This window comes from Ischnura elegans, chromosome X, assembly GCF_921293095.1.
Source record: "Ischnura elegans chromosome X, ioIscEleg1.1, whole genome shotgun sequence".
NCBI classification, from domain to species: Eukaryota; Metazoa; Arthropoda; class Insecta; order Odonata; family Coenagrionidae; genus Ischnura; species Ischnura elegans.
This window is the reverse complement of record NC_060259.1, coordinates 72,210,404-72,282,492: the sequence shown is the minus strand read 5'-3', so window position 1 is coordinate 72,282,492 and position 72,089 is coordinate 72,210,404. Positions and strand designations below refer to the sequence as shown.

The following is a 72,089-nucleotide window of genomic DNA, read 5'->3' as shown; positions in this document are numbered from 1 at the left end:
TCCGAAAATATCCACGGGGAAGAATGATGCCTCGGTAGCTTAACTGGCTAAAGCACTCGACCGGAAATTGGGGGATCCGGGTTCGAATCCCGGTCAAGGCGAATGATTTTTTCTCTGTGGATCTTTCGCACAATTCTTAATGTGACTTTGTAATGTGAGCTTTTGTTTCACCAGCATAAATGGGAATGTTTAAAAATAATGGATAGATTTCTCAAAGTGTCTTGCCTATGCATGTCACAACCTCCAGCGTAATATCCTCGCAAGGTACTCCATACCACGGAGACCTTGCATTATGAAAGAGTGGCACCCACAAAACAACGATCCGTATCCACTCCTGTCTCTTTCATAGAGACAATCTGCAATTCTGTAAGCTTAAAATTGGCAAAAAACCAGGCATATGTGCAGAAATTCACATCACAATAGGTAAAAAATCGTTCATTAAAAGAACGACCCAAAGGTTCAGACCAAGAAGGAAATACAGATAATTAATTACTTCTGCCATTGAATTTCTGTATAGAAGAACACCCTATAATATTTATCAACTGAGAAACTTGGAGTGGCTTTAAATAAGCAACACGATTTCACCTCCTGGCCTGAATGCACTTCTATCCAGTTATGTGAAAACCTATCAAACCTCAGTCTTCCGTCATTTCCTAACAACTATCGCTAGGGTATTTCAGGAAAGCAAAAAATCTTTCAAAGGTTAACAACTTTTATTTAAAGTAAAAATGGGATATAAACATTTTCAGGTAAACATTCCAACTTGAAGTTCCGCAATAATGTGACAAACATTGACTCTCAACAATTTCTCAAGACATAGCCAGTGGAGCATATACATCTCCTGAAAATTGTGAATTCTTCATTTGAATTTAAGCCTGACAAGTCACTGCAGATCTTGAAAATTTTAGTTCATTGATGAATCATCTCCAGCAAAAGCTCTGAGAGTTTCACAGATGGCATATAAGCTGACGAAAAAAATATAAAACATAAACGGTAAAATTTTAAGGGCTAATGTGAAACCTATTCAGATATCAAAAACAAATAATGCCTGAACATTTAATAAATTAGACCATAATATTAAAAAATTATAAAACCGTAAGGAACTAAAGTTTGTTGTCAACCTGATATTTTTAATGCCAAAATAAATAACAAGAAAAATAATTGATTTTCTAACAGGAAAAATACTTCAACTCTAAAAGAAAATCAAATGCTACAAACGAGAAAAATCGTTGAATTAGTTTCAATGATGGTAGCCAAAACAGGTTTGGAATCAGACTGTTAATATCAGTGCTGTAGTTGGGCAGGTACAGCGTACTCCCTAAAATCCCAACTCGTTATAAGCGTTCTGGTTTAAATACCTTCGCGGCTGGGTATAATACATGTTAAGCAGTTGGAATTTTTGGTGAGTGCCACCTAAATTTGTTTTCCAACTACAGAAGTGGTTAATTTGTAAAATAAGAACTGATAAAAGAAGAATTCAAATAGGAAGGAACGGAAGTGGGCAAAATTAGATAATAATTAATAGAATAAATTAGCTGGCAAATATTGCATTTAAGAGAATCCCTTCCTGCTTAAAATAATAATGAATATTTTTTTTAAATAATCAACAAATTCCTTAAAGTTCTTTCATGGTTTACTGATCTCAATGTGAAGTTTAACCTGAAGTAGAAATAATATTAAGTAAAGAAGGCCACTAACAGATTTGATGTATCTCTGAATTCATGGATTTCCAAATTTACTTACATTATTGGAAGGCGGTTACTTGATTCTTTACGAAGTCTTTGGGAAAAGAAAATTGAAATTGCTATTTATTCAGTAGTATGTAAACGTCCCGCTTATTCCAACAGTATTCTGAGATCTCATGTCCAATAAGTACTTCATACATTAATATGTTCACAGAGTTTCATGGCCAAAGTTACACTGTGTAGGATATCCCGCTCAGCAAAATGCTTGATGCAAAGAACTGCACTTGAAGAAGGATCACAATCCTTCCTAGGAATAGTCTTCAGCCACATCTGTCTGCTGTGTTCATCTTAAGGGAAATAGAATGCAGTCACATGCTCCTTATTCTCAGTGGAGAGGCAGTTGCTTTTTCAATCTGGAACACATCATCGCCGAGGCATCTTTAATAAAAAAAGATAGAAGTTGCAAGAATAGAATCGTTTTGCTAATCACAGCTAAGTGTAGAAAATGTATGAATGGTTTAGTAAATCGGAATGACTTTGAAACTTAAACGTATGGATGACTTATGGAGTAGTCGTTCTTCTATCAAAAATACATGACGGTCATGTAGACACAACTACACCGTAAGGCCCGCCAAAATAAAAAAAATCAATATAACCAAAGAATAATATTACTTTGAAAACAACAGCATTCAGATTAGCAACAAATTACCATCGGTTTCATTTGTGTACTCTTAATGTCACACCGTTGCAGGGCCATTCCATGAAAATAGGCAACTTCTGGCAATAAAAATATTATTTTATGTCATGATCGTCTTCTTATAAGGCTATATTATGAGTATTTAATAAGAATTTCAGTCAAATATATTCTTAAATATGTAGGTAACCTGGGTTCAAAGTCGACTCTCCAACAGCTGCTAAAAACTTACCATTTTCATAGGTTGTGTTGCCATATCAATGCTTGAGTAAATGCTATTTTTATTTGTCTTGGTAATTGTAATGTCAAAATATAGTTCCATATAAGAGTTTCTATCACTAAGTTATATTAATTTTGCTATAATATAATGGTAAAACACAGTGTTTAAAAATACATTGTTTCTTTGTCCTGTACGTAACATAAAATAGATAAATTTCTTTTTTCACCAAGTTTCTTTATGGACAGCTACTCAAAATATGATTTTCTAAACAGGTAAATGGGACATTGCACAAAATAATGCGCAATACACATAAAAATGAATTCACTGCATCATATCATTACTAAATGTTGATAATATTTAACACTAAAACAGAAAATGAACCCATATTTACATTTAGGCCAGAAAAGTCTAGGTCTGTGGTAATTAAAACTTAAAATAGTGCTCTGGGCTCTCAAAGTTAGGTAATTTTGCATCGGCTAGTAGACAGGTGCAAACTTTGATCATATTAGCTGGTCCGGTGTCTCACCTTGGCGAGTGACCTGCAAGCCGTAGTTCTGTCAAACGAATCGCGCAATCCAAAATCAAAGTAAAGCCTTGGTAAAGCCATCATCAAAGTAAAGCCTTGGGACAAAGTTCAAGCAGAACCAGATATCCTCAGCTTTCATGTGATATGCAACACGAAAGCTTTTCAGGACAGAAACATGTTAAAGATATCAACTTGAATTTAGACCTATTTGTTGAAGTGAAGACAGAATTTAGAGGGCAGTGGGTTCTAGTAAAATATAATGGCGATTTATTTTGAGGCGAAATCACAGAAATTGTCTCAGAGAAGCAAATGTGAGGTACAGTCATGGTACACAGTGGCGCAGCGAGGGGGGGGGATAAATCCCCTCCCCCACTGGTATCTTTCTTATTGTCTTTTATAATAATACCATGGTAACAAGATGTTAGTAGTTGTATAGTATTTTTATATATTAATTGCATTATAATTAAACTAAGCTAAGACAAGTTAATTGATCAAGAGAATAAATAATGCTTATGAACATATGATCTTCTTTGTAATTGGCTTAACAACCTTTTCTGATAAGTGTGTTTTTGACCATGTTAACTCTGCCTGTTTTCAATATCTTTTAACCGGAAGTGTACAATGTCCCGTACGTAACAAAAGGTAAAAAAATTGTAACTTAGTTTAAAAAAATTGTTGATAATGTTAAACATATATACCTTAAGTATCATTTTTAAGGCATATGAAAAAAATAGCACAGCATTATGAAAATTGTAATTGAGCTGAAATATCATTTTCCATGACATGAGCCAAACAAGTGGTTGACCCAGCTTATCCCGTACGTAACAGGCACTTATTTTTTCTTGCAACAGTTACAATAAAGTGTTAAGTCCGAAACTACAGCATGAAAAATAGTTTAGGCCTACACCTAACAATCTATAGCTGTTTCATTGAAATACAAAAAATATTAGTAGAAGAAATAATATTTGAAAGATGTAAGAATGAGTACAAATGTCCCGTACGTAACGGTGGAATAGCCCTGCAACTCGTGCAATGCTTTAGAAGGAATACACGTAATTTTCCTTTCACAAGTCACTAAGAATATCTTATAACTACTTAACTTACCTTTACCCAAAATTATACGCAGAAAAATAATTTCTTTTTTTTGCCTCTTTCACCAGCATTTTTGCACTTTAAATTCCCCACCGTCAATGGCCGGCCGCTAGGTCATCGCAGTACCTATGAAAAAATAACCACGATTTTCACTCTTTAACCAACAGAGATGACCTTAAAACCATAGTGCGTGCCTTTAACGAATATAATATCCAAAATAAGTCCAATTATGCCCTTTTAAGAAGAGATGGTATGCTTTTATCGTCAACCGGACACATTTCGCTCACATGTCGCCATGTTTACAAACACAAACGATAGGACCACCTCCCAGCGTTGCCAGATTTCCATGTTTTGGCCTGGTCTCGCGAGTTTTAGGGCGCGAACTTTTCCCGCCACCAAAACTTTAACGCAGTATATTTCATATAATGTCATTCTACGCAAGATACATATTTTGGAGCAATCCGCCAAATATGACGGATATCTACCATAGTTAAAATAATGCATTTGGAAGGGAAAATAATGAAATACACGAAATTTTCGTAAGGATGAACAGTAAAAATATACCTCTCCACCTTCCGTCTTTGCAATACTCATTTCGTGCGAACTTTTACAGCAAATGTTAAAATAATACTCAAATGAGACATTTGCGGCTTAAATATTTTTTAAAAGTTTTTTTTTCGTGAGAACCCGGCATCAAAAGCTTAAAATGGTTTAATACACATGGAGCCCATTGTACTTTCCCGATGCGTTCTGGGTGAGCACATATTCGCACACTGGGAAACGAAATATTTCTCGTGATACGACTGAAATCTGTATGACTATTTCATGGCCAAAATTTATCGCCTTTTTTTACAATACTTTTCAACATGTACCCTTTTAAAAAAACTGGGAAATTGAATGATGCTGAGTTAGCTCTCAATGGCTCTTGCTACCTGGTCGAAGGTGGTACATATACCCAACTTCAACTTTGATAATATTAGCTGGTCCGGGGTCTCCCCTTGGCGAGTGACCTGCAAGCCGTAGTTCTGTCAAACGAATCGCGCAATCCAAAATCCTTTGTACCATAGTTGACCCAATCCTCGTCGAGGGTGAGCGACTATGACCAGCTTTTTGTTCTTTCAGAATACAAACCTTTTGCCATTAGAAATTGAATCTTTTTGCCAGGATTTAGTGGTATAGCGAGGGGGGGTTCTGGACTCCCTTCCCTCCGAAATATTAATAGACATACATATATTCTCAAAAAAAAAAAACAATATCAAAGGGGCAATGAATAACACTAACGTTCACTATTCAGTATAATAGTGGGGCAACTTCACCCATCAGTCAGTCAGTAGATCCTCCTCTGTCGTTGCCAACACGTGCGCACACTTGGGGGGCGGGGGAGTGGTCGGGGCAACTGCTGGCACCACACACTTTCACCTTGGGTTTGGTTCGCTGACTGCCCACACTCAACACACACCGAGAACTAACGACGGCTTGTCGTAACACACACACACACAAACTGAGCATCAAACTACAAATACGCCCTCCGGTGGCAGTTGCATGAACTAAATACCTCTGTTTACGGAACATACCGGCCCCCTTGATCCGCTGGGATCAATAAAAAATACAAAAGAAATACAAAAAAGAGAAATTGAGCTTAATTGAATTGAGGTAGAGGAAACAATTTTGTGGCTGGGCGGGAAAAGGTACCTTCTTGCGTTCGTAGCTGCACGACGCGAACGACCCCGTCCTTTCCTGGATAGGTTTTGGTGACACGGGCAAGACACCATTGGAGGGGAGGTGCATGAGGGTTATGCACCAGCACCAGGTCTCCATCCTTTAATCCACTTCCTCGTAGAGTCCACTTCGATCGTTGCTGGAGGGTGTGCAGATATTCTTGATGCCAGCGCTTCCATATGCGTTGAGATAGGCTCTGTACCATCTGCCATCGAGAGAGCCGATTTAGAGGAATATCCGTTGAATCTTCTTCTGGAAGAGCTTGCAAGTAGCAACCGATAAGAAAATGGCCTGGGGTAAGAGCCGTGGTCTCGGAGGGGTCAGTAGACAGCGGTGTCAAGGGGCGCGAGTTAAGCATTGCTTCCACCTTTGTTGAAAGCGTGATGAATTCCTCCAACGTAAGAGTTTCTCTTCCCCCATTTCTAAGTAACCCATCTTTAACAATGAATGGTGAGAGTCGACGGATTCTTAGACTGCAGGGATGTTGTTTTGAGGCAATATGGTTCCATAAATGAGAAGGTATCCATTCTTGTATTTGACTCACACGATTAGCGACGTATGTCTTCAGGCGGTAAGAAGGCGTTTGAATCCAGCTTAACACAATTGTAGAATCACACCATGCTGTTGTACTTTCAATATTAATGTGAGGAGAAAGTTGAAGAGAAGAATAATTTAATAATTTTGCTAAAAGATGTGCTCCACATAGCTCTAAGCAAGGCAAGGAAATGCGCTTTAGTGGAGAAACTCTTGTTTTGGCATTAAGAATTGAGGATTTTATTGCATTACTTCCATCTATACTGCGAATGTAGATTACAGCACTGTATCCCTGTTGAGATGCATCAGAAAACCCATGAAGCTGGATGGTTACTGGATGAGCGATGAAAAGCTGACGCTGTAACCTTATGTTTGCAATATGAGGCAAATCATTTAAAAATTGCTTCCATCTATTAATAATCTCTGAAGGCAATTGATCATCCCACGCTAATCCTAAAGTCCAAATCATCTGCATAAATGACTTAGCCCAGAATACAACTGGCGCTATCCATCCACAGGGGTCATACAATTTCGCGATGGATGACAGGACTGCCCTCTTAGTGAATTGAGTTTGGGCAACTTCTACTTTGTAGGAGAAAACATCTTCATTTGGGTCCCATTGCAGTCCTAATATTCCATGAAGTTGGGTAGAACTGGAACGGAGAGGATTGGGAAAGTAATGCGGTGAATTGGTTGACTCCAGCAGACGGGGTGAGTTACTACACCATTTGTGCAGCGTAAAACCTCCAAGGCGAAGTAGCTCGGTCAGTTCATCTTTTAGATTGAGAGCTTCTTCCAACGTATCTGAGCCAGTTATTATGTCGTCGACAAAAGTCTGCTCTAGGAGCACTTCAGCAGCACGAGGAAAATTTTCCCGTTCATCATGGGCTAATTTTTGAAGAGTTCGAATTGCAAGAAAGGGCGAACATGTCATTCCGTACGTTACTGTTGCTAGTTTGTACGGTTGAAGTGGTTCAGATGGCTGCGATCTCCAATAAATTAGTTGGAATGGCTGGTCATCTGGGTGCAGCATGATGTTGTGGAACATCTGGGTGATATCACATGAGAATACTATTGCGTGCCGTCTAAAATGTAAAATCACATCAAAAATGCTGTTTTGCAACTTCGGTCCTGATAGCAAAATATCATTCAATGAGACATTGTTGGAAGTGCGAGAACTAGCGTCAAAAACGACTCGCAGTTTTTTGGTAGGGTCATGTTTTTTAAATACTCCATGATGAGGAATGAAGTAATGAGAGAAGTTAAGCGTGCTGTAGGTGCATGGAGTCATATGCCCTGAATCTAAATAATCTTGCATGAAGTTCACATAAAGACCTTTATAGCCAGGTTGCGCTAAGAATCTTCCTTCCAACGAGAAAAATCGTTTTTTAGCAATGGCTGCAGAGTCTCCGAGATTGGGGTGAGCTTTCTTGAAAGGAAGCCTGACTATGTATTTCCCCGAAGGATCCCTTTGGAATGTTGTGGCGAAGTGCCGTTCCGCATGAATTTCTTCCGGAGAAAGAGCTGGGTTTGGTGGCTCTTCAATTTGCCAAAACTTCTGTAGGTCCATATCAGTTATAGTAAAAAATATCTTATCTTCATTGAGGCTAACTTGAGGCGATCCGACACAGCAAGATCCCATGAGGACAAATCCAAACATAGTGCCGAATGCAACTGGTTGACCAGGACCAAGAGGCAGACGCTGGCCCGTGAATGCAAGTGCAAAAAGATCGGCTCCAATCAAAATATCCACCGGAGATGGTACATCAAAGGTAGGATCTGCTAGGACTAGTGAGCACACTTTTTGTCTCTATTCCTTCGAAATAGTGGTTTGGGGTAAGATTGAACTAATGTTGTCAACAATTTGAACAAAGTGGGATTGCGCGAGGGATTGTCCATTCAAACTATCTATATTTAAATTGGTTATTCCTCGAGTGCGTAGACTAGCTTGAGATAGTCCACTAAGGAGGTTGGTAGACCTTAAACGTATTACTCTGAGAAGCTGCGCACAATGCTCAGATATACAGCTGGTCTGAGCAGCTGAGTCCAAAACGCCTCGTACTACACAAGAATTCCCTTCCTGAGTGGAGAGTTTCACCAATGTTGTGGCCAGGATAACAGAGGCGGTTGTCTTTGCTGAAGAAAATCCTACAAAAGAGTCTGGTTGAGATATTTCTTCTGAGTAGTTCACAGGGGATGGTTTACTTGTAGGTGTACTCGACGGACCTGATGATACAGAACCGCAATTCGGGAGATGCAGCAATGAATGGTGTCTCCTTTTACACGTCTTGCATGAGTGAGTTTATTTACAAAATTTAATCGAGTGAGAAGTACCAAGACAATTGTAACACCAACCATTGGTGCGGGCAAATCTTTGTCGATCTTCGGCACTTAATTTGGGAAAAGAGTCACAACTATAAACATTGTGATTGGGGGCATGGCAATAATTGCAGATTGCCTTTTCCAGTGATAAAAGTGTGACTTTAGGGGGGCGTGAAGATGCAGCGCTTTTCGTTTCTTAAGGGCGGTTGTATCCAATATTTGCATCTTCCAATCTTGAGGATTCCTTTTCAAGAAAATCAATCAAATCATTAATGGAGGGAATCTCATTTTCTGTAACCTTGTGATCTTCGAAGCGCTTCCGTGTCTCTTGGTTCAACTTCCGTAAAAGCAGAGTTGATAAAAGTAATCCTTCGTTAGTAATATCATGCCCTAAGGCAGTTAATGCCTGCGTATTCTCGCAAAAAATATCTAAGAAGTTTCGAATACTTTTCAACGAGCCGTTAATGATTGGCAAATCAATGATACTGCTAACATGATTGCTCATTAACATTGCTGATTACATTTAGAGCTTCTCCTCGGAGTAAGGAAAGAAGATACTGAAATCGTTCAATATCTGAAAGACTCTCATTATGATGAATAGTTCTTTCAAATAGATTTGAAAAGTATATCACGGTCTATTACTGCAAAAACTTGAAATGTTTGGAATTAGAGGTGCAGGCTACAAGTGGATTGAGTCTTACCTGAGTGATAGGCGACAAAGTGTTGTCCTTAGAAGGGATGGAACCAATTTTATGTCCCCTGAGAAAAAAATTGTCATGGGCGTTCCCCAGGGCTCAGTTCTGGGACCAGTTCTGTTCCTTTTATTTATAAATGACCTCCCAGATATGTTTAAATATGTACCAGGTGTACTTCCAGTATTGTACGCTGATGATACCAATGTTTTAGTGTCTGCCACATCAATGGAAAGTCTGACCTTAAAATCTAATGATGCAGCACGTGTCTTACAAGAGTGGTGTAATCAAAATTCTCTCCTCCTCAGTGTGGAGAAATCTAATTTAATTTACTTTTGCAACAAGAATAAACAGCAATCACAGATCTCTGTCAAGACTGATGGTAAACCTATTCCACAAAACCTCAGTTCCTCTTTCCTGGGTGTAACTCTTGATAATCAAATATCTTGGGAGGAACATATTCAGAAGCTTCGCAGTAAATTGAGTTCCGTCTGTTTTTTGATCCTGTCTATCCGAAAAACTGTAGATATTGATGTACTATTATCAATTTATTATGGTGAATTCTACTCACATGTAATGTTTAGTATACTCTTCTGGGGCCCTAGACCCAATTCCAAAATAATCTTCAAAATTCAAAAGAGGATACTGCGTATTATCGGCAAGGTGCCTGTTTATGCTCCATGTCGCCCTCTTTTTAAGAAATTCAACATTTTACCTCTCCCCTGTGTATATATGTATGCTGTAATTGTCTGTGCAAAAAAGAATCTTTCGAATTATGCAACAAATAGTGATTACCACTGTCATTATACAAGGAGTTCTACAAGCCTCCATCAAACATTTACAAGAACCAAGAACTCAAGTTATGCACCTTGGCACATGGGCCTACTGCTATTTAACAAACTCCCACCAGAAGTGAAGGGAGTCAAAAACATATATCTCTTCAAATTAAAGCTTCGTGCGTTTCTTTTGAAAAAGTTATTTTATTCTGTGGATGATTTTCTTCATCCATAACACCTTGCTTTTTACATGATGTATGGTAACACCTTGTAGTTTTTTGTATCTGTGTATTTTTGTACCATAATTGACGTGTCCTATATTTGTGAGAACAAATCGCCGGACAAATAAATTATTATTATAATTATTATTATTATTATCCAGGCATTCAAATCTCCAGAAAAGTGAGGCAAATCGAATTTGGGTAATCTCACTGAGGAGGCTGGCAGTGCCGAGGCGGTCGGAGGTAAAGCATTACTTGGAAACTCGACATTTTCCTCCGATCTTAGGATAGTTCTAATTGCTGCCTACACATCACCATAAAGGTCCAATATTTCATCAGAATGAATTCTGACTGCTTGATCATTTATTTCTGAGACTTCTTCGCCCATATATAACTTTTCAAGTTGCTGTTGAAAATTGCTGAACTTCTGATCCACTTCCTCCAAATACGAGCGTAACCTTTCTCTCTTAGGTTCAGGAGGTCGTGGAGCTGGAGGAAGAAATTGCTCGACATAACTATTTATTATAATTAATCTATTTTTTGTTAGCTCTGCTTGACGAGAGAATGCTACGTAACGCATTGCGATGGAAATTCAAAATCAGCTGTTCGTAAATGTACCGTTGCCGCGGAGTAGGAGGTGAGCAGCTGCTGGCCTTGGAGATAGAGCAGTCTGAACTTGGGGCGGCGAGCGATGAGTAATACATACGAACGCAAGAGGAGCGGTCGAGGGATGAGAGAGGAAGTCAGAGGGTTGAGAGGGGAAGTCAGAGGGTTTAGAGGGTCAAACACCGTTGCGATACACTCAATTTCAGAGATAGAGAGAAATAATTCCCCAACTAACTGCCGCCGGATTGCGAAACATGGCATTGAACAATACTACAAAATTAATGAGACGCAACTTCAAATTTAAATGAGAGCATTCAACAAATAAACATTAATAAGAAACAACTGAGAAAGAACACTGAATCCATAGCACTTAAGTTCAAGTTTAAATAAGAGCATTGAACAATTAAACATCGATAAGAAACAACTGAGAAAGAACACTGAATCCATAGCGCTTTAGTCAAAGTTTAAATAAGAGCAATGAACAATTAAACATCCGATAAGAAACAACTGAGATAGAACACTGAATCCATAGCGCTTAAGTTCAAGTTTAAATAAGAGCATTCAACAATTAAACATCCGGCCCGAAGGACCAAAAATATGTCGCGGGACAAAAGGAATGATGTTCCTTTAACTTTCAACCGAAGGACCAGAGAAACACTGTTTTTGAACGTTCCAAAAAATACATATATTCTCAAAAAAAAAAAACAATATCAAAAGGGCAATGAATAACAATAACGTTCACTATTCAGTATAATAGTGGGGCAACTTCACCCATCAGTCAGTCAGTAGATCCTCCTCTGTCGTTGCCAACACGTGCGCACACTTGGGGGGCGGGGGAGTGATCGGGGCAACTGCTGGCACCACACACTTTCACCTTGGGTTTGGTTCGCTGACTGCCCACACTCAACACACACCGAGAACTAACGACGGCTTGTCGTAACACACACACACACAAACTGAGCATCAAAATACAAATACGCCCTCCGGTGGCAGTTGCATGAACTAAATACCTCTGTTTACGGAACAGTAACTTTCCTTAATAAAAAAACAAATATTAAAAAATCATGGATTTCAAAAAGGTTTCTTGGACAAAACAATATTTTTCTATAAGGGAAAGTGTTAAAATAAGTTGAAAACCCTCTACGTGGTACCCTGTTCTTTTTATATTTCTCCTCTTGTTTTGGACCCCCCGAACAAAGATCCTGGCAACCCTCCTGCCACGATTTGATTCACCTAGAAGTAGAATGTTCTCGTCAGGCCCTATAGCACTCGCAAACATATTTTCAGTTAATACCTCCAAGAATTCTTTAATACAGTTGATGTCCTCAAATCTGGAATCCAGAAACCCGTAAAACCTGAAATCCAGAACAATATTCCTCTGCATAGTGTTTTGACTTGCCACCTTGTGGCACCACTCTCTGAGCCTTGTTCTTGGACGAATAGGATGCTAGCACTCACTATGAATATATGCTAACAACCTAGGCAGGGACACGTAAGGATCTCAAATATCAAGCAGAAGAGCCTGATCGCTTTTATAAATTAATTCATTAACAAAATATACCATGAAGACCAAAAATCCTGAAATCCTTTGGTCCCAAAGCTTTCCTCAACTGTAATTTATTTCTGTATTCACTCTGAATTGCAATGGTACAATTCATATGTGTCATTGCTTGTATCAAGCCTGACACCTAAGCCAAAAATGGTTTTATTGATCATAGATCCCAGGGTATTGACAGAAGATACCCTTATTGGAAGGATATTTTGTTGACCCTTTCGAGACGGTGGAGTTCTCACCTATGCATGACTGCTGTACTGAGCCCCAGGAGACTCTTTCTTCCCCTCCGTACTGTGCCGGTCCCATCTCCCTGGTATGGTTTCGCCCAAACCCCCCCCCCCCCCCTCCCTTCCTCCGAAGACGTTAGGACGAGTGAGTTTTGCAAGCGAGACGACATGTACATTTTTGTTTTTCCCCGAGTCGGAGGAGTCACTGCTTCCGTCTACCACTCCCCTCCTCCGATCCGGGGGTAGGGAACACTGATTTCGGGCAGCCAGCGCCGTTGGATTTGCACTAAAGCTAGTAAAATTGGTGGGGGGCAGAGGAATCGCTGCGTACTGTGACCAAACTCCCCCCTTAAATAATAAGATTCCGGTTCTTTTCCTTTTACCATAAATCACACTTAATGAACCGTTAACAAAATAACAACAAAAAAAATAACCCAATAGACATCGAAATGCCCCCAAAAAACACAAAAAATACCTTTAAACACGAATATACCCTGACACACAATAAACCCTTTGACACAATATTGATTAAACAATGAAATTCAGAACAATTAAGAAATGCCTTCGAAAACAAAAGAAGTATTTTAGTCTTTAAGGCAATTTAAATAGCAACCCATTTACAATGGAGAGATCAACACTCTTTAGCAATGTCAGTTTTTGTTTGAGAAAGACGAATTATCGTCAATGCAACTTTGAGAAAACAGAGAACAATGAGGGATTGACTGAAAAACAATGGTCCTTCCTCTTCTTCGGACGAGAGAGAGAGAGCACGAAACACGCACTTTTTTTTGGGGCACACTATTTTAGCTATGCCCAGCTTCACGAGGGGAAAATAGGGGAATTGGGGCGTTGTTCGCTTACGCTTCCATTCTGCGGCGAGGATCTGGGGCAGAAGCCACTCGGGCCAACTGACGGCGGATTGCATCTGCAAAACGTGGCCGGTGCTTCCTCCAGAAATTCGACCCCCTTCAGCGCCCAGGAACATGCGTGGCAGAATACTCAAGGCCCCCTTCAGCCTTTCCTCCTCTTTGGTGCGATTCCGCCGTAGTGCCTTATAATTTCTCTCCTCCGTTGCTCCTGCGTCACCCTCGTTCTTCCAGGTGCGTTCAGACTGTACACCTTGTTCTGTCTCTCTCGTCTCTCGCCCGTCCTCGGTGTTTTATCTCATTTCTTTACCCATCGTTCCCCACACTAACGTCTTCTGCACCTAGCACATACAGTGACTACGTTAGCGGGGAACTGAGCGAACTACATTTTCGCCTTTCACTTGTTCACTGATTCACTCTGATTTGAAAATTATACAATTCAAGCGATACAACCAAATGCAATACAAAATTATATTACACAAAATAAAATGAACCATCTGGCAACAAGAAACAAAATAAGGGGTTCCGTCACAGTACGGAGCATTTTTGTAGGATATTCATTAAAAAGGGTCTCGCTGATAGTCACGCACTCTCAGCTCCAACCTTTTTCAACCCCTCCCAGTGGAGACTCCGCATTATATCAGACTCCGAGGGTAGTTGGTCTCCCTCCTTTCGGGGTTTATAACCATACCAGCTGCATTGGTTTGTGGCCAATCATGCTTCGTTTGTATGAATTAGCTATGTGGCAATTGTTGCTTGAAGGCAAATTGCAGACTTTGATTGAATTGCTCGTTTTATTCTGAGAATTGTCAAATTTTGAACAAAGCTCTACCGTCAATATTAACGCATTTAATGCTGCAACAATTTCCATGTTGATGTTTATACTCATGGTATAAGTTAATGTTTTTGATAGAATTTCGTTTCAAAATTGTAAACGCTGCTCAAAAGACAAATAATTCAATTCTTAGTATATATTTTTTGAGGGAGGAACAAATATTTTATTGCACAAAATGACTGGGTACACAATTGTATGACCGTGATCCCTTACCACTAATTGGGGTAGCATAAGACAAGGGGTCTGAGTACATACTCTCACATTTCGAGAGTTAAGCCTAAGCCCTGCTGTGTTGGATCCGGAAACAAAGACATCACTCACCCGCGACTGCCATAAAAGGGGGAGCTAGGAAACATATATATACACCATTCATTCACCTGGGTAGGATTGTCTCCGACGAAAATTTGCAGCTTTCGTCTCCTAGGTCAAGAAACATCCAGATGCATATTTTCGTCTTTAGTTGGGAAAAGGTCAAAGGATCTCATTAAACTAGGGTAAATGTCTTAATACTGCCGACTTGTCAACTAAAGAACTTATAGAATTGCCCACTAGTAAGACAATGGAAATATCTAAAATCAGAAAAAATTAAGATAATTCAGCATTCATCTTACCGCAGCATATCCACTATTGGTGTCCTTGAGGTGATGACAGCTAACAGGTGAAAAGAAGTGTGCCCAAATCTATTAACAGTACTAATTAAAATTAGGCTTTGCAGTAAAGACATAAAATAATGACTCTATACAAAAAATATAAATGAATTCATAATACAGTGGAACTTGGTTATAACGTCATCAAAGGCAGAGCCGGCCTTAGGGCGGGGCGACCGGGGCGACTGCCCCGGGCCCCGCGCTTTGGGGGCCCCGCGTTCATGAAAAAAAATTAAAATATACGATAGTTTGAAAACGCAATTTCAACTATTACTGTATTGTTAAGTCCGTGCAAGACAAAAAATAATATTATGAAAAAGGAATAATAATGCAGTAATTTAAAGTAAAAAGCGCGCTTTCTATGTTTATTTTACGTTATAATTTTATGAACAAATGTAATTACAAATTTAATTTGTATTATACTATTTTGAACTCAAAGGCGTGATGGTATCATAACGGCGTAATTACGAAGTCTGAATTTGGGAGGGGAACACATACTTAGCCAGAGAGTGGTAGGGATTCAAAATGCTCGAGTTTGTAGATGGGGTATAGAGTTTAATATTTTAAGTGAAGGGCCCCGCACTGAAGGTTCGCCCCTAGCCCCGCACCTGCTAGCGCCGTCACTGATCAAAGGGACCAGAAGATTTTTAACATTATATCCGAGTGACGTTATAGAAAAAGCAGCCTTAAATCTGAGTGAAAGGACAAATTAAAAACGCAAATGTTCTGCTGTATAAAACACTTTTTTTATTGAAATCTACTCGTACATTGGAATATGTATAATAAAAAAACTTTAATAAAAAAATGATATTCACAATTAAATATTTTATAGCTTAATAAAATTGTTACTTTACTGTCAGAAAAATCTGTCATCTTCTTTTGAACGGTCCTGTCAGAAATATAAATTCTCTCCGTTGTGCAACAAACGTCTTGAAGCGCGCTGAGTGTTGAAGCAGTCGTTTCCCTGAAGCGAAAGAACCGGGAGAGAGTCTCAGCAGCCTTCATTGCTTCTTGAACAGATGGACAAATGAAGTCTTCTGCGCTCTGGTCATCATTTTCTTCAGGACTATCTTCGGCATCCTTCTTCTAAACATCTATGAACTTTGGGACATAATACAATCACACTACCACTCTTGCAACCTAAGAATCGCAAAATTTTTGACGCTATACCCGAGCGCTGCAATATTTGTTTACGATATAAACGGGTTTTCGTACAACATAAAATGTTCAATTTTGGCTGGTCTGTATAAAATGTGACATTAAACCCGAGATGACGTTACAGCCGATGCCGTTATAACCAAGTTCCACTGTATTATAGTGTCAAAATGTAAAACATACACATATATTTTAAACATTTATGCATTAAATATTGCTCATAACCTTATCACAATTGAACGATCTACTCTCTTGGTTATAAAGATAGGTACAATAAGTAATGTGAGATCACTTGGGACTAGCAGTATGGTGGTGCAGCGAGGGGGGGTTTTGTGGGATAAACCCCCCCCCCCCAGAGCTCAGAGATATTTTTTAGTTTAATCCATTTTACATAGTTGGATTTATATTGCTAATAGAATAGTGAAAGTATTAATAAATTATCCCTCATAAAGCCGTAAAACTCACCATTTTGAACCATTTATCTTAAAATTTCACAATTTATTAATATCCCACTTACCCCTTCTCCTGGTGGGTACTCCATACCCCCACACACCCCGGTATTAGTTGCACCTAAACCTCCCCTAGCCTTAATTCCTAGCTGCGCCCCTGTTGCAGTAAGCTAGAAAACCTAAAAGTGGAATATCAATGTGCTAGGAATCAGCAAGGATGAAGAAATTGATCACGTCTATGATGATATCAGGGAAGTAATCAAACATATAAAGGTGAAGAAAACCTTATTGTTTTAGGTGATTGGAATGCTGTTGTCAATGAAGATTAGGGTGGAAAAATAAGATGCAAATATATGGGTTAGGAAATTGAAATGAAAGCGGAGAAAGGCTTCTGAAATTCTAAACAGAACACAAATTAGTGGTTGCCAACACGCTTTTTAAGAATCACATGAGAAAAAGACATGCATGGAAAAAGCCACGAGACAAGAGAAGATTTCAATTTTACAATGTTTCAGTGAAGCAACGGTTTAGAAACCGGATAAAGGACTGAAAAATGTACACGGGGGCAGATATTGGTAGTGATCACAATCTAGTGATGACGAAATGCCATCTGAAAATCAAGAAATTAAATAAATCAGCTAAGAATGCATGGTAGTTAGAGAAACTAAGGAGCCAAAAAATGAACAGGCCTTTCAAGGTGTAGTAGGGAGCAAGAGCTTATTAGATCAGAGAGAGAAGAGATCAGATCCATGGAGAATAGCTGGAAAAATATCAAAAATGGCTTCAGGAGGCCATTAGAGAAGTGAAAACTTGTTAAGAAAAAGATCTGGATCACGGATGAAGCCCTAGACCTCATTGAAGAATAGAGACAGTATAAGAATACGAATACTGAGGAAGGACAGGCTTGCTACAAGAGAATAAAGAACGAGATTTGCTGCAAACAGAGGAAAGCCAGAGAAGCCTGGATAAGGAAAATATGCGAGGATGTGCAAAATAACCTCATGCAAGGGAAAGAGGAAGCAGCCTATAGAATAGTGAGGAACCATTTCAAGGAACAAAGCACAAGATGTAATTACATAAGGGACAAGAATGTAAATATTCTATTTGAAAATGAAGACAAAGCCGTGATATGGAAGGAATACTTGGAGGAATTGTACAACAGAAGTAAACGTAGCTCAAAAATTATCGGAGAGGAATTGAAGTTGAAAAGGATGACATAGGAGCGAGCATCTTAACCCTTATAGTGCCATCGGGCCAATCCATCTGCCAGGCCCGGGTGGTATGCGCAAAGAGTGCCTAGGGCCAATCTATTGGCCGGGTTTTTTTACTCTCACGCCTTATATTCATTTCGTTTCATGAAGCTTTGGTAGCAATTTTTAGAATCTGACATGCTTTAATATACCCGTAAGTTTTGGGGGTATATTAAATAAAATAGTTTCTGAAAATGCATATTGTCTCTGTGTAAAATTTTGAGTGTAAGCCTACAAATTAGCCAAAAAAAGCCCTGGCGTTCTTCAGCGTACCAAGCAAACTAGGTTGGCACTAAAAGGGTTTAGATCAGAATTTGATGCTGCAATAAGAGACCTGTGAAAGAATAAGGCCCCAGGAATAGATGACATTCCAGCAGAGCTAATCAAAAATGCAAGGAAAAAAGGTCTTAACTCAACTGAATAAAACTATCTGCGATATGTAGTCACAGGAGATTGACGTAGTGACTTTGAGAAGAACATCATCGTTCCCTTACCCAAAAAGAAGAGAGCAGAGAAGTGCGAAGAATTTAGGACCATAAGCAGGAGCGTAGCGTCGCCTGAAAGAGAGATTCACATTTCCTGGCGTCCTCACTCGGGTAACGAATGGTTGGCGGTTCCTCTACCTCCCAAAACTTTCGTATACAATAATCCAATTGTTGCTCAACAGCCAAACAAAATGAATCTGTATTTTCGGTCGTTTGATGCACCTTTCCCACTAGGCAATAACCCCACAGTGTCTCCATGGCACTCAGAGTACCCTTTGGACCTGCTATTGTATTCCCAATCATTACAGTGCCCAACCATTCGGCACCCAACAAAATATCAATAGCCTCTGGCCGATAATACTGAGGATCCGCTAAGGCGAGATTGTTTGTGTGTGGCCACTGCTTCTTTTGTACCTCCATCTTAGGGCACCGCGCAAGATTCTCAATAATCAAGGCTTCAACTTCTAAAGGTCGACCCTTCGAGGTCGGTTCTAATACAACGGTCATTTTACCGCGTGCGACACCCACCGCGGTTCGTGCTAAACCGAAAATGGACGTGGTTTTACTTTCAATAGGCAACCCCAAACGTTCAGCACATGCTCCACTTATGAATGAACCTTGACTCGCACAATCGAGCAAGATTTTCACTCGCTGAAAATTGCCTGCTTGGTCTCGCACTCGACCAACTACGGTGGAGAGTAACACAACATGGTTCAAATTCACCCCGACAGCCTTGGATGAATCAACTACCGAATCCACAGGCATAGTTAAGGTCATCGATACCTCCTCGTTAATTCCTTGATTACCGGAGTCGCCTACCTTTGGCTCTTTCCTTTCTACACCCTTCATCGCATTTCCTTTGGCCTCATCCTGCTCATGCGTCGCAAAATGTAGTAAGGAATGGTGTTTAAATGGGCAGTGTCGACAAGAATGTTGCCTGCGACAGGTTTTTACTGAATGCACACTCTGCAAACACCCTATGCAAAGGCTCCTTCACCACCCGAAACCTTTCTTTCGTAGGCAAACTTGCGAAATTTCTGCAAGAATGTAGTCAGTGCTTCGTTCCACACTATACACAAGTCATGGAAGCGGGTACACGATAAGCATCCGTACTTGTCAGTAACGTACTCGTCTTAGTTCCAAATGACTTAATCCTTTCCTCGCTATGGATCCCCGATATTCTTGGTCAAGGTGAGCCGCCTTTTGAGGGCCCACCCTTAACAACTTTCATTACTCGTGCCTCTCGTTCCAAAAATGCAATAAATTCTTTAACAGACCTCGACCCCTCTTTCTCCCACTTTTCTCTCAGGTCTGTACTCAACTTTTTCCGTAACAGGAACAATAGGAGAACCGCCCATTCTGCAATATGATGCCCCAGCGCCCCCAATGCACCTGTGTATTCAATAAACAATGTAGAAAATGTCCGCAATTGTTCAATGGACCGCTCGACAGGTTTCAAACCCAATAAAGCCTCCAAATATGCATTCGTCAACAATGACGGTTCATTGTAGCGAGAGTTCAAAGAATCCCATGCCACCGTGTAATTGGCACTCGCAAGAGGCAAAGAGGACACCAATGACAATGTTTCACCTTTAAGGCATGACCGTAAATACATAAATTTCTCAACATCCGATAATTTGGTAGAAATATGAATGACCGCCACAAAGATGTCATGAAAACTCTGCCATTTTTTTAAGATCTCCATTAAATTCCACCAAGTTCAACTGAGGTAACACAATTCTCAACATCCCACTGCCGGTTATGGGGTTCACAGAGGCGGATCTTAATGCATTCGACCCCAGTCCTTCAGCTTGAAGTGCCGTGGCCATTATCGCTTAAATGTTGTGGTACATAATCTCGAACTGCGCTATCTTGGACTGAAAACTCGCAGCTTTGTCAACATCTTTTATCTTACAATGCAAGACCATTTTCGTAATTATTTCAGGATAGCCAGAACCAAGTTCATCTATTCTCTCAATCAGTGCCTTGAACAATTCCACATCTTTCGCGTCACCCGTACCCCTTTCGATCCTGACTGCGAACTCCTGGATACGAATAATCTTTTGCCACAAAAGGTCGTCTTTAACCAGCAAGTCCTCAATGCGAGCCATGATATACAACCGACAAGTTTAGCACTACGATAAGCCCAATTAAACTCAATACCAAATACACCAAAACTTCCTGAGAATAGGCACAAAAAAATCAACGACAACGGGTTCAATACCCATTGGCATCCAGCCCATAGGACCAAAAACTGTACACGAAACGCCAAGAGAGTATAAAAAAAGTGGACAGTATATTTTATTATTATGCACCGGGAGTCCCTCACCATCCAAAATTACCACTCACCTGAATGTCTAACTCCCGTCAATGTCTTCCTCAGGCAGCGTCGGCTTGAGATCCTTCCTACACGATAACACATTCACAACTGCTGTTCACGGCCAACAACCACGAAAGCAATACTTAAAACAATTAAACTCTCGCCCACACGGGCGCCCAACAAACAACAAATCAGGTGAGTGGTGATTACAGCGTAGGACTCCCTATGGTGCGAACAAGGCTGGTAAAAGGATCGGTGTTTCCAAAGAATCAGTTCCAAACGTTACTGTACACTGTTTTAGAAGAAATTGGTAAAAACATAGAAAGTAACCTATAGGCAGTATTAAAGTTGAAAATCTGCTGACTACAAGCCATTTGTCAAATCAATAAAAACCCAAAGCAAATGCAGACTTGTCTATGATTGAGAATGCATTTCTTGTCATACAAATTTGAAGGTGTGGGCATGAAAATTGAACCCCCAAAATCAATATTAAAAAGTTCATTTTCTTATAAAGGATTCTAACATTGCTATATGCAAATCTACTTTTTTTTGTAAAATGTCTTTACAGTGTTGCTCAAACTAATGTTTCAAGTGCATTTTTTTAATTAATATTTTCAAATCATGTTTATATTAATTATTTATCTTTGAATTTATGTTTTGAAGCTTACTGGATAGTTATAAATAATTGTTTCAATAACTGTTGCTCTATTTGAACCCAAACTACATTCAAATGGTTGTTCCTATGGAAATTATGGTCTGGGGTCTAGTAACCCAATCTTAAGGTTAATTTGAGCCCAAAAAAAGTATTTACTTGTCACAAACAATGCATTTTGTATGTTAAAGTATTCATAATGAACTATATTTTAAACATATAAAATGAGTATGCCAAAGAAAACAATATGTTGTGACCACATTCGAAAATAATGTTGAAGGTTTCAAAATTTGGGCACAAGTAGCCCTTGTTTACGATGCCTTTACTTTAGTCATGATTAAAAGGTAGTCAGTGGCTGTAGTGCTGCCACGGCACAGGTTTTACTATAATACTCTTTCCTTGAATCAATAACTGACAACCTACATATTAACTGTGTAGGCTGATTAGCAGTGTGGCGTTAATGTGGGCAATGAAAATACACAATAAGCAGGAGCGAACAACTTTTATGAACCACACATGTTAAATCACTCGGGGCGACTGATGCAATGACGCACACAAAAAATTAGGAGCACTTTCTCACGCATGCCAACCTTGCTGGCTGATAGCCGACACAGTGAAACCCCAACTAACTGAACTTGAAACATTACATTTTCTTAATATAAACAAAACTGGTGGTACTCAAAGGATTGATATCAAAGCACTCCTGTGAAAAAAATTGACAATTCCTACTCTGCACATCATCTGACTTTACAAAGTGAAAACCACTTAATTTTGCCTCCATGTTACTTGACAAGATACCACTAAATGCTAGAATGCCTGAAGAGTGGAATTCATTGAAAGGAGACCACCTCAGTAGTTTTTGTTGCTGGCCCTTAATGCATTGCGTACCAGGGTGTTTAAATTCCTAGGAACGCCGTTTTGGAAATGTGCCTATTAGGGCGTAATGCCTTTGGTTTAAACATGGTTAAAAAAGTAATATTTAGAATATAACTTTACCCAATCAAACGCTATGACGCATCAATTCATTATGAATAACGAACAACAACTGAAAACGTACTAATGAATATGTATTGTACGCTTTAAAATTGTTTAGCTTGACGCGCCTAAATGACGATAATCGTCGTCATCTGTCCGGAACGTTCGGGAAAAAAATGACGAGAATTTTTGCCATATGTACGCAACATGTTAAGTTCTATCTCAATGGTGCACAATAAATGACAATAAGATGTGAATACAGAAGAACTTTATTAAATAAATAAACATTTACAAACAATAAACACCAAAATTACTTGGAAGTCTTGGTTAGTCATGCATGACTGCTCATACAGATTTGCCATCATGAGCCATCGGTTTAGTTAAAAATATATCATTAACTTACAGAGCAGTGAATACTACAATGATTGGCAGAATTACATTCATATATAATTGAAAATGGATAGATCCAAAGAAGCAGACAATATCTATCAAATATCTAAATAAGGTCGATATATCTAAAACATGTTGTTATTACACAGTCCATATTTTGACAATGTTTCACAGATATCCTATTTGTTACAACCACAGCAAGTTGTAAAAATAACGTCATCAAGATATGCCAGTTCTAATATCCATGATAATAAAAAATTGTTGCTCATAACAGTATCCACAGGTAGCATATGTTCTCTGTAGACTCGAAGAACACAAATGTTATGTCTGTATGTCTGGCAGGGGCGGTCTGAGGGGATTGATGGCCCCCTGCTGGGACACACTATGGGGCCCTCCTCCTCATCCTAGGGGACCTGCTTCCGCAACCGCCGACCAGCTGACCTGGCCAGACCACCCCTGATGTCTGTGGATTGTCAAAAACCATAATAAGCACACCCATATCTATTCATTTGATACTATGAATATATTTAAGAGATGTTATAATACAGGTGTCAAAGTGCCCTACTGGACTTCCCTTCCACGTTATTGGGCGGATCCTTTGGATATTTGACATATCTCCATACAACCTTAATGGGATTAACATGGATATTAACAGTATCCATGGGTAGCATATGTTTTGTGTAGAATTGAAGAGCGCAAATGTTTTGTCTGTATGTCTGGGGACTACCAAAAACCATAATAAGCACACCCATTAGTTGATAATCATTAGATATTATGAAAAAATCTAAGAGATGTTGAAATATGGACCTCCATAGGGGACCTCCAAGTCCCCTGTTGGAAATCCCTGCCGTTATTGGGCATATCCTTTGGATATTTGACAGATCTCCATACAACCTTAATGGGATGAACATGGATATTGCATGGGTGTCATATGTTAACACACATAATGTTGTCTGAATGTTGTTGGGAAAGTGATTGTTGCTTAGGAAATGAGTGGAAACCATTACCCTGGGTAGAGTCATCATTTTCGAGTCTCTGATTCCACAGCCTCTCCACCAGCTGCCTCATTTTAATCCTTATAGAAGAGCCAAATTGGGATGGCATTTGATCTCTCCTCTTTTGTCCCCACCACGGCACAGAGCCATCTCTCCCCAAGATGCTCTTCTTCCTGAGTGAGAAGTGACATATGCTCATCTTCATATATGGTTTTCAAATGCTCATTCAACAAATAAAATGGGGAAGGGATCTTCATGTGGGCCCCCACAGCCTCTGTCCAGTCTATTGAGTGTTGTGGAATAAATCGATTTGAGACCACATTTTCGAAATTTTTCATCTCGACAACAACCTGTGCAATAGCAAAGATGAAATACGGTGAAAATTAGTAGCAATTAGTTAGATATACTGTAAGTTGTTATTATCATCATGCATGAGGTATTGAGAAAGTTTTAATTCTGTGAATGGCCGCATTCATCTGCACTGAGTGATTTCCCCTGATCAGTGAACAAGTGAAAGGAGTTACGTCATGGTACTGATCAACAAGGCATCACAGAGCTGATCAAACCCATGTTTTGTGAGCAAGGAAATCTAGGCCCACTCCTGATAGCCACGAGCAAAGGGAGGAAAGCAAGTGACAGTCAATCTGTAAACATTCCTTTTCGCATGATCAACTGATAACTGAGAATGAATTGATGTTGACTGCACCTGATGGCATGTTCATTGGTGTGCACATTCCATTGACATAAGAAGAATGTATACACAGGTTTTTGGAGTGATATGAATATAGTCACAAAAAAATGTATGCACTCAGTTGTGGACATATTTTTAGGCTCAATTGGCAATAACGCAGGGACTTGCAGTGAAACATACAGCATACTGGAGCTGAACCTATAATATAGTGATTCTCCACATCAATCCTTAATTCGTAATCCAATAAATGAAATAAAAAATTATTCAATGGGATGAAGATTACAATATTAATGAGCATTTGAGAAGTGAGTGGATTGGTGTAAAAATAATGTAACATAGATATCCAAGTTGTAAATTCTATGATGTTAAAAATGGCTTCTCTAAAGAGTACTCACAAATGTTCTGCATAGAATTGAAGAGCACAAATGATTTTTCTGTATGTCTGGGGTTTCCCGAAAAACATAATAAGCACACCCATTATATACTCATTGGATGTTGTGAAGATATCTAAAAAATATTGTAATATAGACGTCCATGTCCACTGCTGGACATTGCTGTAATGTTGTTTTGCAGGTCATTTGGATATTTTAAGGCTATTCATAAAATATTAATAGGATTAACTGGGATCTTGCACTCACGTCGTATGTTAAAATGCACAATGCTTGGCATAAGAAGGACATGCTGTGATAAATTTCCTCAGGGGAAAATTAATTTTCTATGACAGGGATGACCCTTGACCCCGAAACAAAAACCAAATGCTCTAGCCACTTATGCTACTGGGGCCAGTTTTATCTATAGTCTAAGCAAGCTTCATCCTATAGCCTCAACATCAATTGGAGCCTATATTAAAATTGTTAGCTAAAGTTTACTTAAAAAAATAGTGAACACTAAAGCAGTGAACTGAAAAAAAGAAATTCTATGCATACGGCTCATAAAAAACATAAATATGATGTGTAATATTTCTTAGCCTGCTGCGTGAATGGCTGTGAAATATACAAGAATTGCTATGAGAAAAAATTCCTCTGGACCGGGAATCGAACCACAGACCTGAGGCTTTCCGGGCCACTGCACAGACCACCATGTTATCCAGGTTTTTAAATTCCCATGGCATTTATACGGACAAAGCGACAAGCACCCCTACTGACCCGAGCCTACCGAGGGGACAACCTCTTAAAAAAAACCGAAACCACTAGGGTAGTGTCTAGGCTAGTCTTGTGGGCCTGAATATCTGTGTGAGGCAATCTCCTTAGCCCGTAGCCCAAACATCTCAAACTTTGACTCCTCATATCTTTCAACCTATGAGAGGGAGAGAGGAAATATTTTACATGGGTCATAACATAGGTGATAGTAGCTAGTGCCAAAAATTTCATTAAAATCCGAGTCGGTGGGTGTCATTTTGAAAATTTCTGGGTGACTTGACGTGGAATGACCCAATCTTTGTAATCCTTCATTTTTCTCTATTTTTGTTAGACTACCTCGTGGAAAGACTGAAGACACTTCGAGAAGTTGTTTACGTTTAAGCATGAAGAGAAGGTAATTTTTTTCTTAATCTATTGACTATTTTTTTATCTTTTCCCGTGAACATCAGCTTTCATAGATCTTCAGCCAGCAACCTGAATCGTGATCATAAATACTGCAGTATTATAAACGCTATTGTCTTCATATATGTAAGGTGAGCATTTTTTAAACTCATTTTTACATATAATTGTAATTTTTTGAATGAATCATTTAGATTAGTTATTAACTTAAATTTAACTACTATTGTGAATAAAGACCCAGTCAGCACACGAGGTATAATATACATATTTTTTAAGTCAATCTTGGTAAACTATGTAAATTATATTGAAATATGTAAAATTTACATATCATATACTCGGAAATATTTACATAGAAAATGTTGTTAACTTTTATTTTAGGTCAACATAAAATGCTGTCTTATTTAATACGTGATTGATTTAAACCTATTTTCTGGCCCATTTATCGATACATTTAATGTAAACTGAATGTAAATTATTTACATTCCATATACTTTTAGAATTGACGTAAAATATACATATATTTACGTCCAATATACATAAACCATTTTCATGGATTCATGCCAGATAGTTCATTTACTGGACCACCCACACAGCAGAGGATATTCCAGGAATATCCCATTTTGATCCCCAATATTCCTATTTCGTCCCAGGGTTATTGCGAGCCATTACGGGATATTCCTGGAATATCCTATTTTGATCCCCTATATTCCTATTTCGCCCCACGGACATTGGCAACCATTGTGGGATATTCGCGGACTATTTTTTGACAACAGGCTTTTGTGCATGTAATAACTGAGTCACAGGTGTTACTAAATGATATTGTAACAAAATAAGAATAACTACCTGACCCTTTCGAGACGGGGGAGTTTTCGTCTTACAATTAGTATGACTGCTGTTCTGAGCCCCAAGAGAGACTTCTTTCTAGTGGTACGGAGCAGGGGGTTCCTCTTTTTTTGCACGTTCGCAAACGCTGTTCCAGAAATGCACTATAGGAACACAGTAGAACACCTACCTATGGTGTTTGCGCCTTTCTGTTCTGGAACACTCATGAGCGCTATCCAACTAGGCTGCGTTGGAACGCAGGTGAACGCCCGAGAAAATGCCTACCACGTTTGTTTTATCATTTCTGTTCGGAACATCCAAGAACGCTGTCCGCCTGGGTTGCTATGAAATGCAGATTTATTCAAAAATCAATCAATACCCTTAAGATGTAAAAAAAATCCTGCCATGAAAAGTTTTCCTCGTTTCATAAAGAAGAATGCTTTTCAAAATGTGATTTCACTCGTGCTTTTTAATCTACTGAGGCGATGACACAAAAAAGATATATTTCTCAGTGGGATTTATTCCTCAAGTCATAAGGCGAAACTTAATTTTTTGAATGCCAAGATTGACTCCCGCCCGCGATTTCGACCTATCGATTGTGGATACCATCGATGGTCGATTCCACCAATAGTCGATTTCCATCGATACACACATGGCGCACATGCGTCCCATCACTACTTTCTCGTCCTCCTGCTGCAACGATTGATGTTACGTTAACTGTGTTGTGTTCGTCGTAAGCGAAATTGATCCTGCCGAAGTTTATCAGCCTCTAAAGCTCTTCTTTTACCTGTTTCACCAGCACCTACGTAATCATCTACCGTTACAACGAAATTTGTAGTGTTGTTTTTTTCGAAACTTCTCCAACAAAAGTTTATCAACCGCTGAAGATCTCCTTTTTCTTCCATCATCAGAATCTGGGTAAGTAGAAGTGTTGCTCATTGCAACAATTTTTATTTTAAGTGAAGCGTATTCTTAATATTTTCAACCTTCTTACACTTCCTGAGACAGCTCAGTCAATCATCTTTTCAATCCATCTTCTGTGGATTGAAAAACGTTTCATATGCTTAAACTTAATTTTATTTTTATGCTTGAGGCATTTTATCACTGTATGGTGGGAGGATTATGAAGAAAAACTTCCCGGCTTAACTATTTATTGAGTCATTAAAAGTTATTTCCATTTTTTAAATTCGCTGTCGAGTCATAAGTTTAGCTTCCTTCAAAATGTAATCATATTTGTTGAAGATCAGAGGGTATTTTAGTCTTTAGGTTTGTACACATTGGTTTTAAGTTATTGGGAATTAAATTCTCAAATCAAATTAGTACTTCGAATTTTCAATGTGAATAACTTGTCAATTTTTACACTTAGAACTGATTTTTTCGAAATTTCCTTTGTTGACTGTTGGGGGATTTCATCTCAAATCAGGCAGAGGGGTGTCAGGTGACCATCACCGATTTCTCTGAAATTTTTATATGTGAAAGCAGTATCCTTATGATGAATAATGATGCCTTTATCTCAGCTCAGAACCGAACCGTCATAAAGTTACCTTCCTTAAACATTGCAGTGTCAGGCCTCAGAGTAAAAAATGAAAAATCACATAAATGCTGATTACTAAGGAACCATGGCCTGTAATGCAGTGGTAATTGTTTCATTTTGAAGAGAATTCATTTATGCACATTATGGCATAACTTGAAAGTCATTTGAAGCAACAATAAACAAATAGGACTTGTTTAAACAATAAAAATTAGTCATTATTTAACAATTTATTATTAAAAAAAGACCACCTTTTATTTTCTTTAAAATTTCTCAGCGGTTAGTTCAAATGCTCTGCTTTCAATTAAAAAAATAAAAAAAGGTAATATTTTTATACTTTTTGTTTTAAGGCATGTCAAAGTTAGGCATGTTTTCGACTCTTTTACACCAAGATTGCATACCTTCATGGGGATAAAAAATGAAGTTCCATTCTACTTAGCATTCATAACAGTGAAAAGTTCATATCTGAATGATTGGTTACATATATTGAGTGAAAGCAAGTTCAATCTTGTTTACTTCCACGGCATCCAATGTGTGCAAACACCCACTGCTACTGGCTGGAAACGGTGAATGAGTCGCAATTTGCATAGAGTATTTTTCAATGGCACTTCACATAAGTCTCCTACTTTGGGCCATGTGAAACAATTCGATGGACCTTGTGGATGTATACGCAAGACACTAATGTCATTCTCTTCTAAACACACTGCAGTGATTTTAGAAATTCACCATGTTTTTCGGAAGCACACGATGAAGTCATTCATGGTGAGATTTTGAGTACTGTATGTCTTTATATCTGATTTTGTTAGTGTCACAGCCTGTTGGATTGTGTGGATTACAGAGAGAGCTGTAGTTGTCCCATGTCTGTTAACTACCAAGACATGAAAGTGTTGATGCCATGTACAGGTGCTCCTTTCACCTAATTATTTTTTGTCTAAATTGAGCTAATTAGAATGTTTAAAATGCAAGTTTCATAGTAGGCAAGAATTTACTTACTTAAAGAAAGTGATAAATATCAAACATGTACTTCATGGGAAAATAATGTCTCAGCAGCTTTTGAAGAAGTGAGAGTGAAAGGTGTATGAGTGACCATGTTCAAATTTTATCATTCTTTACACAAGTTAATCTAAACAACATAATATGGCTGATTTTCCAGTTTCAACCAAACATACAATTGACATATAATGCAGAGCTAAAAAAAAAACTAGGACTAAGGGCCAATGCTGATGTATATATACTGTTGGCATCCTCTTCCTCATAGTGCTCAATCAACATTGTGCTCTCATTTTACTTGGAAATAGAAGAAAATAAAAGGTGGCCTTTTTTTTAGTAATAAATTGTTAAATAATGACTAATTTTTATTGCTTAAACAAGTCCTATTTGTTTATTATTGCTTCAAATGACTTTCAAGTTATGCCATAATGTGCATAAATGAAACAATTACCACTGCATTACAGGCCATGGTTCCTTAGTAATCAGCATTTATGTGATATTTCATTTTTTAATCTGAGGCCTGACACTGCAATGTTCAAAGGAAGGTAACTTTATGACGGTTCGGTTCTGAGCTGAGATAAAGGCATCATTATTCATCATAAGAATACTGCTTTCACATATATAAATTTCAGAGAAATCGGTGATGGTCACCTGACATGATTTTGCGCTATCTGCCTGATTTGAGATGAAATGGCCCTGTTGGCATTTATATAGCTTTAGGGAAAATCCCATTAATAGAGATTACTTTAATTAGACAAATTAGATGTATCACTAATAGATTTTAATAAAGTGTTTATCTAATATTGTTCACAGGTGTAGTAAGGAAGAATTTTCCAAATGCCAATTATGAAGAAATACGAGGAAAAGTGAGCTGGTTCTTCATGGATTCTTTTGACCTTAAGGAAGGATGATCAGGCAAAAACATTGATATTGATCCTATTAGCCTTTATTTTCGTATATGTTGAACAAGGGCATTTCTTACGGTATCTGTTATTTATCAACACTTATCAAAATATTCAGAAAATATTTGGCTGGTTTTATTTGTAATCGAAATTCTGACTACTTCTTGAACTGACTTTTAACTTACTATGCTTATTGAATTTACTCATGCAATACGATCGTTTTTTTACATTTGATGGATAGACTGATTAAATAATTCCATGAGAGTATCCGCTAAAACCTCTTGACAATAATTAAGCACCAGAGGTGGAATACCATCTGGGCCTGGCCCCTTTGTTGTGTCTAATGAATTCAATTTCTTATATATTTCTGAGATTGTGTGGTATATTTGTAAAAATATGTGTAATATTTAGTTAAATAAAATTGTTTTTTCAAAGCAGCACTCTATGTGATTTCTATTTTCTCCGTAGACCATGTTAATCCAGATCTCACTGACCAGACCAGAATCCAGAATCTCACTGATTTTATTCTTTATTCAATTATTTGTCAGGTAGAAGTCTAAAACAAACTGGTAAGTGTTCCAGAACAATGCAAAACAAATTAGCATGTTACATTATGTTGATGAAGGCTCTCTACTTCCTAGACAGGATGTTCTCAAATGCATGTAAACGCCTCAAAATGCTGAAGCTGTCCCTCACACTAAATGACACAATGGATTCACTAGTACTTCCATGATTGCACTAAATACATACTGCCACCAGAACAGAGTTTTTAGTTTTTGTTTTGCTAATTTCGATACTTTTTGGATATTCATGCAATATTATTGGATGAAAATTGGATATTAGGTAATATACAAAAGGATATTACATAGATGGCATTTGGCGGCAACTTCGGATATTATGTGGAGATCTAGGCAATGTTGTTGGATGAAAATTTACATTCCAGATACATATATCATTGACGTATTATTTATGTATATCATTTACGTAAATTGACGTATTAGTAATACGTATTATTTACAAAATAAAGTGGGACATATAGACGTATTATTGATGTATTCAATATCAAAGCAATACGTATCATTTACTTAAGATTCACTTTGGCTCAAAGTAAATAATACATATTATATACTTCTGTGTGCTGACTGGGGACTTATATGAGAATGTGGAGAATGTTGTCGTTGAATGTTATTGGTACTAATACATACTTTTAAATTACTAATAATGACAAAATATGGGTTTTGCACTGCTAGTTTATGGATGGGAAACTTTTTTTACAGAAATACGAGGCTAAGGCATGAACAAAATGAGGTTGTATGTGGACTGTATGACAGAAGGAATATAAGAGCATTTAAGAATTGACATTAAAATCTATATTTATAAAAGAAAGTTGAAAATCGTGTTAGTGTCAGCATTTATAACTCGAGATCACCAACTATCCACCCAAATTTTTAAAGTCCTTAGATGTGCGTGGCTTACCAGGGCACAATTTACAGTGGAAGGTAGGTTCGGTGTTCACTATGCTTCGAAACCTAAAACAACCAAAACTATGCATTGAAACGCGTTTGGTGATGTTTGGCAATTGGTTTGAAAAATTCAAAGATGAGGAAGTTCTCATTCCGAGGATTCCTGTGGCCCCAACCGATATGCCCTTTGAGGAAAAACGAATTCGATTATCTGGTCGTGTTGCATTCTTGATGATGATTATCAAATCACAAGGTGAGTGTTTGTGCACAGAATTCAGAATCGCCATGTTTTTGTCATGGTCAAATATATGTTGCATGTTCATGTGTTAGTAAAGCATCCACTTCATTTGCTCTTCCACCAGATAACAAAACAAAAACTTTTGTATATCAGAGGGTACTTGACTCAAATGAATAAAGCTGCATGTGTGGGGTAGCCCGGGGCACGTTTATGCACAGGGCACTGGGGTAGGTTTATGCGGTGCACTTTTCCGAACTGACATGAGTTATATCCAGCAAGCCACAAGTCATGTATTGTTGTTGTCAGTGCATATTAATGTTGCTTTCTAGGGGCTATTTTCATGAGAAATTAAGTGTTAGTCAAGCATCGGTCTAGCATTGCGTAAATTTGCCCTGGCTGTGCCAAATTTTGTTCAGCCTTTTCAATTGATGGGAAAATAAATAGTTTTTTTGTGTAATTTTGTTTTTTTATAATCAGTAGTCACTAGTTCAAACATTCATTTGTCACAGTACACGGTGAGGCCCGCCAAAATAAACAGTCACTGCAGTGATGCAGTCACATGTTACCCGAAGAATAATAATATTACTTTAAAAACAACATTCAAATCACCAACAAATTATCTTCGGTTTCGTTTGTGTACACTAAATGTACCACCGTTGTGGCCAGCCAGCAAATATACGCAATGCTTTAGAGGAAATACTCGTAATTTTCTGCTTCTAAGTCACTGAGAATATCTTACAACTACTTTATTTACCTTTAGCCGAAGTAAATCATAGAGAAAGAATTCCTGTTTTGCCTCTTTAACCAGCATTTCTGCACTTTCAATTCCCCACCGTTAATGGCCAGCGGCAATGTCATCGCAATACCTGTGAGGAAATATCCATGATTTTCGCTCTTCAACTAACAGAAATTATCTCAAAACCATAGTACGTGCCTTTAGCAAATAGCATTTCCAAAATAAGTACAGTTCTACCTTTTTAACAAGAGATGTTATACCTAAATGGTCTATCGGGTACATTTCGCTCATATGTCGCCATGGTTACAAACACAAACGATAGGACCACCACCCAGCTTTGCCAAATTCTCATGTTTCGGCCTGTATTATAGGAGGCCAAATGCTCAATTCCAAGGAGGTTGTATTTATTAAATATTTACAACCTCCTTGATCAATGCAAAAGACGCCGCGAGCGGCACAATATCTGTCCAAAATTACCAAGGAGGTTGTTAATATACCTCCTTGAAAATAACCGATCAGCTGATAAAATTGGCGCGAACTTTTCCCGCCCTCAAAACTTTATCTAAGTTAATTTCACATAATGTCATCCTACGTAAGATGTGTATTTTAGGACAATTCTGCCGAATATAACGGATATTTAAAATACTAAAACTAATGCACTTAGAGGGGAACGTGATTGAATACACAAAATGTTCGACAGTCAAGATGTACCTCTCCACCTTCCCTATTTGCATTACTCAATTTCGAACGAACTTTTGAGGCATGTTATAAAATGATACTTAAAAGAGTTATTTAGGGCTTAAATATTTTTTTTAATTTTAATTCGTTAGGATCCGGTATTAAAAAGTAAAAAATTCAAATGAAGCCCATCTTACTCCTTCCTGCGTTCTGGGTGAGCACAAATTCGTGCACTGGGAAACGAAATATATCGCACGATATTACAAAAAACTTTATGACCATTTCATGGCGAAAAGTATATCGTCTTGCATTGTACTACTTTTCGATTCGTGCCCTTGTAAAAAATTGCGAAATTGCATGTTGCTGAGTTAGCTCTCAATGGCTCTTGTTACCTGTTCGAAGGTACTACATATACCCAAATTCAACTATGTTCATATTGGCTGGTCCGGGGTCTCCCCCTTGGCGAGCGACCTACATTTGTTAAAAGAAAGCAAATACGATCTATTGGTTTCCAACGTCCAAAATTTTCAGTACAATAGTCGAACCAATCCTCGTCGAGGGCGGAGCGACTATGACCAGCCTTTTTGCTCTTTTTGCAAATAGACTTTTTGTCGGTGGGAATTGAAGTTTTTTTTTCTAAGATTCAGTGCTTAATGGGGGTGTGGGTCCGGACCCCCTTCCCCCTTAAATATGTGAACACAGTGGCTTCCCCTTAAAAAAAGAAATCCAAATATTGAAATATCATGAATATACAAATGATTTCTTGGACAAATGAAGTTTTTTCGATTATGGAAAGCGTTAAAAATTTTATAAAACCCTCTAAGTAGTACCCTGTTGTTTTTATATTCCTCCTTTGGTTTTGAATCCCTTTGAACGAAATTCCTGGCAACCCTCCTACCATGATTTGAGTCATCTTGGAGTAGGATGGTCACATCAGGCCAGGCACAATAGATGGAACTCGCAAATATTTTTTGAGTTAATACCTCAAAGAATTCTTTAATAATTTATTTCTTTATTCATTCCGAATTGCTCTGGTACAATTCATTTGTGTCAAGCCTGACATCCATAGGCGGATCCAGGGGGGGGGGCACGGGGGCACGTGCCCCCCCCAGACCCTCAAAAATATGCAAGATTTTTAATACGGTCCCATTGTGATTGCGTTCGTTTTGTATTACGAGGTATCGTTGTGCCCCACCCAGAACAAAATCCTGGATACGGCCTTGCTTGTGCCCCTCCCAGAAAAAAATCCTGGATCCGCCCCTGCTGACATCTAATCCAAAAATGATTTTATTGGTCATAGATCCAAGGGTATTGACAAAGAATTATATGAAGGAGATTTTATTTAAAGATGTCATTCAATTAGGGTAAATGTCTTAATATTGCAGACTTGTTAACTAAAGAACTTAAAGAAGAGTAGATGTGCCCGCTAGTAAGATAATGGATACATCTAAAATCAGAAATAATTAAGATAATTCAGCATTCATCTTACCGCAGCATATCCACTATTGGTGTCCTTGAGGTGATGACAGCTGACACATGAAAACCAGTGTGTCCAACTTAATACAAAATACTAATTAAAATTAGGCAATGCAGTAAAGACATAAAATAATGACACTTTACAATTGTGCAAAAGATCCTTAGAGAAGAAATCATCTGCCTTGACCGGGATTCTAACCCGGATCCCCCGATTTCCGGTCGAGTGCTTTAGCCAGTTAAGTTACCGAGGTGTCATTCTGCTCTGCGGATATATTAGGACACTACCGGACAAGGTGTTGCTGGACTGCTGAGTATTTGATGCCACAAGCAGTCCAAATCGTCCAGGTTGTGGCATCATATGCTCAGCAGTCCAGCAACACCTTGTCCGGTAATGTCCTAATATATCCACAGAGAAGAATGACGCCTCGGTAGCTGAACTGGGTAAAGCATTCAACCCGAAATCAGGGAATCCGGGTTTGAATCCCGGTCAAGGCAGATGATTTCTTTTTCAGTGGATCTTTCGCACGATTGTGCATTGCGGGTGACTCCCGTATAAGTTATCACCTTGGCCTGTCCCGGTATACTTTAAACTAGACACTACACAAATTAATATAAATGAATTCATATCATAGTGTCAACATGCAAAACATAGACGTATATTATAGATAGTTATGCATTAAATAAATGTATTACGCTGCAGCAGCCTTTTGGATACAACTTGCATGCTCTGCTGCAATGCATGTTTTTATACCAATGATATCGGCCACCAGATTTTAGAAGTCACCCATCGATTATTCAAAATGGTAAAAAGACCATTTTCTAATTTGTAAGTGCTCCAAACACAATAAAAATTTAAGAAAAACTCATGTTATTACACACTACCTACCTTTAACATGTTATGAAATTTATTGATTTAGAAAGAGGCTTATATATGAACCCATAAAAATAATCTGTGCTTCAACTGTACTAAATCTGCGATAGACTATTTAGAGACCACTTGGAAAAATAGACCATTTAGAGAACTAGAAAATACTCTAAGGTAGGCAAAAAACATATCTTGAGCTACCTTTACTTTTGTCGAAAAAAACAATCATTACACTTGCAATTGTTTAGAAAGTTTTATTTTAACTGACTGTAAATATATACAAGACAAAACCATCTTATAGTATTAAGGTACATCTGTGGTTCTGCAATGCTGTCGGCCTAGTAATGGAGTTTGTGGGAGGGGTTAGCCCCCAGCATTCACAATATGTATCATCAGCTGAATGTATATTTAGAATGGAATTAAAGTGAAACATCACAGGTCTATTGCTGTAGGGGAGAGTGGGGCAAAACCAACTGGGCGGGTCAAACCGACCCCTTTAAAATCACCCGGTAGTTTTTGCTTTCAAGCAGCAACATTATAAATTAGTTGAAGTGGCCGCCAATACCTGCAGATAGAGCTTGTTTCCATTTGCGTAGTGGCCGCCGTTTAGTTTCTGCGAATTTTTAAAATTTTATACAGTTTTCTTAAGGATTTATAATGCGTTTGTTTTGGATCTGACAGCTATAACGCCGATCTGATTTACCAACGGTAAGTTGATATGATAATTTAGTGTTCTTAGTTGTGTTTTAAGCCCGTGTAGCCGAGTAGTTGATAATGGATACGCTTGTATTGCCATATTTCTGATGTTGTGTGTCGAGGGGCAAAACCGTCATCGGAGAGTAGGGCAGGACCGACAGAGGTTGGATACTCTTAAAGATAGGGATGATTGTAACGAAGGAGACAAGGAGGCTTGCAAATTTGGCATATAGTTGAATTCCAGTTCCGAGAATAAAGTGGGTTGAATGCAATTTGAATCCATCCTCGTGAGCCCATCCTTTGAACTGCAAAGGATGGGCTCACGAGGCGTGTTCAAATTGTGAAGAAGAAGATGACAATATCATTTGCAATTTATATAGGTAAGTTCATATCCAACCTCACATATTGTTAATTTACTTTTTCATGTTAAGAAATATCACACACATGTTAAAAGAGTGTTTGTAAAATAAGTCTTTCAAAATTGTACAGTAAAGTTTTTGTAAATGCAAATTCTATGGGTGTCTGTTTTGTCCCACCTATGGGGCAAAATCGTCATTTTGTCAATGGTTGAAAAAAATCATAAATATATTTAATTAGTATCATAAAATGGATTTACATTAATATTCAACACCCTATGTATATAAATGTTACCATTAACCACATTTAAAAGAAAATTAGCAACAGAAGGATGAAGTTTTAAATGAAAAAAGGTTAACCGGTCGGTTTTGCCCCACTTTTCCCTAGTGCAGCCATGGCACAGATTTTACTCTTTACTCGAATCCTATAATACTCCTTCCTTGAATCAATAATTGACAGCCTACAAATGAACTGAACTTTAAACATTACATGTTTTTAATATAAACAGAACTGGTGGTACTCAAAAGATTGATATCAAAGCACTCCTGTGAGAAAAATTGACAAATCCTACTCTGCACATCACCTGGCTCTACAAAGTGAAAACCACTTAATTTTGTCTCCGTGTTATTTGACAAGATATCATTAAAAGCTAGAATGCCTGAAGAGTGGAATTCATTGAAAGGAGCCCACCTCAGTAGTTTTTGTTGCTGGCCCTTAAGTTCTACGTCAATGGTGCATGATAAATGACAATAAGATATGAATACAAAAGGACTTTATTAAATACATAAACATTTACAACAATAAACACCAAAATTACTTGTAAGTCTTGGTTAGGCATGCATGACTGCTCAATAGTTTTGCCTCTTTCGCTGCCTTCCTGAAATCACAAGATACATATATTACATACCTACTTATACATTTAAGTGCACAGGCAAAAATCTGATTTTTAAAGAGTAGCTGCTCTATTTGCCTTCTATTTACCATCTATAGCAATATTGGACGTAGCATTGCAGTCATGAGCCATGTTTTTAGTTAAAACTATTTCATTAAGTTACAGCTGTGGCTAGAGCAGTGGATATTTCAATGATTGGTAGAATTACATTCATATAAATAAGTGACCATGAATAGAACCCAAGAAGCAGACAAAATCTATCGAATATCTAAATAAGTTTGATATATCTAAAACAAGTTTTTATTACACAATCCATATTGTGACAATGTTACATTCATATCCTATATGTTACACCCACGGCAAGTTGTAAAAATAAGGTCATCAAGATATCCAAGTTGTAATATCTATGATGTTAAAAAATTGGTGTTCAAACAGTATCCATGGGTAGCATATGTTTTGTGTAGAATTGAAGAGCGCAAATGTTTTGTCTGTATGTCTGGGGACTACCAAAAACCATAATAAGCACACCCATTAGTTGATAATCATTAGATATTATGAAAAAATCTAAGAGATGTTGAAATATGGACCTCCATAGGGGACCTCCAAGTCCCCTGTTGGAAATCCCTGCCGTTATTGGGCATATCCTTTGGATATTTGACAGATCTCCATACAACCTTAATGGGATGAACATGGATATTGCATGGGTGTCATATGTTAACACACATAATGTTGTCTGAATGTTGTTGGGAAAGTGATTGTTGCTTAGGAAATGAGTGGAAACCATTACCCTGGGTAGAGTCATCATTTTCGAGTCTCTGATTCCACAGCCTCTCCACCAGCTGCCTCATTTTAATCCTTATAGAAGAGCCAAATTGGGATGGCATTTGATCTCTCCTCTTTTGTCCCCACCACGGCACAGAGCCATCTCTCCCCAAGATGCTCTTCTTCCTGAGTGAGAAGTGACATATGCTCATCTTCATATATGGTTTTCAAATGCTCATTCAACGAATAAAATGGGGAAGGGATCTTCATGTGGGCCCCCACAGCCTCTGTCCAGTCTATTGAGTGTTGTGGAATAAATCGATTTGAGACCACATTTTCGAAATTTTTCATCTCGACAACAACCTGTTCAATATCAGAGAAAAAATACAGTGAAAATTAGTAGCAGTTAATTAGAAATACTGTAAGTTGTTAGGATCTTCATGCATAAGGTATTGAGAATGGTTTAATTCTGTGAATTTCCATATTCATCAACACTGAGTGATCACCCCTGATCAGTGAACAAGAGAGAGGAGTTACGTCATGGTACTAATCAACAAGACATCACAGAGTTGATCAAAAACACATGTTTTGTGAGCAAGGAAATCTTGACTCACTCCTGATCGCCAAAGGGAGGAAAGCAAGTGACAGTCAATCTGTAAACATTCCTTTTTGCATAATCAACTGATAACTGAGAATGAAGGGATGCAGAATGCACCCATTGGCATGTTCTTTGGCATTCACACTCCATTCACATAAAAAGAATGTATATGCAGGTTTTAGGAGTGATGTGAATATAGAGTCACAAAAAAATGTACTCAGTTGTGAATATATTTTTAGGTTCAATGGTCAATACCACAGGGACTTGGAGTGAAACATACAGCATACCGGAGCTGAACCTATAATATAGTGAAGTCAATCCTTGGCAATGGCATAATGTATTATTGTATACTCATAAGATTTTGTGAAGATATCTAAGAGATGTTGTAATATTGCCCTCTGTATCCACTCCTGGACATTGCTGCAATGTTGTTTTGCTGGTCCTTTGGATATTTGATGGGTATCCATACAATAATAATAGGATTAACAGGGATATTGCACACACATCATATGTTAATAAGCATAATGCTTTGGCATAGGAAGGATATGAGGTAAGAAACTTCCTCAGGGGAAAATTAATTAGTTATGACAGGGATGACCCTTGACCCCGAAACAAAAACCAAGTACCATAGCCACTTATGCTACTGGGGCTAGATTTTTCTCTATTCTAACTGAGCTTCATCCTAGACCCTCAAGATCAAGTGAAGCCTATATTAAAATTGTTAGCTGAATTACACTATTCAAAAAATAGTGACCACTAAATCACTGAACTGAAAAAAAGAAATTCTATGTGTATTACTAATAAACAAAAAAAAACATGATGCATTTCATTACCTCTCATGTAATTTACAAACTTAAAAATGGGAGGTGAAAGGGCCTCATAAGTGGAATTGCCTTGTCATATTAATTTTTGGACATCATAGATAAATATATGTTACTCCATCCTTGTGATCTGTAGTCACAAGCATTGATATTGATGTGTGGCATGCAATTGTTGAAAATGGGGGTGATATCTTTTTAAAATAAGGATAAAAGTCCTTAACACGCATTCTGTGGGAAAGCATAAGTGCACCAGGTTTCAGCAAATTATGCATCATAAAGTTAATATTACATTTGTCATGGAATTTTAGATATATCAGTGCAGACATTGATAAATTCATTCCGAATTTATTTTAAGTATTCTACAGTCAGTACCCAGACAGCAATCAATACCTCAGCGACATCCAGACAACATTGTGAGTGTTAACATATGACAACCAAGCAATACCTTTGTTAATCTAATTAATTTTGTGTGTATATCTGTTATTTCTGTATGTAATCAAGGTGAAATAAGTTATTTGAATTTTGGCGTACTTACACGTAATGTACCATTAGTTGTACCGTAATAATGAGTGTCCTCATCTAGAGATGGTTTCTTTAGTCACCGTTCATTTCTTTCTCCATTACAAGTCCACATTTATCCACTGCCTATTTTATAATCTCAACAAAATCTGTCAAATATCGAAAGGATCCACCAACCAACATTACAGTGATGTCCACCAGTGGACATGGAGATTCCTATTACAGCCCAGTGAGAAATGGGTGGTGGAATCCACGTTGAACCCACGTGGAATCCACGTTGAGTGGTGGATATTTGGTGGTGGTGGATATTGAGTGGTTGGACCCACGTGGAATCCACGTTGATTTCAAGTGGATTTGTGGTGATTATCATAAAATGTTAAATAGAATTTCTAATTTGTGGAACTTAACTCTCTGGTGACATTGCGTCATTTATCATCCTGAAACCACGCTAGTTATGTGAAAATGTATCGCACATTCTATTTTTATATACAGTGGAACTTGTTTAGTACGTTTCTGAAGGGACCACAAAAAATGAACGTACTAACCAGGAAAACGTACTAACGAGGAAAGTAAAAAATAGCAGTCGGGGTAATTGCAATCTGTGGAAAAGTCGTCATAATTACAATTACTATCGGTAGTTCTCGTAGGATCGCCTTCCTGAACTCTTTTCACCTTTAAAATAAAGAAAATGGGCGCTACATTGAAAAACAATACCATGTGAATAAAAATCACAATGTTTCATAGATTTCCCGAAGACAATTACATGAAAACGGCGTCTTTCTCCCGTGATTTATCCTATGTGTATTTATAGAAAGAGGACAAGTAAAGCTTAGTCATTTCTTTTTTGTCACAGCATACTCGGAGAATATAACAACAACCCTGAGTATGTCAACGGGTTGTTTTTAAACATCATAAAAATTGGACAAAATTATATTAACCTTAAATTACGGCAACAGCAGTACACATTCGCTTCTGGGATAAAGCCATATCGAGTGTTATATCGATCGATATATCGAATAATAACACGCAAGATTATTAGAATACGACGTAATTACAAGAATATTTTATATTATACAGTTGAAATTTACTTTAAAAATTTGTTTAATGTCGTCTGCTTTCGTGCCGAGATCAAGTATTTTTAAGCTAAGCTTCGCGTGGAGATTCAGAGCATCGTCTGCTCGCGCAGCAGTAGTCAAATACGCACGTAGTCCGTAGCATTGACGTCGTGCAGTACTGCTTTAGATGAAGTGGGAATTGGATAAGACTCATTTCTTCATCATGATAACTCGTGCAATAGCAACAATTGCCCACTCGTGAAATTTGTGCGCAGTGGGCACTCCAGAGGCAACAGAAGGTGAGGAGCTCGGGGTGGGGAAAATTAGGGCTTCTCATTGGCTGCAGTTTTGCATAGTCAGATAAATTCATCACGTCATAAGAATTGAGAAATGCATTTGGATAAATCACGGTCGAATAAAGATATGTAGAATGAATGCAAGAATGTTAATGGCTATTAATAATAAATTAAATCATGAATTCGGAGCTTTACGACCCTTAAGAGGATACTGGAGAACGAATTGCGGGTTGCGTCACGGCTAGCAATTGAGCGTACTAACCAGGAAAGCGCAATTTTTTAAAACGTACTAACCAAATACTTTTGCCTTTATTTTGTTCCGATGGTACCGGGACCGAGAGAAATCGTCGTACTAAGGAGGAAAACGTACTAAGGAGGAACGTACTAACCAAGTTCCACTGTAATTCGTGGAAAGGCAGCCATGAGAGCACATGAAAAATCGTAGACACATATATAGAAGGTTTAGATATACTAGAGTGGTTGAGGTTTTAATGGTTTTAGGACAGCACCAACTGCTGTTTTAATTTTTCCACCAAATTTCCACGTGGGTTCCACGTTGATTCCACGACCAAAAACACGTGGTATCCACGTTAATTCTCCACGTGGGTTCAACGTGGATTCCACCACCCATTTCTCACTGGGAGCGTGTCATAGATATCTTCACATCATCTAATGAGTAGATAATAGTTGTCCTTGTAATGGTTATTGGTAATCCCCAGACATATAAACAAAATGTTTATGCTCTTCAATTCTGTTCAGAAAATATTCTACCAATGGATACTGTTTTGAATAACAACTTTTTAGAATCACAGATGTAGTAAATAACTTGGATACCTATATGCTACATTATTTTTACTACTCCTGGTGGATGTTACAAATAGGATGTCTATGTAACGTTGTCAAAATATCAATCATGCAATAACAACTTGTTTTGGATATATCAACCTTATTTAGATCTCTTGGATATCGTCTGCTGCTTGGATATGAAGCTCTCCAATATTTGAACCTGTTCCTTCCTTAAGTCCTTTTCCTTACTAACTGCCATCACGCTCCTGGTTCAATAGGATGAATGGGATTTTGTCATCTATTGAGTATTTCCATGCCTTTAATTGCTGAAATACATAATTATCTAGTCCAATAAACTACACTGGACAAGTAAATGATGAGGTCAAAAGTGATTTTTTTTATTGGGAGAAAATATATGCATGAGGCATTTGCCATCTTCATTAGCGTGCATATTTACAAAAACAAGGCATGGTGCCTAGGTTACACCTCCTCCACTAATACCCTTTCAGGATGATGTTTTATTTCATTAATATGACTTAAGTAGTACTGGAGAGTAGAATCAATTGAAGCATCTTTGGCTGCAAGCAATGAATTTATCTCCAATTTTGGATTAGCTGCTCATGGTCATCCACTGAGGCAGATCTCCTCACCATGAAATGATGTGTACCCCACGTGGCTGTTAGATGGCTGATTGTGAAATGCCCAGCATCCATTTGATGGGTGAGAGAGTCTATAAAGCCCTTGGCTAGGTTTATTTATTTCATTCTGAAGTTGCACCAAGAAATTAACATTGCATCTAAAGTCAACATTTAAAAAAACAGCCATTTCTCCCTGCATCCTTAAAAAAGGCAAGGGCATAAACTTAAGAGAAACTTTGAACTCAAAGTGTCCCTTTTGAAGACACAGAAAATATTGTTCATGAGATAAAGTATGTCAACACAGCATTCATCATCTAATATGACAACATCAAAAACATAAATATACATCACTGCCTAATAAAATAAAATATGATGTAATAAACCTTTGGAGGAGAGTCTAATACTTTAATGTAGCATTTATTTTATGTTCTTGATATGAGCCAGAAAACTGTGAAAGTCATTTATTGTGCATGTTCATCATATCAGTCATCATTTTTAACCCTATAATGTCAGGTGTGCCAAATTCGACTCATATCTCTAGAATCATTTTGCCTCCATAGTCAAGTAAGTAATTTCATTATTTCCCATTGTAATGCTTTCAGCACGTTCATATCTGCTGACAGTAATATGTGTTGACACTAAATGAGGAAAGGTAGAACTCCAACATCTATAGCAAACAGCATTGAAGATCGTCAACTTGCTGTGTTTTTCTTTTAGTTTTTGGCTTCCCTAGCATGGGTGTAACCAGCGAGGGGCAGGGTGGGCAGCTGCCCCCCCCAGAAGCAAAAATCGCACCACTCTTTAAGCAAAATCAGTATTGAATTGAGACGAAAGTATTCAACAAATTATCTTTCAACCCATGACAAATGATATGTATTAGTATAAAGTATTCAACTAAAATAAAACTATTTTTCAAGGAAATAATCTCATAAAGTAATAAAGCGCTGTTATAATATTCTTAAAATATTGGTTTAATTCACCTTTTCCATGCTAAAATGTCATAACTTGACTTGTCACCCCCCTAGACTATGACTTGCCCCCCCACCAGTTATGATCCTGGGTACGCCCTTGTTCCATAGGTAAGTTTATATGTTTCTCAAATTCATTTTGTATTCCTCTTGGTTTATTAAAATTATATATGTAATCATGACACATTAAAATTTCAGATTATTTTAAATTGAAGGGAGAATAGGTGTGTGACGAATTTGTCCCAATGGGCTTCTAAGGAATGATTGCAATGTAAGACAATAAATTGCGATCAAAACCTGATGTCTAATATTTCATAAATATACTTCATTATGTTGCTGTGGATATGTAATTGAGAGTAAAGTGTAGTTATATGCCTAAGTTCTAACATTAATACATGTCATTATTATATGTTTTTTACTCTGCTGGCCTTCCAAAAAACGAATCCCGTAACTTTTTATTGGAAAAGGAGGAGGGTTGTTGTTCAAAGTGAGGTTGTGCCACCAGAGGATCATTGCTCGAGCTTTCACCATGCTAGTGAAAGCTCGAGCAATGAAGATTTGGAATCAGAGTCACCTGATGACTCTAAGAGTGCTTCAGAAAGTTTTTCAAAAGTATCCAAAATTCAATGTACATATGTGTTTGAATAAGAATCCCAGCTGATTCATCAAATTGTATGAAAAATAAGTCGGTTTACTGCTATTTATACCATACCTAACTCTCTCCATATTCATTTCACTAAGCAACCTAATTTCATCAAACACGTTATTATGGATGCATTGTTGTTTGCTGTTTGAAAAAAATAAACTTTTTACTCCTTGAAAAATGTAAATAGGCAGTTAATAAGCATTTAATTCATTTTTATCTAACAATGTATGACGGGTTGCCTACCTTCGCGTGGAGCTTAACTGTGACAAGAAAGCTCAATGAACCATATTAGGCACATACCTAAATTTGAATCAATTTTGAGAAAAATTAAAAAAAAATGGGTGGGTGTGCTTTCTATGAAATCTCTTAATTGAAATTTAGAAGGAAAATATATATTTTCCAAAGGTGAAAAAATTGTTGCCAAGAAAGAGTTTAAATAGTTTAAAGTTTAATAAAAATGCCAATGCATGCACTATAACCATTACAGCTTCTGTGGTAGTTCGTTTTACCACTATGTTGAAAATGATGTTTTGTTTTCACGTTCGATATTTGTAGTTTTTTGAAGAATTGGAGGGAGTTTCAGTTGGTGTTTTGTGTTGAAGGAAAGGAATAGGAGGTGGTAGTTAGATATATGGATGGTAATTGCTCATGTGGAAATAATAGGTACACTCAGCACAAAATCGTACACATAAGCATTAGGTAGCTCAAAGGGTTTTCCTCTGTGAAACTACTGTCATGATGTGAGTGCTTTTTTGTCAAATGTATTCATAAAACATAAGCAATTTTGTGCAATATTCTAAGTCTTCAAAATTTGGATGGAACCTCTGATGAATGAAATAACTGGAAATAAAATAATAATATGGCGAATAGAATTTTGATACCATTGCATAAAAATATTTTTCGTGTTAACTCAAAAAACTTCATTATGTTAAAAGAAAGCAGCCATCCTCCAACACTATATGTATTCAATGTAGTCAATTCAAATGAATACTTGTTTTTATGATTTCTTAAAACAGGTGGTAATAAATGAACAATAAGGGTCCAAAAGATATTTTGAATAGCGTTTGGTAAACCTCTTGCTAAACGAACATCATCCTTCCACTGCCACCAAAATGAGGTTTATCAAGCAAGGCTGATTTGTCCCCACTTTGTTTGTTAGACCTTTAAAATGTACAAATGCCTCAGTGAAAGCACATTAAAGCTGAAATACAAGGTAGTTTCTCTACAATATCTCAAGCATCCTTTTCCTTGAATGAATCCACTTCATCGTCCATTGCTCCTTCCATTGCCTATTTTCTGCACAAGAGATTGCCTCATTGGAAGTGGCTGGTTTAAAGAGATTACTAACTCATTTATGGGATGTATCATTTTTGAATTGCTAGGATGGCTGTCTCTTAAGGAGTATCTCCACAGAGAGGTAACACCTTGTTTTCATCAAGATTGGCATCATTGCTCACCATATCGTTAACTTTTCAAAGAATTACTGGAATCCTCCATCAGTTCTCTCTTTTTCATCAGTTCTCATCTTTGGCTTATCAAAATTTTCTGTATCAGTCAAAAATCTGGAGCATTTACCTCTGGGCAAAATATCTGACGGATTCATGCTATTAATTAGAACTTCATATTATTGGACAGCATGAAACATCTCATTCTCCAAGAATGAAGTATGTATCCCTTACTATAACAATACTTTTTGAAAACCTTAGATTGACCAACCCGTAGTTCTGTGTTGTGTCCATAATACCTAAAAATATTAACCTTTTACAAATGGGATATAACTTTTTTAAATCTGCATGGACATACCCAGAGCATCCAATAACTAAAAGGAGACTTTTAGTTTTTGGATGTTATGCATGGCTTTGGACCAGACATTTCCTTTAAAAAATTTATCCCAGAGGTTTCCATTCTGTTATAACTTCAATCAAACACTACTTATATGTCCTAGTCTTTTATGACGTAACTCAATGTGTAAAAATAAATCATTATCAATCATGGCTTTTGATTTTTTATGGCATATTTCAGCAATGACAAAAGATTAATTGCCTACACCTTATCATGAGCAACATCTCGAAGTTTAATAGATCATATTTGTGGGGCAATATGACAAACAGCATGCATATTAAAAATAGATGCAGGCTTAAATTTATGTTTACCTTTATCTCCACCATTTGCTCTCTGAAAATGCACTGCTTTCTCCATGCTAATAAATTGTCTCTCTTGTTTCATACATTTAAATCCCTTCACAGTATTAAGAGTTTATTAATAATGTGCAGAGAAGAAAATTATATGAAAAATTACACATCCCCAAATTTCAGCCTGTGTATTTGAGAAAAGGTATGCATGTTGCTATTGATGTTATGCATTTCCTTAATGTTTACCAATGTATACAGAGGGGCACCCTGGAGTCAACACTATTGGTAAGCGTTGAGGTTTGATGATTCTGATTAAGCATGGGATCAGTGGGTGGGTTGCTTCTCCCATGTGAGCCCCTTATTTTTCTAGTCCATGCCATCCTCCCGGCTTGAAGATAACTGACCGTGGAACCATTTCATCCTTTCCATGTCTGAGATGTACGGCTGCAATATCCCCTTGACATGGTTTCATTGTGTAGAGGTTATGTAGGGAATCAATATTCCCCTTATCATGCACTGTAATCCCTGAAAAAGCAAAATAAAATCAATATTAGGCAAAATCCTCAATAATGAATGCATATAATAACATAGTATGAAGTTATATAATATTGAAGTATCACAATTAAATGATATCAAGAATACCAAAATTATCATTACCGTAGATGTATACAATATAGGGGACTATAACTGTAGAAAATGCATGTCTTATTGTATCTGAAAAGGCTAAAGTATCTTAAAATGCATTCGTTCAAGAACCATACATGTATCATATTGCAGCACATTACACAATCATCAATGTATATTTTCCAATTTTCTTGGCCTTCTCTGCATTTCTATAGTTGGGGTTGATGATGATAGTATGCTTTTGACGTTATGCATTTCCTTAATGTTTCCCATTGTAGACAGAGGTGCACCCTGGAGTCAACACTTCTGGTAGCCCTCAAGGTTTGATGATTCTGAGTAAGCATGGAATCACTTGAGTGAGGAGATCAGTGGCCATGACTTCATATGGAATGCTCTGTATTTATTCGGTGAAAGGGATGGTCTCCAAAATACTCTTCATTTGGGTTACTCATACTGATTAGAAGTTACACCAAGAATTTAGTGGACCCAGAATCAGACACATGTCTCCTTGAGACAAATTAATTACATTAACTGAGGAGGTGATGGTACAAAATGGTGATCAATTATGGAAGTAATAACATTCATTGGTCTTGCTTTTTCATTCCTGGAGACTATCCCAAGTAGCAAAATCTTATGTAAAAATTATTTTAAAATATATTGCAAGATTATTTTAAAATGGTTTTAAAATGATTTTGAAAACATATTAGCTTTCTCTGTTTCAATGTTACAAATATTTTTTACATTATTTTAAAATGATTTTAACATAAGTTTAAAATATGTTAAAGTCTTGAAGAAGTGTTGAATTATAACTATAAAATCATTTTAAAATATTCTTAACATATTTCAGCATACTTTTAAAATAATTTTAACACAGGTTTAAAACATGTTAAACCCTTGAAGAAGCTATGAATTTTTTCTTTAAAATTATCTCAATTTTAGCATATTTTTAAAACAACTTTTACACAAGTTTAAAATGTTAAAGCATTGAAGAAAATATGAACTATTATTTCAAAATTTGTTTTAAACATGCTTTAAATATTTTGCAGCTTCGTAGAAGGGAATGGGGGAGATGGACTGAAATGAGTCAATCTTCAAGAAATTTTCCAGGCAAAAATCATTTTTTATTTAGCTTGCTTTGAGTCTGGGCAAACCAGCCAGAAATACACAATTCTAATTTGCTACTTAAGTCAGGTACCATACCCCTCCACTTCTTTTTAACCGCACCTGGAAGCAACCAAAGAAGCCATGATTTACTATTTCATTGTAAATACAATGCTAATTTACAAATTCAGTAAATGAATCATGTTTGAAAATCCAGAAATGTGAATATCAGAATAAATGAAGAGTATCTATATTAACAGAAAGTACTGATTTTTTACTTACTCATCACAGCCGAGCAGATGGCCAAATTATGGAATGCCACTTTTGATGTGGTATGCTCTTTGCGGCTCTGGCCCTTCCAAGTGAAATTGAAAATTATTTCATTTGAAATAATGTATCGAAGGATACTCGTGGTAGTCCTCGTGTAACTTGTTTTTTGTGATTTAGCGAGGAGAGCTAAAACCTGTAACAAATGGCATACTATTAGATTATGAATAGATGAAAATAGTTCAAGATAAAGATAAATTAGCCCATAAAAATAGTGTGTATATGCCAGTTTTATCCTACTAATGGAAATCATCCTCCTCTTAGGTTTTCTCAATGACTGCAACGATGTACTAATTCATTCTATCTTTAACTCTATGAGCAGGGTTTAAAGGACCACAATGACAATTGCCATACAGCCACATTTCAGTTTTAAGTCTTTTTAGCACATCAGCACTTTTTAGCTATTAATGTGCAAGCTGTGCTTGTGTAAGGCCTTTTTACAATGTTCAAGATTTGCATTTAAAGAGTTTCAGTTACATAATTTTTGTTTGAATTGGGAAAAGTAAAAGTTGAATTACGTTTGGAAAATACTTACAGTAGAGTTTCTGAATTCACTTTCACTCTTCAAACGTTCTTCAAATTTGTTAAAGTCTTCCATTGTTTTCAGTGGGAAATGGTTAAGTATCTCAAATATCTTGTCGTCCAGCAAATCAACATCACTTCCCTCCATGGGAAGGTCTTCCTTCACCTCAACTTCTTTTGATTTCCTCAGCTCTTTTAGCTGCTCTTGGACATCCCTCACTGCACTTTGCAATCCTAACATGGCTCCTGAAAGTGAAAGCAGGAATTAAAAAAGTAGTTAGCAAAATCTGAGAAAACTGCTTAGTGAAAGGTCTGAGTTCGTAAATTTTTTTGAGTGTGATGTTATGAATTGAACTTACTAGACATAGAGCATAACTGCTTCGCTATGGAAATATTTACAGTTTCCCCGTGTGCGAAAGTGCAGACATGATGCCTGCTCTTGGGCAAGGGACATAGGGTCTTAGCTGCCTTATGTGTCACTTCGTTAGATAGATCGAGGGAAGAGGATTGTCTCCTGGAATTAAGGGACTCGGCACTTTTATTTCTATTGTTTTGCCCTGCAGGGCTGGCATCAATGGAAATGCTGCCTCTTCGCTCGTCAATATCAGTATCTGATGAGAGCTCATCAGAGTTGACTCTCCTTCTTTTCTCCCTTTTACCTTTCCCCCTTTCCTCATTCTCGGAACTGGTGATGGATCGTTTTCCGGTTTCCAACCGCACCACATCAGAGAATGCCCTCTCAAAAACATCTGTAAAACAATGAAAATAGCATGTCAAGTTCAAAAAGTGTTAGTTCCTCATTAACGCTAAGTATTCATTACTGAGAGACAGAATTCACATCACTGAAGCTGCAGTAACAAAGTTTACCAACTTTTGCTGTGAAGGACTTACCAAAATCACGTTTAACAATCGATATGGCAATTTCATCCCAATCATCTTCAGGAGGAGCACACTCTTTTGCCATTCTTTTTATTGTGGCCTTACTCTTGTCAGGGTAAAGACATTTTTTAGCAGTCACTAACCACACATTTGGTACACAGTCATGCTCCTTCACGTCATGTTTGAAAATAATAGTCCACATGATAATTGAATGACCTAGAAAAAGATAAAAAGACACTTTAAATTGTACACATACAAGTGATGCATATATAGTAACAGCAAATATGAGTAAACCATTCAGCACAGTCTGTTCTGTCAAACTCATTCATTCACTCTTTCCATCCACTGTTGTGCAACATGCCACAATCACAATTCTTAAAATATTTCCCTTCATGGTAACAGAGAAATTATATGAGGAAGTGATCTTGCAATAATCTAAATGCAAAATTTGAATACTGAAATGTATTTACATCATGAAATAACAGTAGTAAAAAAATGATTACAAGGGATCATTGATTACAATTTTCTATACAAATGGCTGGGATCCTATGACAAACAATAATGATGATCAAAGTTAAGCAACGTCGCAGTGACGTAGTGGAAAAACAACAAAATTATTTCCTTGTGGCAGGCAAATGTATTTCCCTACAATATCAGAGAACAGCCATGTTTTCATTGATGATAGCTTTCTCACCTTAAATATTCCTAGTTCTGAACTATGAAAATCCTGGACTGAAAAATAATTTTCCTTATGTACAAAATGTCGACCAATAATGACAACTTCATTAAATTCTTTTGAAAAAGCAATGTTTTCAATAATTATAACTGAGCCACCTTTGCTACTACAGCAATTGTTGGGTGAGCTGGTTGTTAACTCAAAATCTTCATAAGTGATGGCATTGTATTGAGGATCTGTACAAAATGCCAGCAATGGTCCATTGTTGTGAATGTTTCTAAATGATGGACTCTTTAGAATAGAAGGCTGTGGATAAATTTTACCAGATAAAAAAATCTCTCCCATTCTCCTCCCAATTTGCTGCAAAGGTTTGGCCCTTCCTCTTACCATTCTCTTGACTCTCTGAAGATAGTTCTCAAATGGGAATGCTGACAAATCATGCAAAGTAATACCAGGGAACACATCAGAGAAGTAGTGGATGTCATCAACAAGATGAATAAGTCCATGAAAATTGTAAGTTACAAAGCATTCTCCATATAAACTTATGACATTTGTCACAAAGTACTTCAGCAAATCTTTAACACGCTCAAGTTGTTTACCGTCAGTACATTTTTGTCGGCTCATCAAAGTCGATATTGCTATATGCAACTGTAAAAAGTGATTGTACTTCTCAGTCGTCAGAACATCTTTCAGGACTAAAGGTCCCAAGTACAACAGAAAATTACGGTATTCTGTTGCTTTCCAATATTTTAACATGGCCAAGTCCCTAGGCCTCCGTGCAAATTCTTTCGGAAAACAACCCCTTAGAGAAAGAATGCTTTCTGAGACAGTGGCTTTTTGTCTTTGTGAAATCTTCATTGATAATGGACCACCACACCAAGCAAATAAGAGAGTACGCATAACTCCCAGGCAGACAAGATGCATATAATCAATAACAAATGAATTTACAAAATTAATGCCATGAACATTTACAAGTGGTGTGTCACGACTGCGAAAGATCGGGTCAACTCTGTTCAAAAATTCATCATGTGTTCTTGCAGAGCAATCTGTTTCTGGAAACACCTGTCTCTTCTCAACTCTTTTCCCATGGACATTACATCTAGTACAACTTCTGTACCCATTGTGAGATGTTACTCCCATTATGTAGCTCTTGGCAACAGCATCACAACAAAACCCCAGGAGAGTAACATTCACTTTCTTATTATTCCCATAAAACCCATTCCGCAAAACATCATTTAGCTCCACAATGAACAAGTCCAAAAAAGAAGAAAGGTTACAAGGTTTAGATGCACCATAATAAAGACCAACCGGGTAAACTTTGCCCTTAAATTCTTTCAAGGTTGGTAGAGAGAAAAGAATGGGGTAAACCTCACTAGCTGAGCTACGATACAAGGATAACCCATCAACATTAAACAATAAATTCAATGAATCCACTGGTTTTGATAGCTGAGAAATCACCACAGACAATTGCTTTTTCAGACCAATATGGATATAATCACCAGGTGGAACAGAATGAAGGTTAACCTGAGGTGGAGTTCTCAAAATTGTTCTTCCGTCTACCGGCAAATCACTAAAGCAAGATGGGTGACATGTTTTTAAACCGGTACATAAAGCACTTAAGGCAGTCAAAGTTATATTGTTTTTCAATGCCCATTCACGCAAAAAATGAGTTGTGGCTGTAGACGGTGAGATGCAGTCCTTAGAAGAATCAAATTCATCACAGTTATTTTCACTGAAGACATTGTCCATGACATCATCTACATCAGTCCCATTTTCAGTATCAGAGGGATCTGAAATAGTCTCTCCACCGTAGCTGCATACAGATGAAGACAAAGAAACACTTGATTTTTCACTATCTGATAATTTATCGTCATTTACCATAACATGTCCACTTGAATAGCTAAGAGATTGGGATCGAAGGAAATCATTACCACACGAATCACTTTCGTCTGATGAACCACTGTGAAAAATACACTGATCTACACCAACTTTGTCATTAACACGTTGCAATCGCCATTTTTTGCCCGCTCTTGATAGCAAGTGATATGGTGTATTACTATGCCGCTTAGACATTTTGGACCTATAAGAGGTTAAAGTATATTACAACAACAGAAAATATCAATGAGTAGATCGCACTTGGCTAATGGTCGAACATGTTCTCAATCTAATTTTGTGGAAGCAATTTTACACAATGAAGTCTTGGTAACATAGGGTGGATTCCAAACTGTTTACTGGTCTCAATGAAAGTTAGCAGGTTCTATTGAACGTTCAGTCATTCATGCAAGCGTTATTCAAAGAAATACATTTCACTCACGCAATTTAATAGGTTAATACTTTAAATTTAACAATAATTTATATTTTTTATATTTTTCATCCATTCACGCACAACCTCGTTAATCAATGCCTTCAAAGTATCATTCCATGATGTCTTTAAAGCTCTACTCAAAAAGCCGCCAAACATTTACCGCCTCCCTATAAGTACATTAATTCTTAAAATTTATATACATTCAAACACAAATTTATTAACCTATGGTGGACACACACCTGTTCACAATCAAGACCACTAAAAATTAGGTACACAATCTTCAATAAAACTCTTCCGGCCAGAGCCACACGTGGTCACACTTCCCGTTGTTTTAAATCTCCACTCCAAAAGTCGCCTAACATTTACTGCATCCCAATTTATATATTATTTCTTGACATTTTCATCCATTCACGCACAACCTCGTTAACCTATGCCTTCAATGTATCATTCCCTTATGTTTTAAATCTCCATTCAAAAACCCGCCAAACATTTACTGCATCCCAATTAATATATTATTTCTTACATTTTCATCCATACACGCACAACCTATTTAATATATGCCCTCAAAGTATCATTCCCTTATGTTTTAAATCTCCTATCAAAAAGCCGCCAAATACTTACTGCATCCCAATTAACACATTAAGGTAAGATTTTCATCCATTCACGCACAACCTCGTTAATCTATGCCTTCAAAGTATCATTCCCTGATATCCTTAAATCTCCACTCGAAAATCCGCCAAACATTTACTGCATTCCTATTAATACATTAATTCTTAACATTTATATCCATTCACACATAACCTTATTAATCTATGGTGGGCACATACCTGTTCACAATCAAGATGTCTAAAAATTGGGTGCACAATCACTTCTATACCGCGAGACCGCTTCCAGCCAGAAACACACGTGGTTACAAGACTGCTCACATCAACAGCTAAGAAGGAAAGAAAGAAACTGAAAAAAAACCAAAGTATCCGAGTGCAATGCGATAAACGTTACTCATTTGTTTTATCCTATTACGAGGCGCGTCGTTCAAGGACAGGAAAGTTTCACGAAACACCATATACCAGCTGGTATTCAACCGGTTATAGGCAGTTGCAAGTTGAAAGAGGGAATTCAGCATTATTTCATTTTCTTTGGTATATATATTTTATAACCAACCATTGAGCAATACATTTAATTCGTACTTACTGCTATTATTACCTACCTTTTGCCAACAAGCTGATATCTTGATTAAGGCCAATGATTTCCCCGGTGGATTTTTCTTCAAATACGAGCACTTTTTGATGATTTCGCTAGGTAATGACATCGCTTATCCCGATATTTTAAAAATTCGCAAAATATAATTCACTGGGAATTCCATTCAGATCGGTTAAGTTTTGGGCATGACTGTAGCCATAGCCACGGCTGGAGACACCGCACTTCCACGTCGCAAGTATGAGAACTCTAATGCTGGTTTATTTCACTTTGATATGACAAAGATTATGCGGTTATGCAAATTTATATGAGGGTTTTTAAATGATTTTAAAATGATTTCAAAATAATTTTAAAATGTTTTCAAAATCATCTCGAAATTGTTTTAAAATAAGTTTGCATAATATTTTTCTGCGAAATTAAAAAAAAACAAAATTTCATGCAAAACAATAAGTCATTGCTTATTACATATCCATATATGCACTATCAATAACATTAGGCGACATGATACTGGACTTTAAAAAAGCAATACCTAATACATTATTTTAAAATTATTTTAAAATCTTGAAAAAGTCATGAATTTAGCCATCTTATGACATTTTCATTTTAAAATCATTTTAAAATCACTTTTCAATATTTTTTTGCTACTTGGGAAGGCCTCCATCATATCTACTACTTGATGTCATTTTGCTGATGAGAGTTGATAGTTACCAATCAGTGTGCCCTACTCAATAGATCTCCTTATATAATATAATTCAATGCATATTAGATGATACCATAAAACACAAATGAATAAAAACAAATATATCATAGTATAGACCTGCAATAATATTAGATATCATAACTTAGCTCAAGTAACAATCGATATCCATGAAACCCATTTATCATATCCAAGTAATATCCATTGGGGACATGCCATACTAGAGTCATACTGTTTGCTGGTTGACAGTGCCTTCTATTTTGCAATGATGGATTAAGATAGCAGTGGTATGCCATCCATATAATTGAAGCTCTATACACTACATTATAGCCTATTTTTCATTTTATAATTATTATGATACATGCTATTTTCATCTTATTGTATGGTAAGGAAGTGCTAACAAAATGAAAATTTGTTATTAGTTGCTATAAAAAATATATCCTTGACATTTACCATGATGGGGTGCCCTTTTCCCTCAGCAATGATTTTGCAAATTTGTTATTGCTACAATGTAAAGTGAAACACATTTTCAAGTTTGGAGATGCATAAAATTTGTGCTCAATTTGAAATAATTGGACCCAAAGCTTAACCTTAACACAACGGAGGGTGCAAGTAGTTTGTGGTGGTCATAATTGGAGATTAAGTGACAGTCAGAGAAAACCAGGGAAGCAAATGGGGGAATAAAGATAAATTTCACTGAAAAAACCTGCATCATAAATGTTAAGATTTATTTCATGGCAAAATTTGGAGAAAAAAGTTTTGATTTAAATGAAAATTCTTGTAGATATCTATAAAGATTGCTGGTGATCAATCATGGAAGTAACAACATTCATCGGGCTTGCTTTTTCATTCTTGGAGATGTTGGCCTCCATCATATCTACTAGGTACTTGATGTCGTTTTGCTAATAAGAGTTGACAGTTACTGATCAGTGTGCCCTACTCCATGGCTTATATCCCTTTAAATAATGTAATTCGATACATATTTTATGATACCACTCTTCTCTTCACAGAAGAGAAAAACCCCACCTCAGTGTGATGAATGTGACCTCATAATTAGTGTGAGACATTCTCCTGATAGTGTGTACTTTGAATCGAATATTGCGCAATGGGACGGACCTTGTAGGAGGATTAAACGGCATGCTCCGTGACGACCCTGAGCGTCTAAGCCGGGAAATAAAATTTTAGAAAATTATTGGTCTTGAAATCTAATGCGGTGAAAATGACCTGAGGTGTTGACGCACCACAACAACAATAATAGGTACTACTTTTACTAATACTCAACCCTTAAAGAAACATAATAAACCATATTCAACGACTGCCAGCTTCTACCGACCGATCAAGACGTCAATAAACAATGCTAACTTACCATCGTAGGAGCACGTAGCCAAATCACTGCCGACACCACTATCATCTCCACATGACGTAGAACACATGTTCACACCGCGCTTAACGACGACACGGCACCGAGGGCAGCGCTGCGACTCAGCAACTTGGCACCGGCGAGGCAGACAGGTAGCAATATTGTTGCCATTCCTTTTCCTTAGTAGGTTTAAAATAACTCGACCCCAATCTTCTTGCACTGTGAGGCAAAAAAAAACTCTCCCACCAAAACGTTGAGTTGACGGGAAATAAACTTTTCCCGCCAAAATTAGAGTTGGCGGGAGATAAACTTCTACCAACGTAGCAACAGTGATAAACACTAAAGGCAGCAGTATGTATTTAAGACTATAAATGTCAATATTTACTGTCAAAAAGTTGTGAAAAAGATATGCTCTAGAGGTTTCAAGAACATCTCCGATATCGCGCTTATTACTCGCGCTGAGTGAAAGACGCCAACACAGAAAAAAATTGAGCATCGCTCTGGTTCACTCAAGTCAAGAAGTGTGGATAAATCCTACTGAGACAGCTTTAATTGTCAGGTGTGATAAAAGGATCGAGGCCCAACCGCCAGTTAATTCCGCTCTTACCGAACAACAGGTCAGTGCTGTTAAACGTATTTAAGTTTTCAGCGAATTTTATTCATTTCAGTTGATCTCCAGTTAAGGCATCAAAATGCCACAAATTCTGTGATACATGATATCTGCCCCAGAGGAGAAAACGAGAAATGCGAGTTGGATATAGAATTGGATAACCTCGCATGTTCTCGCGAATGATTCGAACGTAATCAGTTTCACTTTTTCATCGCTATAGATACTACCCCACACGTCACAAGCCATTTCCACGTTACGAAGGGTGTAACCTGCCAAAAATGAATCGAATTCATGGCTAATCGATGCGTGAACATTTCATCCAAGTAATTTTTCTGATTCTTCCGAGGTCGCTTGTATCATCTCATCATTTTCCTGACTAGGATTTCCATCAACATACACAGGTTAGTTGCTGCATTACTTTTAATTTCGAAGTCACAGCTGATAACATGCCTGAGTGTTGTCTGAATTACTAACCGCCAAAAGTCACTGTGGTTACTATCTAGGCAGCGAGACAGTAGTGGAAATAGAAACAACTCAAGGAAAGGGTGCAAAATATACATTGAGCTGCCTTTAATTTTATCGTAGTGAAAAATAGGTCGGATGCAAATTTTAAGTAAGTTTTATTTAAACTGATTATACTTACACGAGACAGTGTTACCTTATGATATAAAGAAGTTACAATAGTGGTTCCGCAAAATCAGGCAATGGCGGTGGCCCGGCAAAGGGGGCGCGTGCCCCCTGCTTCCCCCATAGGTATCTGCCATTGCAGCGAGATTGCAAGTGGGAATAATGCTTCATTCACACTTGGCCCTGAAATAAGCTTGCAATTGAGATGATTCAAGTCATCAAGAGTGTCTCTTCATGCCTGATTCTATTCAATCAGTCTCCACCAACATAGTTTGCAGCAGGCTTGCTTGAATACAACACTGGATTCAAGCTTAACATACAAGCTGAACAAGCAATGCTGAATCATACTTCCCCCGGAGCTAGTCTCTAGATACATGACTGAAAATAGTGTTGGTTTTGATTTCTGTGAATTACTTTTCTCTTATGGCAGTAACTATTTAAGAATTAGACTACAGATTTTGATTTTTCAATCAGTTCATCATTATTTAATTTTTTAGCATCAACTTGCCAGTTTAATGGCAGCATTTAACCCAGACTATCCTGCAAAGGAGTATTAGGGTTGTTGTTCTGGGTAGCAGTTCAGTAATTGCCTCAGCACCTTGATGGCTGTTAGATATTCATAAATATGTTTAAACATTGTATGTTAAGTCGGTGAAATAAAAAAATTCATTTGAGAACCACACTAAAGATAACAATCCATTTACTTTCCGTAGAAATCATGGGGGTGAGGCTCATCACCTCTTCATCTACCACTGCTATCCTAATCCATCATTGCAAAATAGAATTCACTGTCAACCAACCTTGTTAGAGTGGCAAAACAGTATGACTCTAGTATGGCATATCCCCATAAGAATTAAGGCTGTTTGCTCAGTTTCATCAATTGGAGGAATGAAATATAGTCGGGGATACCAGAGGATATTGCATTTTACAGCTTATGTAGATACCTTTTGTGAAAAAAATGTAATTTTAGTCCCCTGTAGAATGCGTCAAGAATAGTCAACCAACCTCATTAGCATAAAAGGCTGGGAAAAGCTGATAATATTAATGATAATGTAATTTTCTGGCAGAGCCCTTATTCATGTTGAAATATAATAATGATAAAGAGTTGTCATATTTAAATATAAAAAATAATATAATGAATACAAAGAAATTTCAGGCTATAAATTAATTTTAAAAATTGAGATTGGGAACAAATGTAACCTCACCAAAGCAGTTGGCCTCTCACACTTGAGCAAAGTAGTCACTATGATTTTTAAGCAGTACCAAAGAAGCTTTCTAAATGATCATACATATACATCCTCATCGCATTATTTACTTCCTCTTGGATCTTGAGACAAAAGAAAAGTCTCCAATATTTCCTTTCAAACTCCCTAATATTTATGTTGCATAGCCTAATTTATGTTCTACCAGTGTGCCTATGGCTTTAGAGCATAAACACATAAATAAAATTATGTATTGCTTTTGAGGTAAATGTTGACTACGTTGATCATAGTGACTGGCAATCAATGTCCCCTCCACACCATGCTGGTTATAGCGACTTGGCCACTGTACCACTAAGTTTCAGGGTATTTCCCTTGCTACATGTAATGACTTCACAATTGTATGGTTGCCGTGCATGGGAAGCTAAGGCATTGCGTCCCATTTATTGTATGGTGCCAAAACAAATGAAGCACTGAATTTATGCATGCAATTACAATAAAAGTAACATACCACACCATGAAGAATCTGAGCTTTTCCTGGTGGATAGCTTGGTTGAAAGTTTCTCAGGTTTCCAACTGAGTCAGGGTCTTCATGGTGTAGGCCGACATTTTGTTGGGAGACTTTCCCAACATCCTCAGGGGTGATGATGTGGATGTTACTATGTTATGATGCATGTACCCTCCTCCTTTACCTAGTCTCTTTTTTATTGCCAGGACAAGAAATGAGGGAATATCCCAAATCAATCAGAGACCACCTAGGTGAAGGAGGAGGGTATATATATCGTGACACAGCATTGGCACATTGGCATCATCAGCCCTGAGCATGTTGGGAAAGTCTCCCAAGGAAAGGTCATCCTGCAACACGCAGACCCTGACCTGGTTGGAAACCCGAGAAGCTTTCATCCATACTACACCATCTCCCTCCCTAAAAAAATAATTAAAATTTTCAACAAAAAAGTCAAACAATGAAACATTAAGAATGAGAGAGAGAAAAAAAGAAAGTATCATAATTCTTGCTGATAAATTGCACAATGGAAAAAACTTCACAAATCCCAACACTTCCTTCTTTTCCTGTCTATAAGTGGACATCTCCTTTGCAGGACACTTTTCAGTCACTATATGGTCATGCATTTGACTGCCCTGCCTACTTCGGGCAGTCTCAGTCCTCAGATACAATTTGGAGTGTCCCATTCACACAGGGGCGGATCCAGGTTTTTTTTCTGGGAGGGGCACAAGCAAGGCCGTATCCAGGATTTTGTTCTGGGTGGGGCACAAGGATACCTCGTAATACAAAACGAACGCAATGATAATGGGACCGTATTAAAAATCTTGCGTATTTTTGAGGGTCTGGGGGGGCCTTGCTCGTGCCCCCGTGCCCCCCCCCTGGATCCGCCTATGCATTCACAGATTGGTCCAATCCTTCTACTGAAATGCACATCTCTTCATATCTGGGAGCTATTTGTGGGGCAACAGCTACTTCTGTCTCAGCACCATTTGGCCTCTCCCACATAGCCACCCTTGTCTCCCTGCCCTGGATTTGATTCATGTGCCTGTGAATGAGATTCCCTTTATCAATCAAAAGTTTGTAGCTCGTTATATCAAGAACCTCTTTCACTGCTCCCTTCACCCTCTTCCCTATATCCTATGGGTAAACTTTCACCATAATCTCTTGACCCTCACTAAACACTAGCCCAAAAGAACCACCCTGAGCTCGTCCTTGACACCTTTGGTGGTTTATCACCACTTCTCTTGTATTGGGCTTCACCACTGCAAGTCGAGACCGAGGGAGTCTTCCAAACCTCAATTTGCTTGAAGCTTCCCCCATAGCAGTGTGTGTTTGCATAGTAGTATGAAACCTGTGTGTCCACGGTCCACTCATCACCCACAGCTTTCATGCTGTGAGTTGCACCCCCAGCTCTAATATTGTGAGGCTGCGCCATCCTGTATTGACTACCCCTGGAATCCTCATTACTTGGCTGATGGCTATGCTGAGAATTCTTGTCCCCTGTGTCCACCGGCTGCTGAATATCTTTTGGCTGGAATGGCCCCTGGTTCCTCTTTGTCATGCATGCACACTTGACTCCATACTGCAATAATGGCATACAGTGGTGTGGAACCCACAGAATTCTCGACCATGATCACCTGTGTACCTTTAGCATGGCCTAGCTGGAGAAGGTTGATGTCGATCTGAATGCCAATTCCTGTCCACAGCCTGCAGCCCTGTTGCGTCCCGGGATGCCTCCTGGAGCTCCACCATCAGGAAATCTTGAATAACGGCGGGTTGGCCTCATATCGCAAGTCAGTGCGGTGCAATGCCAGAGCAGTTTCAGAGGATGATTGCAATTGCTTCACTTGGTTGCAAGCTGTTTCCGTAGCCTATGGCTTGTCAATCACTAGTTTTAAGTCCAACGGCCTTATTGCAAAGAGGGCCTCCTTCAATCATATGTCTCTCAATCCCAAAATCACTTGCCCCAAAATCGATTCGTCTTCATTGGAAAAACCACAGCTCTCTGCTAATGTGCACAATTCTACAAGGATAAGCTCTCACAGGCCTGTTGCACTATTTTATGAAAAGCCTCTCGATGAACCCATTTGCATGGTTTTGGAGAAAAATATGTATCAAGAAGCCAAATGGCGTCATCAAAAGAAATCTCCCATAGAGTTTTTGGCTTGCATAATTTCATCACTTTTCTCCATATACAATCACCCGGAACAGTGAAAAAAATTGCCTTTTTTCTCCTCCTCTACTATGCTGTTGGCAATAAAATAAAAATGCAACTGGTACTTTTCCAGTTTACTGCTTAGTGGTTCTGTTTTTTCAAAAATCAACTGCTCGATGGAAAAAGAGTTCACTTTATGTCTTAAGGACGAAAAGTCCTCCATAGCTAACGGCACCCTCATCTTAGGCCACTTAGTGTGAAAATTCTTTGGGCCAATGGACCGTTGAAGGTGCATTGACCCTTTTTGTCATCCAGGATTTTTAATGTTTTGCTTGGAACAATGCTTTTTTATGATATCCATGCTTTAAATAGTTCAAATTGAGCGTATTAAAAAAATTATTATGCATGTTATGGCGGTACATCATATGTTGTAACTTTTCTATTTTTCAAAAACAGTAGCTTTTCATTGTTAAATTATATATTTAAAAATTAGCAATAAATGTTATTCAACTCATTCGTAAAGAAGAGCAAAGTTCATTTTTATTGAAATGCACATCGATATAAATATATTTTTGATGCTAATGTTTTAAAAAAATTTATGAATACAGTAAAAATGGCTGAATTTATCAGTAGGGCTTTAAATTTAGCAGCCGGCACTCAAAGTGTTAATCTTAGCGAGTAAGCGCTGTGAGGGCCTCTTGGGCTCTCACAGGTTTTGAACCACTCCGTAAGTCTCAGTGCTTAACAATGTTGGCTTAATGTCCTATGTTATGGTATTTAGGGGAGAGGACCAGTAGGTTTCATCAGTTTGGCTATTGGGAAAATTCATCTCAAGAGTTTTGTGCAAAGGGATTATTCAGTGCAAGAGCTATCTGAAAGCAATGACAGAAATAGAAGTTCCTCTTAGATGTATTGTACTATATGAACTAGGTTCTGTTCAATCCTTTGAATATTTTCTGTTTTGTGTTTTTTGTCTTTTGAATTTGAGAAGGGGTGTTACACAGCTGTTAAATGCCAATAAGCAATATTGTTATTTAGGAAGACCACCACCTAATTGCTCAAGGGGTTTCAGCCTACGAGCTGAACCTGTGACAGGATTGCCTCCGCTGTATCAGAGAAGCAGCATTGAAGATACCAAGCCCATTGCAATCAATGCAATGGAGCCTGAAGCCTCTATGGAAAACCTGGAGAACTATCTCCAATTACTGAGTGAAGGAGCATCGAGCAGAATTCACGGGTCGGCAAGACTTTTTGAACTGGCTCGGAATCCCGAGAATCTTCTGGCATTGTCACAGAATGGTTTGTCTTAGCAACTAGCCAGACGGTTATTAATGGCATGCTGAAAAGGTTACCCTAGTAAAATAGTTTAATCTTTTGAAATGCATGTTTGTGAGTAGTGCCTGCTGTGAGGAATATTGAGATGCATCCTTGTGTTGAAATATGAAGTTGTGTAAGGTATTTATACTATTTTTTTATGAAAATCTTTACTCACTTGGATAAAGAGCCAGCAATTCTCCGGCCTGTCTTGAATTGCAGTAAGGTGAAGAGCTGGCGAATTGCTGGTTGTATTGTTGTTGCTGTTGCATTTACTAAAACTTTTTATGAATAATATGTAAACCATGTATAACCAAAAAACTCCAGTTACTCTATTACTAATAAAGACATAAATCTTTTAATGAAATTTCATTCATTGAAAATTAAATGATACATAAATGAATATCCTAAGAAAATATAAGGGGATTTCATCCAAGAAATTCTATGGAAAATTAATGTGAATTAGTGATGTGAAGAGTTTTTTCTTTGGATTTCATAAATATATCTTTACTTTTTGAATATGTCAAAATGTTTTCGGCTAATCCCTTTGAGCTTGGATTATTCATGTTACCCTCATTTATGAGAGAATAGTAGGTATCAATAATGTTTTGTCCCTCTAACTCCACTTCAGTGGATCGGATTATTAAGAATTACCATTTCTAAAATTTCAGAGGCAGCACTTGATCTCCTTAACAGAGTGGTACGAGAAGAATGGGAGCGTAATATAGAAATTACATCAAATATAATATCATTTTTTGGGTGCTTCTCTTTCATCGACCCTATGAATACTATCATACTTCATTATGAGGTAAGTATGTGTTTCTCAACTATCTTGAATTTTAAGCACCTAATTTCAAGCTGTTCAAAACTATCCAAGATAGCACAAATGCATGGTATCCAATTTGTATGAAAATAGGACCCAGATATACACAGGATGTATCAATTTTCATTCTGTCATATACGAGTACATGTAGGAACTAAATGGAGTTGGATAATGCCAGCTACAATCCACTTACAAGTGTGTGGTGGCTGCAACAGATGAGGTGCAACTGATGCAATGAGGTGGCTAAGAAGCAGACCATCCTAGGCCTCTGAAGTGTGTCATAGATGACCGAGCCCCTCCCCTTCTTTCTCTACCATTCCCCTCCATCCACGAAAACATCTTGCTGAACGATTCGAACACCCTAACATTTTGAACGGGTATTCAAAATAATAGGCTTGTTTTACCCGTTCATTTTCTCAGGGTGTTCATTTTTTGGAGGCCATTGAATTCTTTTCCCCACGGCTTTCATTTTGCACATGGTATTCATTTCTTGGAGGGTGTTCATTTCTCGGAGGGTATTCATTTCTCAGGGGACGTTCTTTTTTCGGAGGCCATTTGTTTCCTCTGTTCCTTCTTTGGGATCTCGCATTCATTTTGATTTCGTGTTCATTTGAACATTTGCGTTTGATGAACAAGATGCAATGGTTCAGGATCGCGGTCAATTTATGGGTTGGTTATCTGTTCGTAATTTGTGCTATGATTCAAAGTTAATTTAAACATTAAGTTAAAACTTTATTTTGATTAGTTGTATTAATGCAAAAATCTATTTCAGCAAACAGAAAAGTTAAACATGAATTGTTTAGCAATGTTATATGTAGTTGCAGCCAATGGACATATAACAAGAGATAAATTATATTCTTCCTCCCTCTGCTAGAGTATAAACATCTATCACTTGTGGTAGGCTCAAATCTTACCAGTTTCATCCATATGTGCAATCTCCTATTCCATTCCATCTACTTTATGCTGCTTCTGGTTTTATTTAATATCCCTTCACCAGGAAAATTTTAGCTTACATTTGTAGAAAAAGGGATCACACATTTTCTTATTCCCCGCGATATACATTGTGTACCCTTTGTCTAATCTGTTATTTTTCCTCTCTACCATTGACTTGAAGGAACTAAGTATGTACATGCTCAGTTGTTAATACAGTGTGGTGAGCAATGCAGTTGTAATCTGTAGCTGACTTATGTATAAACAACATTTAATGATTTCAGATAGGGTCCCTGTGCCTGGACATCCTAAGAAATGAAATGCTTCAATATGAGTATTGGAAACAGGAGTTGGAGCTGGCAAAACAAACTGCAAATCTTCCTGCCATGTGTAAAGAAATTGCCTCTTTATCCATACTAGAACCTGAGCAATCAGAGGTTAGTACCAGGAGGGTAGATAAAATTAGATGGCAGAATAAAACTCCCTTTTACACTTTTGAGGGGAGCTTGAGAAAATATTGTAACTTGAGGATTACAATTTATCCTACTGTAACCCTAGAAAGTGAACCATTGCCCATTTATTTTGGTAAAATAAAGTGTTGAATTATATAAATACATAGATAAGTTATAGGATTGAAAAATGGTACAAATAAGAACATATGTATTTGCTTAAGTGTTAATCATAGAAGCAATGAGTTGGAACACCTCTATTCTTCATTCGAAGAAATATTTTAAATCAGGAGGAACTTAGAAAAAATAATTGAATTGCGATGAGCAACAACTCCCTAAAACCCATAAAAAGTCTTCTCATAGTTTAATTAAGGAAATCCATAGCTGAATTCATATTTTTTATGTACCATGAAGTATTTAAGGGTATGAAATCTTAGTAGTTAAATTATTGTAAATTTATATTAAAAGCATTCGCTCAGACACATTTCAACACAGTCCTCATGCTGATAAGTGCTGGCAATAGGCACATTAAATTATGAATTACCATGTAGGATTTCAGGGAGTTGGAATGACAAAAAATACTCTTTTCTGCAGTCATATTTCTTTAAATACTAGCCCTATCTCAAATTTGGAAATGCCTAAAAAAGTCAAAAATTACCAAAGTTCTGGAATCCTGCTGATCATTGCACACCGTTCAAGACGAAAATGTCTCCCTTCTACGTAACCTTGCCTCTAAGGAAGCCCTGATCTCGCAACTCCTGCATGATATGAGTGTTCTACGGGAAAAAAACAAAAATCTAGAGATTCAGCTACATATCTTGAATAAGAATCAACATGCGAGCAGGCCCGTCGTCGCAGCCAAAAGTCCCGTGGAGATGGACGACGAGTGGATTCAACAGGGCAACTGGCGTGTGAACTCAACGAGGAAAACAGCTCCTTCTCCACTCTTGTTGCCGCTGCGTAACAAATTTGAATTGTTAAATCAACTCCCTGAAAACAGTGATGTGCAACATTGTGAAGACCATCCTGTTCCTGTACCCCCCAAAAACGTAAACAAGTGTCTTCATCGCCTAAAACGGAAGCTGAAATCTATTCTGCTGTATTCGGACAGTCATGGCCGTGGAATTTCGGCTAAAATTGCAGCAACCGAGGTTAGTAAAGTGTACAATACTTGTGGTGTAGTGATGCCGAACGCCGGGATCAAAGAGATCACGAACTCCTGTGAAAAGATCTCACATAACCTCACCAAAAATGACCACATAATCATCATGGCCGGCACGAACGATGTGTACCTCAATAAGGGTAAAGTTGTTGTTCACACCATGAGTAATCTGATGTCAAAGCTTTCAAATACCAACGTAATAATTGCCAACATTCCTCATCGCCATGACCTTCCTGCTACCTCATGTATCAATGTTGAGACTAAAAAGGTAAATGAGGATCTGCTAAAACTTAGTACCAACTTCGATCATGTAACAATGATTGATACAAATAGCCTAGACCGTTCATTCTACACTCGTCATGGTCTTCATTTGAACAGTAAAGGGAAAAATCATCTGTGCTCAGAAATAATTAAGTGTGTTATAAGTGCTGCTGTCCTGAATGTAGCTGCAGTTCCAAACCAAACGGGTAAACCTAACAGCAGCCAAAAACCGGTCACAAGATCTCAGATGGGTGTAGTGAAACCGAAGACTTTGTGACTAGGGAATCCTAACTCGGTGATCACAAGAAGTGCTCCTCATATTAAAAAGCTTGAACCAACATCTGGTAAGGAACTCATTAATCTTGCTGTCCTAAATGTACAATGTCTCCGAAATAAAATAATTAAATTAGAACTATTTCTCAAGTCAGTAAATTGTGATATTCTGTGTATCAGTGAGCATTGGCTTCATGTTGATGAAGGTAGCCTTTATCAGGTGGACGGTTTCAATCTTGCCTCAATTTTCTGTCGCTCTCATCATATACATGGTGGTGTGTGCATATTTTTATCAAAGAACCTTCAATTTAAAGTAATCGATACTACTAGGTACTGCATTGAACTGCACTTCGAAATCACAGCTGTTATTCTATGTGTATACAATCTCATTGTTCTCTCCCTATATCGGTCACCTAATGGCGACCCTGAAAAGTTTCTTGAACAGCTTGAAAAGGTACTATGTCATTTAATGCAGTTTAATGCTAACATTGTAATTGGTGCTGATTTAAACATTGATATGAGATATTCCTCTAAGAGTAGCAGGCAACTGTCTAATCACCTGAGATCTTTTAACCTCTATTGTGTAAACAGTGAACCCACGAGGAACAATTCATGTATTGATAATGTGATAACCACTCTTAATGTTCATGCATATAACCTTACTGTCATCGATCCTCTTGTTGCAGACCATATGGCCATACTCTTTCAGTTGATTGCAATTAACAATAGTCCACCTAGGGAATCCAACACTAGGTACATAAGTCCAATCACCATTCACGGCCTTGAAGTCTTTAAAGGCCTGCTTGGTGGTGTGGATTGGACTAGCTTACTCTCACACAACGACAGTCATTCAAATTTCTCTTTGTTCTTTGAAACCTTAATCTCCCTTTTTAATGAATCCTTTCCCAGAAAAGCTGTCCCAGTCCGAAAATTCTTTAAATCACGTGGCCACTCAAACAATCCCGAGGTCCAAATACGCAGGGAAAGTGTACTACATGCCTATCATGAGTACAAGCGTCTACCCACTGAAGATCTTAAACAAGTGTATAAAAGATTGAATAAGGAGTATCATTCCGCAGCAATAAAAGCGAAACAAAATGCAAACATGGATTTCATTAATAGTGCCTCTAATAAATTCAAAGCTGCCTGGACTGTGATCAATAGGGAAAAAGGCACTTCTATAAACAGATCTCCTATTACAATTGATCCCGATACCTTCAACAATCACTTTGTCAATTCCGTGGACACCACATTATCAAAAATCACAAATAACAGGTGTGATGCCTTAGCACTACTCAATAAACACCTGATATCCCCTCCTAAATTTCAGTCGCAATGGATTAGTACGAGGGATATTTTCAATGTAGTAAAAAAATTTAAAAACTCCACCAGTCGTGACATCAATGGGCTTTCCAATGATCTGATTAAGTCCATAATACATATTATAGCTCATCCTCTATCTATTATTATTAATGCCTGTTTTTCCACTGGATACTTCCCAGACTCCTTAAAATATTCCAAGGTCATACCTGTCTTCAAAAAAGGAGACACTACTCTTCCCAACAGCTATAGGCCCATCACCATTATATCAGTGATTGCTAAAATAATAGAAACTATTGCCTATACACAAATTCTAGTACACTTTGAGAAACACAATCTCTTCACCCCTTCCCAGTTTGGATTTCGCCCTGGGAAATCCACTGAATTGGCAGTTGAGTCAGTGGTAAAAAATTTATCAAGGGCATTTGAAGACAAGCAATGTGTCTCACTCACACTTTGTGATTTAACCTCTGCCTTTGACTGCGTCAATCATGCTACCCTCCTGCAAAAACTCCAATACTACGGCTTTCATAACAGTGAGCTGAAATTCATGACCTCTTACCTCACTGATCGAAAGCAGATGGTACAAGTAAATTGTAACCAATCTGATTTTCTTCCAGTGAAACATGGAGTTCCCCAGGGGTCCGTCCTTGGTCCTCTCTTGTTCCTTATTCTAATCAATGACCTACCTTACAGTCTTTCTATGGACTGCATGATATATGCAGATGACACCACTCTGGTGCAGAAATGCAATACTCCTAGCCAAGTCGGACTTCTTACAAAAAAGGCAATAGAAGAATCTCAACTCTGGTTTACAGCCAATAATCTCTTTCTGAACAATGGCAAGACACAACATCTTACATGCTGTCTTAAAAGTACTGAGCTAAACAATGATCCTGTCAGGCTTCTAGGCTTCAATATTGACGCTAAATTGACATGGAATTCACATGTTTTCCTAGTCAGCAAAAAACTCTCTAGGGTTTTGTACTTATTGAGGAAACTTAAAACCTGTGTCAATGAAAAGTACATGAGATTAGCCTATTTTACTTTTTTTCATAGTATTCTTGCCTATGGTGTTCGACTCTGGGGACATGCAAATGAAACCAAAGAAATTCTAAAACTGCAAAAAAAAGCAGTGAGGATTCTGAGTGGTGCTGGGCCCCGTGACCACTGCAGGCCAATTTTTAAAAACTTTCATATCCTCACCATCTACAGCCTCTTTGTGTTTCGCAGCATTATGCACATTAAAGATAACTTAGATACCTACCCCATACGATCCACCATCCACTCTCATGACACTAGGGCTAAAAATAGCCTAAATACTAATTACTGTAGGCTGTTTAAGACCAACAACCAGTCTGACAATTTGGGAGTAAAATTATTCAATAAATTACCCAGCAAAGCCAGATCAGTGAGCATCACTAGACTGAAAAATGTGCTGGAAAAGTGGCTGTGCAATTATCCACTGTACTCGATTCATGAGTATTTTGAGCTGGACTTTTCTTCTCTTTTATTTTAAATGTAATCTTTGTAATGTATGTGTTTCTAATGTTTTGATCTAATGTACATGTTTTGTATGTTTCGTTGTATCGAATGTTTTCATAAATGTGTTGTATACAACATCCGCGAGGGCCAATCCTCGCCGTGGATGAATAAAGATAAAGATAAAGATCCTACCTGTTTTAATGAATTATTATGACTATCATATAAATGAAATTATACTATATGGGCAATATTGTTTATTTTTTAAACTATGCAGTGGATACATATCTCACCTTTCATATTAACTTCAACAGTATTATGTAACCTATCTAATGCACTTCAAAGAACCTTCTTCCAAATTATCCATGAACAGTTGGATGTAAGGCAGACATCTGCCTTAACTCCAACTGTTCATGTATATTTCATTCAGTGTCTCCCTAGGAACCAGCTCTCATGGGAATAGTAATGATCAGTCTCTGCTCCCTTCTCTCAAAGTAAGCAATGTGTAATATTACCATATTTCCTCCAATTAAGTGCATAACTTAATATCTTCTCCCAAACATGAGGATTCAGGTTTGGAAAAAATAAGCCTCATGTGTTCCCAGATGGCACAGAACCCTCCGTATCTAATTCGTATGTACATAGTACCCATTGACTACGGGGATACTATGCCGCTTCGTCGCTTTTCGTCAATGGATACTTTCCATTCGCGGCCTGTCGACGAAGCGCGTACGCAGCATGTGAATGTCCGCTACTAAGCACGTACGATAGGATACGAAGCGCGCAGGAACACAGCACTCAGGCTAATCTCAATCGATGAGAATGTTATGAATCATTATGAATTGTAAGTTCTCAATAGGTAAATAATACTATATCATGAATTCTAATTACCATGATACAGTACTATTTACCTATTGAGAACTTACAAAACTTACTCGGCCACATAAATAACTGCAAAAAATGAGATTCTCAAGGCTAATTCACGCATCCCCAGCATTCTTAAGTGGCTCGTACTTACATGGAAACCTTGAGATGTTAATAAGAGTAAATTCTTATTAATTTTGACACTAAATAAGACATCACATAGCCCACGAGCATTAAAAAGCTTACCCTAAAGCCTGACGAAATAAAATTTTTAAATAAAAATTGCTGATGAAACAGGATTGCTGACACATCTGCTATTAGTATGATCGAATTCATCAAAATGCAAGCAAAAATTAACGAATAGTTCAGTCTCAGCTACTAAAACTTACCCATATCAGGCGCTAAAGTATTTGAAAAATTATTTGGGATGAGTAAAAGTCTCTAGGTCACTGCAGTAAATGTATCAACCTATTAAAAATATGAAAGTCCTGCCAAATCACCAGCATAAACACTTGTAAAATAAAACATGATATCTCATTTTATACTTACTTTGCATGAAGTCACCACCACAAGAAATTTTAAAGAGGCAGGAAAGAAAAACCCACAGAAATACAATACATATATATTATGTATTTTCTATTGTCAACCACAATAATATTTCCAATTTTCTCTTCTATCCCACATCTAATTTAGCGAAACAATTACTCTTATTCTCTTTCGAATAAAAAATTATTTAAAAGAGGATCGACTGGTCGATACATAAAAACTATCTTCAATACTTTCTCCGATGAACGTCCACTATCACAGCATCAACTTGCACAAATCAAATCCACATCCACAAATATGTCACTTCTGCCACAATGTCTGTCTTCTTGGCGACAGGTAACAGTGAAGCAATGGTACCTTCCTCCAATCTGGGCACCTTCAATTCAGCAAGAATTTTCTCCTCGTCTTCTCGTCCAAGGCCACAGATTATTTTCTGATATCACAAGGTGCGATGTGAAGCTCACACACCTAAAATTAATAAATAATAAAATACCATGTAACTTATTAGGTCAAATCATTTCCAATTTTTCGTATTTCTGCATGAGAAATCAAATTACTAGGCTCGTAAATATAGTAAATATTTGTATGCCTGATATTTTTATTGTTTTAAACTATAGCATAAGATAATTTGAAATGATGAAAGCCGACGTGTAATACACCATAGGGCAAGCTAAGAAGCAATATTTGATCCTATAAACTTGGCAGCTTATTCCTAGTTTCTCCTTTAACCACACGTTTACCGAATGAATTAATACAAAAAAGACAACTAAAATGCAAGAATTTTCAAACGAATTGCTGCTACAATATTTTGAATCACCATTTTTAGTACTGAATAGTACTATAGTACTTCAGTACTGAATAGTTCGGGATGTTGATGCATCAACATCCCGAAGCCAC

The 72,089-nt window shown here is 37.6% G+C and overlaps 1 protein-coding gene and 1 long non-coding RNA gene across 4 annotated transcripts; one reads left to right on the top strand and one right to left on the bottom strand.

Moving 5' to 3' along the window:
- Positions 1–48,359: 48,359 nt before the first annotated feature.
- LOC124171728 lies at positions 48,360–54,935 on the bottom strand. 3 transcript variants are annotated; one of them, XM_046550995.1, is made up of 6 exons: positions 54,246–54,935; positions 50,450–50,653; positions 49,918–50,307; positions 49,572–49,804; positions 48,992–49,172; positions 48,360–48,832 (listed from the first exon to the last, which is right to left on the bottom strand). In XM_046550995.1, the coding sequence occupies exons 2-6, from the start codon at positions 50,637–50,639 to the stop codon at positions 48,723–48,725; spliced, it is 1,104 nt and encodes a 367-aa protein (XP_046406951.1). In that variant the 5' UTR covers positions 50,640–50,653; positions 54,246–54,935; the 3' UTR covers positions 48,360–48,722. The 3 variants fall into 3 exon arrangements, 2 of the variants coding, with proteins under 2 accessions (XP_046406951.1, XP_046406950.1); XM_046550994.1 differs by lacking the exon at positions 54,246–54,935 and having other exon boundaries at positions 50,450–51,015; XR_006867929.1 differs by lacking the exons at positions 48,360–48,832; positions 48,992–49,172; positions 49,572–49,804 and having other exon boundaries at positions 50,217–50,307; positions 50,450–54,935.
- A 2,117-nt stretch (positions 54,936–57,052) lies between these two features.
- On the top strand, positions 57,053–63,883 carry LOC124170517. The gene is made up of 3 exons (XR_006867486.1): positions 57,053–57,289; positions 62,807–63,067; positions 63,754–63,883. It is a non-coding gene; the product is annotated as an uncharacterized LOC124170517 (long non-coding RNA).
- The last annotated feature ends 8,206 nt before the right edge of the window (positions 63,884–72,089 follow it).

What these genes read in the sequence shown, in the direction of transcription:
- LOC124171728 (XM_046550994.1), bottom strand. Translation starts at nt 50,762, where the DNA reads ATGAGTTTGACAGAACAGACTGTGCTGAATGGTTTACTCATATTTGCT. An exon ending in GCAGTTATGCTCTATGTCTA is followed by an intron (nt 49,805 to 49,917) that starts GTAAGTTCAATT and finishes TTTCACTTTCAG; the next exon opens with GAGCCATGTTAGGATTGCAA. An exon ending in GTGAATTCAGAAACTCTACT is followed by an intron (nt 49,173 to 49,571) that starts GTAAGTATTTTC and finishes CATTTGTTACAG; the next exon opens with GTTTTAGCTCTCCTCGCTAA.